Genomic DNA, 70107 nt, shown 5'->3' on the forward strand with positions numbered 1-70107 from the left:
GCTGCTGTACAAGTATTTCAAACTGTCTGACAGACATCCTGAAGGCAGTCCTGAAGCGGCGGTGGTTCAGTTTCAGCTCCTGAACCAAACAGTGGAACTCACCGAGTTCTCCTTTCTTTTCCAGGATGGGATGAACCCATTTATTTCGTTTTTGTCTCGTTATTAAGAAAAATAAGCACCAGGTCATCGCCACTTGATGTCGAGTCCATTTTGATTTCCCCGGTACGATTGTTTTTTAGAATTTAAATTAGTTTATTTGTAAAACCGCGTCGCCCCGCATGTGAATAGACAGAATCGCCTCCAATTAAAAGCTATTTTGTGCCGTTTATTCGCTTTGCCCCTGGTGTGCAAAGGCCTTTAGTCAGCATTTAACCTCACAGGAACATTATTTGAAATGAGAAACATCCTTAAAACGTTCTTTGAACGTTAGATGAAAATGTTTTCTGTAAAACATTATTACAACATGTAGGTAACGTTAGTCAGTGTTGTGAGAACGGCCCCTGCTGGCTGGATAATTATCCTGGAGTGTGCTTGAGTATGTTCAGGCTCAGGTCCTTCATGGAGTCACTTTAAAAAAAAAACAAATTTATGCATGTTGGATTTAGCCCCGCCTCTCACCCGTATGTCTGACTAACTTCGTCTCTCACCTGTCTGACTGACCCTATCCTGACTAACCTGTCTGTCTCTCCCCCATCTGTCCTTGTGTCCATCTGTGTGTGTGTGCAGATGGATGAGATAAAGCTGAAGGACCGGGCAGTCAGTGTTTTGGATAAGGCCCTGGGGCTGCAGGCGGGACACGCCCACCGCCTCCAGCTGCAGACGCAGGCTGCCGAGCAGCAGATCGCAGCGCTGAGGGACGCTCAGAGGGTCGGCCTCGGCCACCCGGGCCAACCCTCTATCCCCGCCCCTAACACCGCTCCTCACATTGTAAGCTCCGCCTCCACTCGCACTGCATGACATCACTTCCTGTCACAATTTAACATGTGAACTTCGCCTCCCAGTGACATTATTACGAACGCTGCTCAGCATCCATCCAAACACTTGGACCGCCGTCAGACAGGCGTGTCCTCTGGTCCTCAGTTTCTCACAATCCACTGCTCACTTGTCCTCGCCACCTGCATGTCATGTGATCAGGTGGACGACCATTGAAAAGCCTCGTGCTGCGTGACACGTGATGACCTCACTTCTGTGACTCGCAGACGGACCTAAAGCGCCAATCTCACATCAACATGCAACTTTGTATAGAAATATATAGATAATATATCTGGTCAACAAAGCCATGCAAAATACTCTAAATACTGCATTTACGATAAATACTACAAACACTATAAATTCTACAAATACTACAACTACACATGATAAAGACTCGTCAGGGGACAAACAGCTGTCCATGGTAGAAATACTACAGCTACTACAGTTATTACTACAGTCACATATCAGCAGACATGAAGCTGTTCTTGGCTGGAAGTGAAGTGCACCCTGGGAGTTGCAGTTGTCCTCTGTCCCTCAGTCTTCATGTCTTCATGTCCACAGACTTCTTATTAAAGGACAGAAAGACACTTTCATGTCCAACATGAAGCAGAGCGACACTGCAGCAACCTGAAGGACCTCACACCAACCTCTGTGTGTGTGTGTGTGTATGTATGTGTGTGTGTCTGTGTGTGTGTGTGTGTGTGTGTGTGTGTGTGTGTGTGTGTGTGTGTGTGTGTGTGTGTGTGTGTGTCTGTGTGTGTGTCTGTCTATGTGTCTGTGTGTGTGTGTGTGTGTGTGTGTGTGTGTGTGTGTGTATGTGTGTGTCTGTGTGTGTGTGTGTGTGTGTGTGTGTGTGTGTGTGTGTGTGTGTGTGTGTGTGTGTGTGTGTGTGTGTGTGTGTGTGTGTGTGTGTGTGTGTGTGTGTGTGTGTGTGTGTGTGTGTGTGTGTCTGTGTTTGTGTGTCTGTGTGTGTGTCTGTGTGTTTTACAGTCTCAGGAGGACCGGGACACTCGGAGGTTTCAGTTAAAAATCGCTGAGCTCAGCTCTGTCATCAGGAAGTTGGAGGATCGAAACGCTCTGCTGTCAGAGGAACGCAACGAACTGGTAACACACACTTCACACACACACACACACACACACGTTTATCTGTCTACACTCATGAGGACCCTCAGTGACATCATGCAGTTCTTGACCTCCTGTTTGTTGTTTTGTGTATATTTTGTGCTGATTGTGTGTGTGTGTGTGTGTGTGTGTGTGTGTGTGTGTGTGTGTGTGTGTGTGTGTGTGTGTGTGCCTGCAGCTGAAGCGTCTCCGGGAGGCTGAGAGTCAGTTTCTTCCTCTTCTGGACAAAAATAAACGTCTGAGCAGGAAAAACGAGGAGCTCGCTCTCGCTCTGCGTCGCCTTGATAACAAGCTGCGCTTCGTCACCCAGGAGAACATGGAGATGGTAACTATGGTAACCCCTGACCCTGTACACCTGTACCTCTACGGCGCACTGACACCTCTACCTGTACAACTGTGCATCTGTACACCTGCACACCTTTACAGTAGCTGTCATTAAACGTCTTCTAAAGAAGCCCACTCTCGATCCTGAGCGAACTACAGACCGATATCTAGTCTCCCCTTTATTTCTAAAACCCTTGACAGAGTGGTTCATCAACTCTGTGACTTTCTCAGTCAGACTTTGGACTTTCAGTCAGGCGTTAGACTTTCAGTCAGACTTTAGACTTTCAGTCAGACTTTAGACTTTCAGTCAGGCTTTGGACTTTCAGTCAGGCGTTAGACTTTCAGTCAGGCGTTAGACTTTCAGTCAGGCTTTCGACTTTTTCCCCGTTACAGGGGTTCTTTTTCGGGAGTTTTGGGTGATGTGAGGGTCTAAGGGCAGAGGGATGTCGTACACTGTAAAGCCCTCTGAGGCAAACCATGTTTTGTGAAAATGGGCTCTGTAAATAAAACTGACTTGACTTGAAAATTGACTACACCTGTACACCTTTGCACCTGTACACCTGTACACCTTTGCATCTGTACACCTTTGCATCTGTACAACTGTACACCTTTGCACCTGTACACCTTTGCATCTGTACACCTGTACACCTGTACACCTGTACACCTCTAAACGTCTACACCTGTACACCTGTACACCTTTGCACCTGTACACCTGTACACCTCTACACTTGTACACCTCTAAACGTCTACACCTGTACACCTGTACACCTGTACACCTTTGCACCTGTACACCTCTACACCTCTACACCTCTACACCTCTACACCTGTACACCTCTACACCTGTACATCTTTGCACCTGTACACCTCTGCACCTGTACACCTGTACATCTCTACACCTGTACATGTACACCTGTACCTCACATTGTCAGACAGGGTCCCAGTCAGTAGAGTGGTGCAGGTCCAGCCTGCTCCAGTCTGGTCCAGCAGAGTCCTGCTGAGTTATCTTTAATCTGTGAGGAGTGACTTCACTCCACCTGACAGACTGTTCACAAAACCCAGATTTCTGATTGGACGGAGGCTTCCTCAGGTACATGGTAACAACAGTGTTATTGTCCACAGAGGCGGCCGAGTTCTTTAAACGACCTGGACCGGAGTCACTCCACCAGTTACCATGGTTACAGCCAGGATGAGAGAGAGATGGAGTTTCTAAAGTTACAAGTTCTGGAGCAACAACACATTATCGATGACCTGTCCAAGGTACTAATACTACAAATACTACTGTTACTATTACTACACATCACCGATGACCTGTCCAAGGTACTAATACTACAAATACTACTGTTACTATTACTACACATCATTGATGACCTGTCCAAGGTACTAATACTACAAATACTACTGTTACTATTACTGCACATCATCAATGACCTGTCCAAGCCACTGATATTATAAATACTAAAACTCCTAATACTACTACTACTGTTACCATGACTAGTACTGCAACAAGATATTATCGACAACCTGTCAGAGGTAATGCTACCACTGCTACGACTCATCATTGAAGACCTATCAGAAGTACTGTTACTGCTACTACACATTATTGATGACTTCTTCTAGGTAAAAATACTACTTATACTTCTACTACGGTTGATATTTAAACTACTCTGTGTTTTTTTTTTCAGGCTCTGGAGACGGCTGGTTATGTAAAGAATGTTATAGTAAGTACTAATCAATACTGCTGCTACTGCAACTCTTAGCACACTCCTTCTACTAAACAAATATATGAATGAATGAATGAACGAACGAACGAACGAATGATTTATGTTGCTCTGTGTTTCCTCCAGGAGAGAGACATGCTCCTGAGATACAGACGTCAGGACTCAGTGAGGAGGAAACGAACCTTCAGAGCCTGCAGGGTGAGACTACTACCACCATTACTACTATTACTACTACTGCTACTATTACTACTCCTACTGCTCTTACTAGTATTACTACTGCTACTACTACTGTTACTATTACTGCTGCCTGCAGGGTGAGACTACTATCACTATTACTACTACTGCTGCTGCTACTACTACTACTACTACTACTATTACAACTAATACTACTATTACTACTGCTACTATTGCTTCTACTACTGTTAGTATTACTGCTACTACTACTTCTACTTCAGTTAGTATTACTGTACAGGTGAGTGTATTTGACAGCTCAGTAGAAGTCTCTGACGGAGCTGTCAGAGAAAGTGTTTTTGTGTAAGTGAACCTTTGATCAGAGCTCTTGACTGATGTGTCAGACAATGGTCATCGTTCTCACATTCTGGTGTTCTCCTGTTCTCCATTCTGTTCTTAATCTGTCCTCCATTTCTCCTGTTGTCCTGTTCTCCTTTCTGTTCTTTATCTGTTCTGTTCTCCTGTTTTTTTGTTTTCCTGTTGTCCTGTTCTCCTTTCTGTTCTCCTTTCTGTTCTCCTTTCTGTTCTCCTTTCTGTTCTCCTCTCTGTTCTCCTGTCCTCCTGTTCTCCCACAGGTCATAGAGACGTTCTATGGTTATGATGAAGAGGCGTCGGTGGACTCTGATGGATCATCGTTGTCGTTTCACACTGACAGAACTCCGGATACAGAACCAGATGAGGTATTCGAACACACCTGGTTCCTGTTGAGTTCTCAGGTGGAACCAAGGATCCAGAACCTTTTTAGGGATCAGCTACATTTAGATCAACAGCTTAACTTTGATGGGTCACATCTTTGAATTCTGCTGCATTTGTCTGATCTTTAAAATTATCTGAATCATTCACTAAACGCTTCACTCTGCATGGCTCTCAGTCTCAAAACGCCAGACTCAAAGTTTATCTCCTACGTAAGTGAGATATAACCTCCTATCTCCGACAGAGGAGAGAAGTTATCTCCTATAGAGGAGAGATATTGTCTCCTACAGAGGAGAGAAGTTATCTCCTATAGAGGAGAGATATTGTCTCCTACAGAGGAGAGAAGTTATCTCCTATAGAGGAGAGAAGTTATCTCCTATAGAGGAGAGAAGTTATCTCCTACAGAGGAGAGATATTGTCTCCTTTAGAGGAGAGATATTGTCTCCTACAGAGGAGAGAAGTTATCTCCTACAGAGGAGAGATATTGTCTCCTATAGAGGAGAGATATTGTCTCCTACAGAGGAGAGAAGTTATCTCCTATAGAGGAGAGATATTGTCTCCTATAGAGGAGAGATATTGTCTCCTACAGAGGAGAGAAGTTATCTCCTACAGAGGAGAGAAGTTATCTTCTATAGAGGAGAGATATTGTCTCCTACAGAGGAGAGAAGTTATCTCCTACAGAGGAGAGATATTGTCTCCTTTAGAGGAGAGATATTGTCTCCTACAGAGGAGAGAAGTTATCTCCTACAGAGGAGAGATATTGTCTCCTATAGAGGAGAGATATTGTCTCCTACAGAGGAGAGAAGTTATCTCCTATAGAGGAGAGATATTGTCTCCTATAGAGGAGAGATATTGTCTCCTACAGAGGAGAGAAGTTATCTCCTACAGAGGAGAGAAGTTATCTCCTATAGAGGAGAGATATTGTCTCCTACAGAGGAGAGAAGTTATCTCCTATAGAGGAGAGATATTGTCTCCTATAGAGGAGAGATATTGTCTCCTACAGAGGAGAGATATTGTCTCCTATAGAGGAGAGATATTGTCTCCTATAGAGGAGAGATATTGTCTCCTACAGAGGAGAGAAGTTATCTCTTATAGAGGAGAGATATTGTCTCCTATAGAGGAGAGATATTGTCTCCTACAGAGGAGAGAAGTTATCTCCTATAGAGGAGAGATATTGTCTCCTATAGAGGAGAAATATTGTCTCCTACAGAGGAGAGAAGTTATCTCCTACAGAGGAGAGAAGTTATCTCCTATAGAGGAGAGATATTGTCTCCTACAGAGGAGAGAAGTTATCTCCTATAGAGGAGAGAAGTTATCTCCCTATAGAGGAGAGATATTGTCTCCTACAGAGGAGAGAAGTTATCTCCTACAGAGGAGAGATATTGTCTCCTTTAGAGGAGAGATATTGTCTCCTACAGAGGAGAGAAGTTATCTCCTACAGAGGAGAGATATTGTCTCCTATAGAGGAGAGATATTGTCTCCTACAGAGGAGAGAAGTTATCTCCCATAGAGGAGAGATATTGTCTCCTATAGAGAGAGATATTGTCTCCTACAGAGGAGAGAAGTTATCTCCTACAGAGGAGAGAAGTTATCTTCTATAGAGGAGAGATATTGTCTCCTACAGAGGAGAGAAGTTATCTCCTATAGAGGAGAGATATTGTCTCCTATAGAGGAGAGATATTGTCTCCTACAGAGGAGAGAAGTTATCTCCTATAGAGGAGAGATATTGTCTCCTATAGAGGAGAGATATTGTCTCCTACAGAGGAGAGAAGTTATCTCTTATAGAGGAGAGATATTGTCTCCTATAGAGGAGAGATATTGTCTCCTACAGAGGAGAGAAGTTATCTCCTATAGAGGAGAGATATTGTCTCCTATAGAGGAGAAATATTGTCTCCTACAGAGGAGAGAAGTTATCTCCTGTAGAGGAGAGATATTGTCTCCTACAGAGGAGAGATATTGTCTCCTATAGAGGAGAGATATTGTCTCCTACAGAGGAGAGAAGTTATCTCCTGTAGAGGAGAGATATTGTCTCCTGCAGAGGAGAGATATTGTCTCCTATAGAGGAGAGATATTGTCTCCTACAGAGGAGAGAAGTTATCTCCTATAGAGGAGAGATATTGTCTCCTGTAGAGGAGAGATATTGTCTCCTATAGAGGAGAGATATTGTCTCCTACAGAGGAGAGAAGTTATCTCCTATAGAGGAGAGATATTGTCTCCTATAGAGGAGAGATATTGTCTCCTACAGAGGAGATAAACTCAGGTTGCCAGCCAAAAAGAAAGTTCATCAAAAGGGCGTCATTTTCTTTTCTGTATTTCAGGTATTTCTGTAGATCTGGTCTGACTGGTTCTGTTACTGTTCTGTCTGGTTCTGTTACTGGTTTGACCGGCTCTGTCACTGGTCTGGCTGGTTCTGTCACTGGTCTGACTGGTCTTACTGGTCTTACTGGTCTTACTGGTCTGGCTGGTTCTGTCACTGGTCTGGCTGGTCTTACTGGTCTGGCTGGTTCTGTCACTGGTCTGACTGGTCTTACTTACCCTGTGTGTGTGTCTCAGGTGTGTGTGCGTGAAGAGTCCGAGTTCCGTTACCGTCAGCTGACTCAGGAGTATCAAGCGCTGCAGCGAGCGTACGCTCTGCTGACGGAGACCAGCGGAGGAAACTACGACGCCGAGAAGGAAATCAAGGTGACCTGACCTCTGAGCAAGGCACTAACAGGCTGACGGTTCTATTCCCTTTAATGAAGCGAGGCACTAACAGGCTGACGGTTCTATTCCCTGTAATGAAGCGAGGCACTAACAGGCTGACGGTTCTATTCCCTGTGTTTCAGACCAGAGAGCAGCTGCTGAGTGAAATCAGTCGATATCAGTCCAGAGTCGCTGATCTGGAGTCAGCACTGAAACAACAAGGACTGGTAACACACACACACACACACACACTCACACACACACACACACACACTCACATACACACACACACACACACACACACACACACACACAGTGTACACACACTCACATACACACACATACACATTGTATATATACTCAAACACACACACACACACACACACACACTGTTTATACACACAAACACACACACACACACACACAGACAGACGTAGAACAGAAGATAAACAGAGGAGGCGAATATCACAGCAGAGGAACTCTGAAGAAACAAAAACGATCCAGGTGAGAACATTACCTGTGTTGTGATTGGTGGACCAGGTGAGAACATTACCTGTGTTGTGATTGGTGGACCAGGTGAGAACGGTGTTAACTCAGCCTCCCTCTCACCTGGCTGAGAAGCTTGTCGCTGCAGTATTTGTGCATATTTAAAAACCTGCAGATGTCTCAGTCTGTCCTCATTTTTCACAGAACGTGTGTTTGTCTCTCAGACTGAAATCGTCTTTTCTATTAAACAGCTCTTAGCTGTTGATAATGTTCATTTACCTGTCTGTCTCTCTGTCCTCCTGTCTGTCTTCCTGTCTGCCTCTCTGTCCTCCCATCTGTCTCTCAGGATGTCCAGTGGGTGGAGGAGAAGCAGGCGTTGTATCAGAGGAATCAACAGCTGGTGGAGAAGGTGAGACTTGTGTTGACATCATACAGCGTCATGTCTTTTTGTCTCCTTGTCTCTGACGTCTCTTCGTCTCTGCCATCTCTCACATCGCTGATGTTTCTGTCTCAGACGTCTCATTGTCTTTGATGTCCATTTAGAACAAATGTCAACAAAGAAACAGGATCGTGGTGTTGTCAACTTTTATCACAATGATCAGAGAGAGACCTCTATTCATTTTAAGATCTCTGCAGACAGAAAGACACAAAGACAGAGAGACACAAAGACAGAGAGACAGATAGAGAGAGAGAGAGAGACCTCTGTTCATTTTAAGATATCTGCAGACAGAAAGACACAAAAACAGAGAGACACAAAGACAGAGAGACAGATAGAGAGAGAGTGAGAGAGAGAGACCTCTGTTCATTTTAAGATCTCTGCAGGCACAAAGACAGAAAGACAGACAGGTGTGTTTCTGACAGTATATGTCTGACTGTATATTCTGACAGTATATGTCTCACTGTGTATTCGGACAATATATTTCTGACTGTATATGTCTGACTTTGACTGTATATTTGACGGTTTATGTCTGACTGTATATTCTGACAGTATATATCTGACTGTGTATTCGGACAGTATATTTCTGGCTGTATTTTCTGACATTTTATTCTGACTGTATATGTCTGACTATATATTTGAGTGTAGGTCTGACTGTATATTCTGATGGTGTAGGTCTGACTGTATATTCTGATGGTGTAGGTCTGACTGTATAATCTGACTGTATATTCTGACTGTATATGTCTCACTGTGTATTCGGACAATATATTTCTGACTGTATATGTCTGACTTTGACTGTATATTTGACGGTTTATGTCTGACTGTATATTCTGACAGTATATATCTGACTGTGTATTCGGACAGTATATTTCTGGCTGTATTTTCTGACATTTTATTCTGACTGTATATGTCTGACTATATATTTGAGTGTAGGTCTGACTGTATATTCTGATGGTGTAGGTCTGACTGTATATTCTGATGGTGTAGGTCTGACTGTATAATCTGACTGTATATGTCTGACTGTATAATCTGACTGTATATGTCTGACTGTATATGTTTGACTATATTCTGACTGTATATTCTGATGATATGTTTCTGAATGTATATTCTGACTGTAGATTCTGATTGTATATGTCTGACTGTATGTTCTGACTGTATATATCTGAATGTATATGTCTGAATGTATAATCATGGTCCTGGTTGCGCTGATGCTGTGATCCTGCCTTTGGACACCTCCCTATCAACACGTGCATGAGACTGTTATCATCTCCCTCAACATCATCAGAGTGCAATTAATGATTTCACACCTACCGTTATTGTAATATGACATGCATCTGTGTCTATTATTGCTGTGCCTCTCTCCCCCTCTCTCCTCCTCTCTCCCTCTCTCCTCCTCTCTCCCCCTCTCTCTCCTCCTCTCTCCCTCTCTCTCCTCTCTCTCCCCTCTCTCCCCCTCTCTCCCTCCTCCTCTCCCCCTCTCTCCTCCTCGCTCCTCCTCTCTCTTTCTCTTTCCTTTTTGTCATGATTGTATTTCATTTGTTATTTACGACATCTATTGCACATCTGTCCGTCCTGAAGAGGGATCCCTCATCATCCTCTGCCGCTCTTCCTGAGGTTTCTTCCTCTTTTTTTCCCCGTTACAGGGTTTTTTTTCGGGAGTTTTGGGTGAAGTGAGGGTCTAAGGGCAGAGGGATGTCGTACACTGTAAAGCCCTCTGAGGCAAACCATGTTTTGTGATAATGGACTCTATAAATAAAATTGACTTGACTTGACTTCATATGTCTGAATGTAGATTCTGACTGTATATGTTTGACTATATTCAGATGATATATGTCTGACTGTATATTTTGACTGTATATGTCTGATGCTGTGCAGGTGAAGCAGATGGAAGGTGTGAAGCTGAAGCTGGAAAACGACATCCAGGACATCAGAGATCAGAATGAGCTGCTGGAGTTTCGGATCTTAGAACTTGAGGTAACAACAGTCTCACAGACGTAAACAACAACAGCTTACACCACTCAGACAAAAGTAAACAACCAGTTCAACCAGTCGGACTGATGTTAAGAACAGAGACAAAGACAACAAAGACCACAAAGCCCGGAAGGCCTCCTTCTTCAACCTGATGGTCTCCTTCGGTTGCTGCCATAACAGGCACCAAAAACCTTCTCACAACAGCTTCAAGCAGCTGCCTCTACAATGGAGGTTTTGAACATGGACTACTCAGATTCCATGTCCCCAACCTCCCCCTGGGATGCATGAGAAGATCCACCGGAGGTGTGATTTGAATATTTGAATATGAATTATCGGATGACACAACCTCAAAATCGATCATCAATCTTTGGTCTAGGGAGCTCTGGTACCAAGTACACTTATGAACATGCCTATGGTTGAACATGGTGTTTGTTATGGATAATCCATGACTGGCACAGAAGTCCAATAACAAAACACCACTCAGATCTGTCAAGCCAACTCTGTTTCTGGAACAGATAACACAGAGTTTGCCTTATCTCAGGGTTAATATACTCAGAGTTTTCACATAACCTGCTTTCTGGAATACCCCCCTTTTCTAGAACCGAATACTCAGAGTTTCCTATCTCGGAGTAAATCATCTTAGAGTTCAGGGTTAGACTCCAAGTTTGTTGAACCTCCTTTCTGGAATACCCCCAGTTCAACCAGTCACACTGAAGTAAACAACCAGTTCAACCAGTCACACTGATGTAAACATCCAGTAAAGCAGTAAGACTGACTGACGAGCTGTGTTTACTGTTCAGGAGAGAGAGCGACGCTCACCTGCCATTAACTTCCAACAACTCCATTTCCCAGAAGGCCTCAGTCCTCTACAGATCTACTGTGAGGCAGAGGGAGTGGCTGTGAGTACCATCACACCTGAGGACACCTGTAAACACACCTGAGCACACCTATAAACACACCTGTAAACACCTGAGCAGCTCAGAGTGGTTCTGAGTATTCTGATTGGTGTTTGTGTGTCCTCCTCAGGACATTGTGATCAGCGAGCTGATGAAGAAGTTGGACATTCTGGGCGATAACGCCGTAAGTGTATGTTGAATTTATTTTGTTTGTGTTTTATATTAAAGTATCAAGTTTGACCTGAACTTCGCCTGTTTCCATCAAAAGCAGCAGATTTCTCACTTTTCTTTATTTATTTGTATCTAAAACCTCCAGCAACAGCAGGGTGTCCTCTCAGAGCTGCAGTCCTCTGCAGTTTGTCTCCTGTCCTCCATCTGCTGTCTCACTGATCTATGACTCAGCTGATGCCCACATGTCCTGGCTGTGTCTTTGACATGTTGTTGTTTGCATGTCTTCCTGCAGAATCTGTCCAATGAGGAGCAGGTGGTGGTGATCCATGCCAGGACGGTGCTCACTCTGGCAGAGAAGGTAACACAAAACATCTGTGCTGACCTTTGACCCCGTCCTCAGATCTCTGATAAAAGATGAGTTGATGCAGACCGATGTTTGTGTCTCAGCTCCCCTGGAGAGTCCTAAAAAACCTCATGTCCTGCCAGACTTTCTGACACTTTGTCAATCTGCCTGTCTCTGTCTCTCCCCAACCTGTCTGTCTCTGTTACAGTGGTTGGAGTCCATTGAAGTGACCAAGTCGTCTCTGCAGCAGAAGATGTTGGACATCGAGAGTGAGAAGGTAGAAATCAAACCCTGAAGTCTCTGTGTCGTTGGTGACAACCAGAGATGACAGTAGACAGTGGACAGTGGACAGTAGTCAGTAGACAGTAAACAGTGGACAATGGATAGTAGACAGTAGACAGTAGACAGTAGACAGTGGACAATAGACAGTAGACAGTGGCGAGTAGACAGTAGACAGTAGACAGTAGACAGTGGACAATAGACAGTAGACAGTAGACAGTGGACAGTAGACAGTGGACAGCTGACAGTGGACAGCTGACAGTGGATAGTGGACAGTGGACAGATGAGTGATTCAAAGGTCCTGGCAGGATCTTAACCAGCAGTTTATAGTCGCCATCTGAAACCTGAATCCACTGGGACATTTCATAGGAACAAACATTTTTCACTTGACAGAGCTCAGCGACGTTGTACACCACACCGACAGAGGAGCCTGTCGTCACGGCGATGCCCTCTAACAACAATCAGATATTGGTGGTGATCTTCAGGTCATAGATACAAACCACCAGCAGCAGCGTCTCTCTCTCTCCCTCTCTCTGTCTGTCTCTGTCTCTCTCTGTCTCTCTCTATCTCATTCTGTCTGTCTCTGTCTCATTCTGTCTCTCTCTGTCTGTCTTTGTCTCATTCTGTCTTTCTCTGTCTCATTCTGTCTCTCTCTGTCTCTCTCTGTCTCATTCTGTCTCTCTCTGTCTCTCTCTATCTCATTCTGTCTCTCTCTGTCTGTCTCTGTCTCACTCTGTCTCTCTCTGTCTCTCTCTGTCTGTCTCTGTCTCATTCTGTCTCTCTCTGTCTCATTCTGTCTCTCTCTGTCTGTCTATGTCTCATTCTGTCTCTCTCTGTCTATCTCTGTCTCATTCTGTCTGTCTCTACCTCACTCTGTCTCACTCTGTCTCATTCTGTCTCATGTCCATCTGGATGGATCATTGGATTCACAGTTCTTTCTTTCGTGGACCTCTGACCTCTGACCTCTGACCTCTGCATGTTGTTTTGTAGGACCTATTCAGTAAACAGAAGGGTTACCTGGATGAAGAGCTGGACTACAGGAAGCAGTCAATGGACCAGGCTCATAAGGTCAGTGACAGCAGCTTCTTACTGCCAATATCAGTGAAAACAAAAGACAGACATCAAACATCACATCTCCGTCTCAGTGACAGCAGCCTCCGATCGTAGAAAGGACAGTGACGTGGGAAGAAACCAGGAGCACAACCACCGGGGTCTCCCTGTAGACAGGAGGGCTATACCTGGCATTTTCTGACGGTGGGGCACAAAATTGTCTCACGTTTATTAAAGAAAATGTCTTTGAAGGGTTTACTATGGGGCACAGGGTCAACTGTGGGGTACAGGGTTTACCTTGGGGTACAGGGTTTACCGTAGGGTACAGGGTTCACTGTAGGGTATAGGGTTTACTGTGGGGTACAGGGTTCACTGTAGGGTACAGGGTTTACTGTGGGGTTCGGGGTTTACTGTGGGGTACAGGGTCAACTGTGGGGTACAGGGTTCACTGTAGGGTACAGGGTTTACTGTGGGGTACAGGGTTTACTGTGGGGTACAGGGTTTACTGTAGGGTACAGGGTTCACTGTAGGGTACAGGGTTTACTGTGGGGTACAGGGTTCACTGTAGGGTACAGGGTTTACTGTGGGGTACAGGGTTTACTGTGGGGTTCAGGGTTTACTGTGGGGTACAGGGTTTATTGTGGGGTAAAGGGTTTACTGTAGGGTACAGGGTTCACTGTGGGGTACAGGGTTTACTGTGGGGTAAAAGGTTTACTGTGGGGTAAAGGGTTTACTGTGGGGTAAAGGGTTTACTGTGGGGTACAGGGTTTACTGTGAGGTTCATGTTTTACTGTGGGGTACAGGGTTCACTGTAGGGTAAAGGGTTTACTGTAGGGTACAGGGTTTACTGTGGGGTACAGGGTTTACTGTGGGGTAAAGGGTTTACTGTAGGGTACAGGGTTTACTGTGGGGTAAAGGGTTTACTGTGGGGTAAAGGGTTTACTGTAGGGTACAGGGTTTCCGGTGGGGTAACGGGCTGTGGGGTAACGGGCTGTGGGGTACAGGGTTTCCGGTGGGTACCAAGAGTTTTTCTTCTGTAATATGGCCACAGCTCTGAGGCGATGAACTGTTTTCTGTCTCCGGCTCAGAGGATCCTGGAGCTGGAGGCCATGCTGTTTGAGGCTCTGCAGCATGAGGACGAATCCAGGATGGAGGGCCTGAAGGTGGAGGAGGGCCGTCTGTCCGACACGCTGACAGAGGATGAGAGGGATGCGCTCCGCAGAGCCATGGACCAATGGAAACGAACACTGATGTGCGAGCTGAGAGAGAGAGACGCACAAATCCTCAGAGAGAGGATGGAGCTGCTGCAACTGACACAACAGGTAGCAGCAACAGACACACAAATCCAACCAAACAACAAGTAACAACAACAACAACAGACACACAACAAGTGACAACAACAGACACACAACACCAACCACACCACAGTCACACAACAAGTAACAACAACAGACACACAACACTGACACAGACCTTTCTGTGTAGTGGACATGATGTCGTTGACATGTTTTTGACATGACGTTGTTTATATGTTGTTTTTTATATTTTCATGTTTTTGACATGATACTTTTGACGTGATGTTATTGCGTTGTTAAGATTATGTTTTTGCGTTTAACAGAGGAACAAGGAGTTAGAGGAATGTATAGAAGCACAGAAACGGCAGATTAAAGAGCTGGAAGAGAAGGTAAGGACCAATAGAAACATTGGTTTTAGACGGAAACATCAGTGTACCATTAGATTTCAACAGGCTACCCATCACCGTAGCAACAACTAAACTGTAAACTGTAAAAGATGACAGTTTGTAAACAATCTGTGACTTTAAACATGATATTTTCTTTATCTTTCAGTTTCTATTTCTGTTTCTATTCTTCTCTTTGGCCTTCATCCTCTGGTCCTAACGGCAGCTGGTGAGTCACACAAAAACAGTCTGCACCGGGTATACAGATGCAGACTGCACCGGGCTACTGGTTATTACTTTGGTTTCCAAAAAAAAAAAAAAGGGGGGGGGGGTGCGGCACTTCTTCTGCCACTAGACGGCAATACCTGTGACTAATCACACCTGAAGCACTTTTTGCACTTACTAAGGGTTTTTTCCTTAAGTCTAAATTCTTGCTTGTGTTGTACGTTGCTTTGGATAAAAGCGTCTGCTAAATGACATTGTAGAATTGATGAATTGTAGGGTAACAATGAGGGACACAGAGTGTACCCCGGGTATACAGGGTATCAATGAGGGACACAGAGTGTACCTGGGTATACGGGGTATCACCGAGGGACACAGGGTGTACCCCGGGTATACAGGGTATCAATGAGGGACACAGAGTGTACCTGGGTATACGGGGTATCACCGAGGGACACAGGGTGTACCCCGGGTATACAGGGTATCAATGAGGGACACAGAGTGTACCCCGGGTATACAGGGTATCAATGAGGGACATAGAGTGTACCCCGGGTATACAGGGTATCAGTGAGGGACACAGAGTGTACCTGGGTATACAGGGTATCAGTGAGGGACACAGAGTGTACCTGGGTATACGGGGTATCAGTGAGGGACACAGAGTGTACCCCGGGTATACAGGGTATCAATGAGGGACATAGAGTGTACCCCGGGTATACAGGGTATCAATGAGGGACACAGAGTGTACCTGGGTATACAGGGTATCAATGAGGGAAGCAGAGTGTACCTGGGTATAAGGGGGATCACTGAGGGACACAGGGTGTACCTGGGTATAAGGGGGATCACCGAGGGACACAGGGTGCAGGGTTGCACTAATGGTGTTGATGTTCTTCTCTGTGTTTTAGCGTCTGCAGGCCTCCAGAGTCCAGCAGCTGAACAGTCCGCGGGGTCAGCTCAGTCTGGATTAGACCAAACGCCAGGAGGATTCAGAAGGATTCAAGGTTTTGAACCAGCAATTCACTGACTGAGGCCCATTGGCTTCGCTGCCCGGCAACCTGCCTCTGGCTGCTGTCAGCCAATCAGAGCAGAGCCTATCAGTCAGCTGACTCTGGAACTACACCGTCACACCTCTGACGAAGATGAGGGTGGTCTCCATGGCAACTGTTGTGTTTCACATAACCACAACCAGCAACATGCTAACGAGCTTACAGTTAGCTGTCGTACACCAGGAACCTCTGTTTAGACACCTTATAAGCCAACTCACATCCCGGACCTAAGGAGGCTGCCGGACCAACGTGGTGCTGGAGTCCATTCAGTGTTAGCTCAGCTAGCTGGACTGTGTTCGGTGTTAGCTCAGCTAGCTGGACTGTGTTCGGTGTTAGCTCAGCTAGCTGGACTCTGTTCGGTGTTAGCTCAGCTAGCTGGACTGTGTTCGGTGTTAGCTCAGCTAGCTGGACTCCATTCAGTGTTAGCAGTTATAGCTAAGTGTAACTGCTAACCCAGCAGAGTCCGGTTAGCTGCTGTGGTTAGCGGACCTCTTGAGTGTTGGGGTAACATTAGCTGACTGGTTTGGTCCTAGTTTGCTCGCCTCTCTGGGGTTCATGAATTTGGAGATCTGTGATCACAGGAGACATTCGGTAAAGTGTTTGCTAATGTGGATGAGTTCACACAATAGAATCACTGTAGAGACACAGCAGAAAACAGTAGAGACATCTGTCTGTCCTGATGGGACGTCAGCTGAATATAATTGCGTCCTGATTGGCTGAGAGGTTTGACATTGTCTCTGGATCTTAGGTCACAGTGCGTAACCTGGGTTCATCTGAATCATCCTGGGACCAAAAACTGATGAAGACGCTGAGTCTTCGAAATGTCGGGACGTCTGCTGGAGGTCGAGAAATCAACAGGACAAATGAGACGATGTTTTGACCTGAGGACACAAAGCATGCAGTTTGAGAGAAGTTTTAAAACCAACCAGAAACATTTGATTTAATAAGAAACCTGCAGCAGGTTACGGATGTGACCCGGTCTCTGCAGCAGATCACAAACTGATGAAGGAAAGTACAACGTCACATCTTCACAGACCACAGCCAACAACTGAGGATAATTTCACTAAAACAAACACAAATCTACAACTATATATCATCATATAATTACTGCACTAAGAAGAATAAGAAGAATTATTTATCATTATTATTATTATTATTATTATTATTATTATTATTATATTATATGAATTCATCTAAGTTCAGTTCCTATTGCTGGTGGAGATAATCAGCACATTTGATACAGAAGTGACTATCTGATTAAATTAAATGAGAATTTAAAACTAGAGAACGACCAAAATAAAAATACAGGGAATTATATAAAAATGTTTAAATACAAAGGTTGATTATGACAAAATATATTGCGCTTTGGTTAATTTTTAGATGAATTGAGTGTTTACAGGTAAAGGTTTCCTCTGACGCTTTAATTTCACATCAGGGCTTTGAGTTTCTCTCTCCATAAAAGTGAACATAATATTGTGTGGTAACAGAGTAAAGAGAACATGATTTATTTACCATTTAAAATGTGAATTATCTTAACTGAGTGTTTCACTGAAGCGGCTTGATGAAAAACTGGACCCTGCTGTTGTACTTTTATTATTCCAGATGATATTTTTCTATCTCTGCTGTGAGTCTGAACTCAGTGAACATCTGAAGAGTCGGCAGTTTGATGTGATTACAGATTAAAAACCAGACTGAAGACACAACTGTGTGTGTGTTTGTGTGACAGTGTTTCCGTCCTCTACCATCCAGTTTTGGAGAATCTGTTCTGACACTTTGTCCCTACAGCAGGCGAGCGTCTGACCGTCCAATCACCTTGTCGCACGGCGTCTAATCGGACAGCCTCTCATCGGATCGCGTTTCATCGGACAGCGTCTCATCAGACAGCGTCTCATCAGATAACGTCTCATTGTCTCATCGGACTCTCGAGGTCCACAAGTAACCTGTAAACATGGAGCTGCATCACATTATGTCAACACACCACAGACCCATCAGCTGTGCGCTCAGAGACATCAGACGGGTGAGTAACTGCATCTTACTGTTTTAAACTGTCTGACAGATCATTTAAAGGAAACAGCAGGCAGGTTGTTGTTGGCCTTCAGCTCTGAGGGGCTGCACCTTGAGGCCGGTTCAACAGAGCCTCAGGACACAGCTAACAGCTACCACTATCAGCTCTCTCTGTTAACCCTTTTTGTTCCAGACTAATAATAATTATACGTTTTATTTGTAGGCAGCTTTCAAAACACTCGATCTCACCTTACAAAGCAGAGATTAAAAACACCAGTGTCACGACAGATCAGTTAAGTGAAGGCGACAAACTTCCAGTGTGTAAAATCCTTCTGTGCAGAGGTTAGTGTGACCGCATCAGACTGAATATTTAAGTTTTAAGTTGGGGGGGGGCATGGCTCTAAACTTCCAGGTGGGCGGGTGGTGCAGCGAGGTGGAAGGAAGAAGGGGGGCTGACAGTAGCATCAGCAGCAGTTACCATGGTGATGCAGCAGGTTCAGTCTACGGCAGCAGTTACCATGGTGAATCAGCACGTTCAGTCTACGGCATCAGCTACCATGGTGATGCAGCAGGTTTAGTCTGCAGCATCTGTTACCATGGTGATGCAGCAGGTTACAGAGAGCCTCCTTCATAGTCTAGAGACCCTTTAGACTCAGCAGACCTGGCTCAGACCCTGATCTGGCCTCGTGCTGCTGCTCTCTCTGTCCCTCCTGAATCCTTCTTCATATTTTTGTTTTTAAATGAGGAGGTGCTGTGAGAATCTCTCCTCATTTCAGCCTGAAGAATCATCTGTTCCTGTGGCCTTTCAGCACGAGTGACAGGAAAAAAACAGACAATGAGAGAGGTCAACAAAAGTTCAGCTCCCAGCGTCTGTCCTCAGTGTCCTCCTGCACTCTGATTGGATAAGACTTTGTCTCTAAAGAGCATCGACGCCGAGCGCATCCTGTTTTTGGCCACGTGATTGGCTGATTGTACCTAAAAAACATGAACACTGAGTGTAAAGCTGCACTGATGATACAGTCACATTCACACATGGGATCATCATGTTTGAACTCTAAACTGCAGAGTACCATGTACAGTATTTCTACTGTGTACTGTGTGTACATGTACTGCTGTCCCATCCAGTCAGCATGTCTGTGACAGGAAGTGACTTTTCAGTTTAAAACATGAGAGCATCATGTTAACATGAAGATACAGACTTTGTTACGGTCCACTGAGTGTGTGTGTGTGTGTGTGTGTGTGTTTGAGAGAGAGAGGAAAACTAGATAAATTGAATCTGACAGGCAAAGAAATCCAGTTCAGTCTGCAGCGTCTTCAGAGCTGCAGAGCATCAGCAGTAATGAGCACTGACCTGTGTGTGTGTGTGTGTGTGTGTGTGTGTGTGTGTGTGTGTGTGTGTGTGTGTGTGTGTTTTGCTTTCCCAAAAACACAAATAATATGAAACACTATTTTATTTTCAATAAAAAGCCCTTAAATAGTGCCTTGCGTAATGTTAATAAGTTGACACAGAATATCAATATATGAATTTATTTTATCTGTCTGAGGACACACAATCAGCTGCTGATGATGGTGTTTAATCAGACACACCTGTGTGATGATGATGATGATGATGATGATGATGGTGTTTAATCAGACACACCTGTGTGATGATGATGATGGTGTTTAATCAGACACACCTGTGTGATGATGATGATGATGATGATGATAATGGTGTTTAATCAGACACACCTGTGTGATGATGATGATGATGATGATGATGATGATGATGATGATGATGATGATGGTGTTTAATCAGACACACCTGTGTGATGATGATGATGATGATGATGTTTAATCAGACACACCTGTGTGATGATGATGATGGTGTTTAATCAGACACACCTGTGTGATGATGATGATGATGATGTTTAATCAGACACACCTGTGTGATGATGATGATGATGATGATGATGGTGTTTAATCAGACACACCTGTGTGATGATGATGATGATGGTGTTTAATCAGACACACCTGTGTGATGATGATGATGGTGTTTAATCAGACACACCTGTGTGATGATGATGATGGTGTTTAATCAGACACACCTGTGTGATGATGATGATGATGATGATGATGTTTAATCAGACACACCTGTGTGATGATGATGATGATGATGATGATGATGATGATGATGATGATGGTGTTTAATCAGACACACCTGTGTGATGATGATGATGATGATGGTGTTTAATCAGACACACCTGTGTGATGATGATGATGATGATGATGATGATGATGATGATGATGATGTTTAATCAGACACACCTGTGTGATGATGATGATGATGATGATGATGGTGTTTAATCAGACACACCTGTGTGATGATGATGATGATGATGATGATGGTGTTTAATCAGACACACCTGTGTGATGATGATGATGATGATGATGATGATGATGTTTAATCAGACACACCTGTGTGATGATGATGATGATGATGATGATGATGATGGTGTTTAATCAGACACACCTGTGTGATGATGATGATGATGATGATGATGATGTTTAATCAGACACACCTGTGTGATGATGATGATGATGATGATGATGATGATGATGATGGTGTTTAATCAGACACACCTGTGTGATGATGATGATGATGATGATGATGATGGTGTTTAATCAGACACACCTGTGTGATGATGATGATGATGATGATGATGATGATGATGTTTAATCAGACACACCTGTGTGATGATGATGATGATGATGATGATGATGATGTTTAATCAGACACACCTGTGTGATGATGATGATGATGATGATGATGATGATGGTGTTTAATCAGACACACCTGTGTGATGATGATGATGATGATGATGATGGTGTTTAATCAGACACACCTGTGTGATGATGATGATGATGGTGTTTAATCAGACACACCTGTGTGATGATGATGATGATGATGATGGTGTTTAATCAGACACACCTGTGTGATGATGATGATGATGATGTTTAATCAGACACACCTGTGTGATGATGATGATGATGATGATGATGATGATGATGATGGTGTTTAATCAGACACACCTGTGTGATGATGATGATGATGATGATGATGATGATGTTTAATCAGACACACCTGTGTGATGATGATGATGATGATGATGATGATGGTGTTTAATCAGACACACCTGTGTGATGATGATGATGGTGTTTAATCAGACACACCTGTGTGATGATGATGATGATGATGTTTAATCAGACACACCTGTGTGATGATGATGATGATGATGATGATGATGATGATGATGGTGTTTAATCAGACACACCTGTGTGATGATGATGATGATGATGATGATGTTTAATCAGACACACCTGTGTGATGATGATGATGATGATGATGATGATGATGATGATGTTTAATCAGACACACCTGTGTGATGATGATGATGATGATGATGATGATGATGTTTAATCAGACACACCTGTGTGGTGATGATGATGATGATGATGATGATATTTAATCAGACACACTAGGTCAGGTGGATGGATTCTCTTGGAAAAGGGGAAGTACTCAGTAATGCAGATTTTAACTGAGAAATAAAAAGTCTCCGATTTTTAACGTGAGAAACTCAGGAACCAAACCTGGAGACGTTTGTTTGTGGTTCCCGGTGGAGGAACCGCAGAGTTCCAGCAGATCTGAGCTCAATAGTACATTCACAGAACATCAGCAGACTTCCACCGTTCCTCCCCTCCTCCATGGCCTCCTTTTCTCCCTTCTCCTTCCTCTGGTCTCCTCATTTATCGCCTGAGGTCTCCAGCCAACCCTCCTCCTCTCCTCCTCCTCCTCCTCCCCTCTCCTCCTCCTTTTCTTGCTGTCCTGGTCTCGCCTCCTCTCAGATCTGTCCGTGATGTCTGACAGGAGGAGTTCTCAGGAGGACGACTGCTCCTCTCTGCTCTCCCGGCTGGGTTCGGACTCTCCTCGCCCTCGGATGAAGTATGGCGGGATGTTCTGCAGCGTCGAAGGAGCCTTTGAGAACAAAACGTTGAACTTTGAGTCGTTCAGTCCGCAGACGCAGCGACGTCGAGCCGCTCGAACCCGAACCGACGATCACGATCAAGGAGGAAGAGGAGGACGGACGGTGGTCTTTCCATCAGGACACACCCGAGAAAACTACGGCAAGAGAGAGGTACAGAACAGTTGATGTGACTTTTGATGTTCTTGGTGTTTTTTAACAGAGAGAATCTGAGCTGCGATTTACTGAAGTTTGAAAAACAAAGTTTCATTTCTTCAGATTTAAAACTGAAACTCCTCAGTGCTACTGCTGTGTGTAGTACTGTGTGTACTATTGTGTATTACTGAGTGTAGTATTGTGGGTACTGTGTGCATTGTGTGCACTGTGTTTAGTGTGTAGTATTGTGTATAATATTCTGTGTAGTATACAGTGTACTGTGTTTAGTATTGTTTAGTTCTCTGTGCAGTACTGTGTAGTATTGTGTGTAGTGTGTGTATTGTGTGTAGTACTGTTTGTAGAACTGTATAGTATTGTCTGTAATACTGTGTGTAGTATTGTGTGTAACAATGTGTTGTTTTGTGTGTAGTGTCTGTACTGTTTGTATTGCGTGTAACACTGTGTGGTATTGTGTATACTGTGTGTAGTATTGTGTATACTGTGTAATACTATGTGTAGTAGTAAGGACTCAGCAGACAGACTGGGGACTTGTGGACCAATCAGATTGCTGCCTCAAAGCTCAGGGCGGGTCTACAGCCAATCAACAACCAGCAAAAAATACTTCCAGTATGTCCTTTCAAAATAAAAGCAGTTGCATGTTCCACCTCGCTGAAACACAGGCAGCAGTTGACTAATTTATTAAAATAATCAATACCTGATAAAATTGATCTGTTGGTGCAGCAGGAGCCCATCAACGGCATCGGAACTGCACTATTTGTACAGGGTGGTATTAGTACTTCATTGTATACTTTAAATAAAGCTCTGAGAGTTTAACATAAAGAGAAAAATCATTCAAAGTGAGACAAAGCTTAATTTAAACAGCTGAATCTGCCACTTTTGTCACAGCAAGGGTTAATTCACTCAGAGCCGCTCCAATGGCATCGTGGGAAACACACGGTACATCACTGCAGCAGAGAGACGCGAAAAACTAATCGATTACTTCATACACAATACTACCGCAAAAAAAAAAAAAAAACATCCAGCAGGCATTTCATTTGTCATCCGGCTTCACACCGTTTTTATTTCAAAATACCCAGACTTTATTTTGAAGCTTCACACTGGAAGCCGTGTGTGTGTGTGTGTGTGTGTGTGTGTGTGTGTGAGTGACGTCAGAGCTGACGGGAGCAACAATAGCAGGTTGACGGTGTGTGTGTGTGTGTGTGAGTGTGCGCGCGGATCAATCAGTTGATCACGGATCGATCAGGATGTCGTTCCAGAACAAGAAGAACAGCGCGAGACCCGCGGTAGGTAAACACGAGCCGAGCCGAGTCGGGCTGAGCCGGCCGGTAACGGGAGCGCGGTGAGGCGGGAGGGATGCTGCAGCTGCGCCCGTCAGACACCGACCGGGACCAGACCGGGGACGGTCCGGTTCTGCCGGACCCGCTGCAGAGTCCCGGCTTCGTTATGAATGAATGAGAGAGAATTCATGATGATTTCTGCGGTTTTCAGAATAATAGCAAATTTTTAAAAGGTATAAACTGACGGGTTAAAATCAGGCTGCGTTCAGGAGAACTGGGACATCTTAGCGTCCACCTGCAACAATAAAATTCTTTTTATCCTAAAATATTTCATCAGCACTTCCTAAAAAAGGATGAAAAAAAGGGGAAAAAGTCTAAATGTTCATGATTCTGAACCGGATTTCTTTCATCTGAGGTTTCAGCGGCTGTGTGTTAACATCACATCGTTAGTTAATCTTTCTTCTGCCGGAAATTTCAAATCTGAAAATAATAGGCATTTTAAAGTAATTCAAATCAGTTTGCATTTTTTGTCTGCTTCACCAATCCTCGAATCCAGCAGATTCCTGAGGACGTCTGAAGTCTGAGAATATTTTTTTTATTGGGTATAAATTTGGGAGTGGGAGGGCTTCACAGGGGTTATTTCATCATCATCATCATTATTATTATTATTATTATTATTGTTATTATAATTAAACTCTGGAAGAGCAATTTAATGTGAATTTGTCAGTAAACCAGTCGAGTTTTATTAAATGTCTGTTTTCTTCCAGCCAATCAGAGACGTGCAGGATGTTTTGCTCCTCCCACTCTCGTCTAAATAAGGTCTCCCTGTTTTTTTGTTCCACAACAGGAAGTGGTCCACAGCACTTCCTGTCCATCCTCACTCACCTGAGTGACGTCATCACCCATAAAACTTTCTATGAAACATTTATGAATTGAACATGAATGATATCAGTAAGAAGTCACTGTTTTCTGATCGGAGAGAGTAATCAGTAATCAATAAAGTGGATCTGAAGGTCTGGAGACCCTTGTTCAGCCCTCCCTGTTTATGGAGACTTTATAAAACAACAAGTTCCAACCGAGCAATCTGATTGGTCCACAAGACTGTTAGCACATGCTCAAAATGCATTTCAGCACGCCTGCCTCATCACTGAGATCACGCCACCATTTCTGCGTCAGAGCTCCAGGAAACATGAAAGTATTAACGCAGTAATGCAGCAGAGCAGCAGCATGTATGATACCATCGCTGCTATACTGACAACGAAAAGTACTTATCCGCAAACTAAAACCACTCAGTCCAAATCTAGGCATGATGGGAAAAATAGGCTAATTGGTTGGGACTGCACTGAGTATTTTGCCGGATAACAACATTTATACATTTTGGAAATGATGATGCCTCCGTCTTTTTTCATTAATTTTGACTTTTGGACTTTTGGACTAGCTTGCTCTTGAGTTTTTGGAAATGTTTGTCATGCTCTGTCAGCTGTGCCGAGACACGGAGCTGCTAGCGTAAAAATACAGGTAAAGTTTTGACAATTCTACAATTCTACAATTTCATTTAGCAGACGCTTTTATCCAAAGCGACGTACAACACAAGCAAGAATTTAGACTTAAGGAAAAAACCCTTAGTAAGTGCAAAAAGTGCTTCAGGTGTGATTGGTCACAGGTATTGCCGTCTAGTGGCAGAAGAAGTGCCGACACCCCCCCCCCTTTTTTTTTTTTTTTGAAACCAAAGTAATAACCAGTAGCGATCTCAGCATCTGAGATTCAACAATCTCAGTGTCACTACTTACGATGACAATCAACATACAACATCACACAACTTTGTCAGTGCTAGATAATCATTAGGTGCTGGGTTTTGGACCTTCTGACTTAATTTACTTTAATTTTAAGGGCAAAGCGGAGAAGAGGGTTAGGGTTAGGGTTAGTGCCTCGGTGTTCTCGGAACAATTGAGTTTTCAATTGTCTCTTAAAAGTAGAAAGGGACTCAGCAGATCGCACAGAGTTTGGAAGTTTGTTCCACCATTTGGGAACAACAGAAGAGAAGAGTCTGGCTAGAGATTTAGAGCCGTGCTGGGCTGGAAGCACCGGGCGTCTTTCGCATGCAGAGCGTAGTGGGCGAGAAGGAGAGTAGACCTGGATCGGGGATTCCAGGTAGGCTGGAGCAGTTCTTGTGATTGTTTTGTAAGCCAAGAGAAGTGCTTTGAATTTGATTCTGGCTGCCACTGGAAGCCAGTGAAGAGAAATTAGCAGCGGGGTGACAAGTTTGTGAGTTTAATCACTAAATCTGTACATGGAAAATGTTTTTCGTGAGAGCTGTAATAAACTGAGTGAGCTAAGCATATCTGTGTTTATATCTGTTGTATGCATTTAGTTTGGGAAACAATCTCACAGGCTCTCGAAAGTATCCGCACGAGTCGGCCAGCGGACTGAAGAGGGACTAGAAAACGTGTCTGCAGGTCGTTCCTAAGGACCGACCTACTCACCGGAGTAATAAACCACATTTCATTTCATACAGGACTCTACAGACGTGACTGATTGTTTTCCAGGAATTAGTCAAGCTCTGTGTGTTTCCATGGAAACAGAGATAACAGTCACTAAAAGCGTTTTATTTTGAGAGCTAATAGCCTGAAAACATGAATATATTTTGATTATGCACTTTTATTTTGTTGGTAATAGTTGTATAATCGCAATATTACACGAGAGGGTGAGATTTAACGTCTTTAATTTTTGATAAAATTATTGATAATTTAATGATACTTGCGGACCGTCATGCTCAAATGAAGTTTGAACACGTCCTCTTGTGTAATATTGCTTAATTAAAGACGTTCAACAACACAAAATCAGTAATCAATCAATCTCTAATAATTACATTTATCAGGTAATTTCAAAATAAAACAGCTTGTTTTAATTTTCCCAGCATTCTCTCTGTGTTTGTTTCCAGGGCGACCGCCTGATCATCAAAGGAGGGAAAATCGTCAATGACGACCAGTCGTTCTACGCCGACGTCTACGTGGAGGACGGGACCATCAAGTAAACAAACCTTTCATTGTAATGAGATTAATTATCAAGTAAACAACTTTTATTATTTTAATATTGATTATGATGTGAACATCGTTCATTATTTTAATATTGATTATCACATAAACGTTTAATAACAAGGAGATTAGTCGTGACATCACCGTCTGTGACATCACTTCCTGTGCTGCGTACTGATCAGGCAGATCGGGGAGAACCTGATCGTCCCGGGCAGCGTGAGGACAGTGGACGCGTACGGTCAGCTGGTCATCCCCGGAGGCGTGGACGCCAACACCAGCCTGCATGCCGCACAGAGAGGCTTGCAGCCCGCTGACGGCTTCTACCAGGGGACGCTCGCCGCCGTGGCCGGAGGGACCACCACCATCAGTCAGCATCACCACCAATCAGTAATCAATAACCAATAACCAATACTCAGTCACAATCAGTGATGGGTGCAAACCCGCGTTGTGTTGGCAGTGGACCACGTGCTGGTGGAGCCGGGGACCAGTTTACTGACGGCGTTCCAGCAGTGGAAGGAGGCGGCGGAGCAGCGAGCGTGCTGCGACTTTTCCTTGCACTTCGACATCACGCGCTGGCACGACGGGCTGTACGAGGAGCTGGAGACGCTCGTCAAGGACCAAGGTCAGAGGTCACGCCCCACACACCGTATCTGAGACTATGGACGGGTGTCATTAGCATTTTATCGATACCAACACTAGTACTATTCGATACTGATACTTATCGGTGCTGATACTTAATGATACTGATACTTATCAATACTGATACTTATCAATACTCTTTTTGATACTGATACTTATCAATACTGATTCTCATCGATACTGATACTTAATGATACTGCTACTTATCAGTACTGATATTTATCAATACTGATACTTATTGATACTGATACTTATCGATACTGATACTTATCGATACTGATACTCATTGATACTCTTATTGATACTGATACTTATTGATACTCTTTTAGATTCTGATACTTATCCATACTGATATTTATCAATACTGATACTTATTGATACTGATACTTATCGATACTGATACTTATCGATTCTGATACTCATTGATACTCTTATTGATACTGATACTTATTGATACTCTTTTAGATTCTGATACTTATCGATACTGATATTTATCAATACTGCTACTTATTGATACAGAACTTTTAAGGCTTGTTCGAACAACATCTTAATTGGCAGTAGATATGCAGTAATAGCGGTCGAAGTTAACAACGCTACATTTCAGTGTTTTTCTGATCGTTTTAGTATGTTTTTCAAAAGTTAAATGATTGTCAGCAGATCAGCAGTTATCAAACCTAAGAGGAGAAAGAGGGATCCCTCATCATCCTCTGCTGCTCTTCCTGAGGTTTCTTCCTTTTTTTCCCGTTACAGGGGTTCTTTTTCGGGAGTTTTTCTTCAGGTGATGTGAGGGTCTAAGGGCAGAGGGAGGGTGCCTGCTGTAAAGCCCTCTGAGGCATGTTTTGTGATAATGGGCTCTATAAATAAAACTGACGTGACTTATCTCATCTTCATTCCACTGCAGTGATGGTTTGTCTTTCAGGATAAACTCAGCAGCTGTGTGATGCTCTGTTGTTTTTTTCCTGAGTCCTCTCCCCTCGTTTCTCGATGGTAAATGTGTTGGACTCTGACTTCCATCGACTGAGAGCCGTCTGAGCCACCGGGGCCCGAGGGCTCCACCGCCGAACTGACGTTAGCATTAGCTGCTTCCCTAAAGCTATCACAGATGCTGCACTGCTTCATATTTATGAAATGCTGCATTGGAGCTTCACTTTGACACAAACTACATTCAGCTGCACAGTCCTGACTTTTAAAAAAAGTGAGCCAGCGCTCTCAAGCGCTCGGTCAGTCTGACATGTGTTTTACTAACATGACTCCGAGCTCTGTTACCACGAGGTTCACCTGTCAGCTGTTCGAACCAGAGTATGTATATTAAGGATTATTTACAGTCCTCGGTTAGAATCATATTAAGGATTATTTACAGTCCTCGGTTAGAATCAGGTCAGAATGAATAAATGTTTATGTCATAAACAGACAGCAGCACCGTTTATTAAGACGGATTATCAGTACCATCTGTATCTGAGACCAGGGTCAGAGGTCACCCCCCCACACACATAACCTTTGCTGGTGTGTGTGTCCTCAGCTGTGGTGTGTGTGTCCTCAGCTGTGGTGTGTGTGTTTCAGGTGTGAACTCCTTCCTGTTCTTCATGACCTACAAAGACAGATACCAGAGCTCCGACTGCCAGGTCAGACACACCCACTGTTAATCCACCGCTGCTGTGGTTTGTTTGTTTGTTTGTTTGCTGTTGCTCTTTGTTTGTTTGCTATTTGCTGCTGTTTGTTGTTGTTGTTGTTTTTTGTTATTTGTTTGGGTCAGAGTTTGACGTTGTCTCTGCAGTTTCCTGAATCTGCTTCCTGTTCTGGTGGTTTCAGCTCTACGAGGCGTTCAGCGTCTTGCGGGATCTGGGCGCTATCGCTCTCATCCATGCTGAGAATGGTGACATCATCGATGAGGTAATAACCCGAGAAGAGTAAATTTATGTGTAAATAAACACAAACATCAGCTAATGACACATCTATGTGGTTGTTTTATACTGATTTGTGTTGTTTATTGTTGTGTTTGTGTGTTTACAGTGGACTGAATCTGTAGTTGTTTGTTGTAATGATTTGTGTTGTTGTTTGTTGTTGTGTTTATGTGTGACTGAATCTGAATCTGGTTTGTATTATCAGGAGCAGAAGAAGCTTCTCTCTCTGGGAATCACCGGACCTGAAGGACACGTTTTGTCTCACCCTGAGGAGGTACACACACCCGCAACACACCTACAACTCACTTGCAACACACCTGTAACTCACCTGCAACACACCTGCAACTCACCTGCAACACACCCGCAACTCACCCGCAACACACCCGCAACTCACCTGCAACACACCTGCAACTCACCTGCAACACACGTGCAACTCACCTGCAACACACGTGCAACACACCTGCAACACACCGTCAACTCACCTGCAACACACCGTCAACTCACCTGCAACATACCCGCAACTCACCTGCAACACACCTGCAACTCAACTGCAACACACCTGCAACTCAACTGCAACACAGGTGCAACTCACCTGCAACACACGTGCAACTCACCTGCAACACACGTGGGACTCACCTGAGATTACACCTGTATGATGTGTGCATGTTGTCATGCTGTGTGTCACTGATGACTGTGTGTGTGTGTGTGTGTGTGTGTGTGTGTATCAGGTGGAGACAGAGGCGGTGTATCGGGCCGTTACCATCGCCAAACAAGCCAATTGTCCGCTGTACGTTACCAAGGTGATGAGTAAATCCGCTGCTGATGTCATCGCCAAAGCCAGGAAGAAAGGTGATGTCATCACCACCATCATGTATTCTTCATCATCATCACCGTCATCACCATAATCATAATCATCAATATCATCATCATCATCATCACCATCATCACCATCATCGTGTGGTCTTCATCATCATCACCATCATTATCATCATCACCATAATCATCATTATCACCACCATCACCATCATCATCATCATCACCACCATCATCATCACCATCATCATCATCATCATCACCACGTCATCACCATCATCATCATCACCACCATCATCACCATCATCATCATCACCACCATCATCATCACCATCATCATCACCATCACAACCGTCATCATCACCATCATCACCATCACCATCATCATCATCACCACCATCATCATCACCATCATCATCATCGTCATCATCACCACCGTCATCATCACCATCATCATCATCACCTTCATCATCATCACCATCATCATCATCACCACCATCATCATCACCATCATCATCATCACCACCATCATCATCACCATCATCATCATCACCATCACCATCGTCACTGTCATCATCGCCAGCATCATCATCATCACCCTCATCATCATGTGTTCTTCATCACTCTCTATTTCTCAGATCAGGTTCAGTTCAAACTTTAGATCCCGGCCATCACGCAGACCATCAGACAGCTGAGGCCAGCTGTCTTTTCTGAGTCTGAGTGGAACAGTACTGATTCTGGAGGTGGTTCTGACCTTCAGGAAGCAGGACTGGGCCACTTTATTGATCTGTGATTGGAAGGTTCATCAGAGTCAAATTTTACAGCAGCAGGATTAAAATTATCTGATTAAAAGACTCACTGATTGTTTACAAGTCGCTTAGCAGTCCCTGCCCAAAATATGCAGGGACGGCTCCGATATGTTTAGGGATGGCTTTGATATGTTTAGGGACGGTTCTGATATGTTGTCCTCTTATGTCTTCCTGTCTGTACTCAGGGTCAGGTGGACTCAGAGTGTCTTCTAACGTCCTCTTGTCTGTCCTCAGGTATGGTGGTGTACGGGGAGCCGATCACAGCTAGCCTGGCCACAGACGGCTCTCACTATTGGTCCAGAGACTGGGCCACAGCTGCCGCCTTCGTCATGAGCCCGCCCCTCAGCCCCGACCCCTCCACCCCTGCCTACCTGACTTCGCTGCTCGCATGGTCAGTATGACCACTTCCTGTTGGAATGGTCAGTATGACCACTTCCTGTTAGCACGGTCACTGTGGGAATGGTCAGTATGACCACTTCCTGGGAGCACGGTCAGTATTCAGGTGATATCAGGTGATGTCAGGTGTTTTCAGGTGTTATCCAGGTGTTGTCTCTCTGTGTTCACAGTGGGGACCTGCAGGTGACGTCCAGCGCTCAGTGCAGCTTCTCAACGGCTCAGAAGGCAGTCGGTAAAGATGACTTCACTCTAATCCCTGAGGGGACCAACGGCATCGAGGAGAGGATGTCTGTGGTTTGGGACAGAGCCGTGGTGAGACCTCATACCTGTGCATCTGTGCACCTGGACACCTGCACACCTGAACACATGTATATCTGCACACCTGTATACCTGTACACCTGTACACCTGCACACCTGTGCACCTGAACACCTGTACGCCTGTACACCTGTACACCTGCACACCTGTGCACCTGCACACCTGCACACCTGCACACCTGTACAATTGCACACCTGCATACCTGTACGCCTGTACACCTGCACACCTGTACAATTGCACACCTGCATACCTGTACGCCTGTACACCTGCACACCTGCACACCTGTACAATTGCACACCTGTATACCTGTACGCCTGTACACCTGCACACCTGCACACCTGATGGGAACAGGCAGAGGTGTTAGGAGACATTGAGACAGTTACAGTCTGTCTTTGTCCTCCAGAGAAACTCGTTATCAACCTTCTTCTTCTTCTTCTGTGTGAACGAGAGCTTGAAGATTTAATACAAACAAAATAACTGCTGGTTCACAGCTCAGCTACCCAAACCATGAGACATATGAAGCAGAGGGTCAGAGGTCAGAGGTCAGAGGTCAGCGTCTTCTTCTTACTGACAAATCTGATTTCTGTCTGCAGTCGACGGGGAAGATGGACGAGAACGAGTTTGTGGCCGTAACGAGCACCAACGCTGCGAAGCTCTTCAACATTTACCCTAGAAAAGGTAAACTGAGGAGATGTCAGAGTGTGATCAGTCGCTTTGTGCTGCTTTGTTCAGCCGTGATCGATCAGTTTGTTCAGCTGTGATCACCGGCATTTGTTCAGTGGTGAGCGTTTGGTTTGTTCAGCCTTGATCGATTGATTTCTTCAGCCGTGATCAATCGGTTTGTTCTGCTGTGATCGATTGGTTTGATCAAGTGTTCAGCTGAAATAAGGACTGATGTGTCTGTCTCTGTGTGTGTGTGTGTGTGTGTGTGTGTGTGTGTGTTCAGGGAGGATCGCTGTGGGATCAGACGCTGACATCGTCGTCTGGAACCCGAAAGAGACACGAACTGTTTCTGCAAAAACTCACAACCTGGTAACATCTTCATCATATCGCCTCCTCTGGCTCAGATGTGTTTAGGGACGGCTCAGATGTGTTTAGGGATGGCTCAGATATGTTGAGGGACGGCTCAGATGTGTTTAGGGACGGCTCAGATATGTTGAGGGACGGCTCAGATGTGTTTAGGGATGGTTCAGATGTGTTTAGGGACGGCTCAGATGTGTTTAGGGATGGCTCAGATGTGTTTAGGGATGGTTCAGATGTGTTTAGGGACGGCTCAGATGTGTTTAGGGACGGCTCAGATATGTGAGGGACGGCTCAGATGTGTTTAGGGATGGTTCAGATGTGTTTAGGGACGGCTCAGATGTGTTTAGGGATGGCTCAGATGTGTTTGGGGATGGCTCAGATGTGTTTAGGGATGGCTCAGATGTGTTTAGGGACGGCTCAGATGTGTTTGGGGACGGATCAGATGTGTTCAGGGACGGCTCAGATGTGTTTGGGGACGGATCAGATGTGTTCAGGGATGGCTCAGATGTGTTTAGGGACGGCTCAGATATGTTGAGGGACGGCTCAGATGTGTTTAGGGACGGTTCAGATGTGTTTAGGGACGGCTCAGATGTGTTTGGGGACGGATCAGATGTGTTCAGGGACGGCTCAGATGTGTTTAGGGACGGCTCAGATGTGTTGAGGGACGGCTCAGATGTGTTTAGGGACGGCTCAGATGTGTTGAGGGACGGCTCAGATGTGTTTGGGGACGGCTCAGATGTGTTGAGGGACGGCTCAGATGTGTTTGGGGACGGCTCAGATGTGTTTAGGGATGGCTCAGATGTGTTTGGGGATGGCTCAGATGTGTTTAGGGATGACTCAGATATGTTTAGGGACGGCTCAGATGTGTTCTGACCTCCTCCTGCTCCTCCTCCTCAGACGGTGGAGGTGAACATCCTGGAGGGGTTGGAGTTTCGTGGCGTGGCGTCGGTGGTGATCAGCGGCGGTCGAGTCGTTCTTGAAGGCGGGACACTGGACGTGGCCGAAGGTTCCGGACGCTTCATCCCCAGGAAGTCGTTTCCAGACGCTGTCTACAAGAGGATCCGAGCCCGCAGCAAGGTAACACTTGCCGCACAGGTAAACCAGTATAATTACTGGTTAAGCTGGTTCTGCCTCTGACAGAGGAGCAGAGCCAGCAGGTAACCAACCAACCAACGGGTCTGCCTCCAGACTCAGTGGTTACCAGAGAACCAGCTGATCAGCTGATCAATAAGCATTGAGGTCATTGACAGATCAACATGCTGTTTACTGCTGGAGTCCAATGGACTGGTTCAGCAGGTCAATCAGTCCATTGATCTGTCAGTTTATTGATCGGTGCATTGATCGACCACTCCATTGATCAGCTAACTATTTATCTGTCTATTGTTGATCAGTCCATTGATCAGTTATAATATTGATCGGGCCATTGATTTTTCAAGCCATCGATCAGTACATTGATCAGTATATTGATCGGTCATTGTGTCAGTGACTGATCAATAAAATGAGTTGTGAGTTTGTCTCAGTCGTTGTGTCTCCTCGTCTCAGATGGCCGAGGCTCGCGGCGTTCCCCGTGGAAATTACGATGGTCCGGTCCATGATGTCATCAGTATGACTAAATCGGTCCCGCCCACTCCGACCAGCAGGGGGCCGTCCTGTCCAAAAACCCAGAGCGGCCTCCGAAACCTCCACCAATCAGGATTCACGTTGGCAGGTAGAGCTCACACACACCTTTTCTGTTGCATCAACAGGTCAGTTAATGACCACAGCGTTCACACGTCACCTTCTTCTTCTTCCAGGAAGTCAGATCGACGACCACATCCCTCGACGCTCTGCTCAGAGGATCGTGGCCCCGCCCGGAGGACGCTCCAACATCACGTCCTTATCTTAAATGCTCGCTTTGAGTTTGTCCGAAAAACAACGAAAATAAGAAATACTACAACCAGTACTATACCCTCTGACAGGAATACTTTAACTATTACAACAACTAGTACTACACCCTCTGACAGGAATACTTTAACTATGACAACAACTAGTACTACACCCTCTGACAGGGATGCTTTAACTACTACAACAACCAGTACTACACCCTCTGACAGGAATACTTTAACTATTACAACAACCAGTAATACACCCTCTGACAGGAATACTTTAACTACCACAACTACCCTACAGCATCCTTCCAACCAGTACTAAATTCCACAACAGTTTCACTTGTAGAATTAACTCGTACTTAACCTACAACTCAATAACTAGTTATTAGCCCTAACTGTAGTTTTACTTTTAGAAAACCCGATAACCATCCAAATAGTACTCATTCCTAAAATAGTGGTACTTCATCAAATACTAAACCCAAAATAATTACTAGTACGGAATGTAACAACAGTGTTCATGCAATGCTACAAAAACTATTTTATCTGACAACTAAAACTTCATCCTGTTAGAGAAGTACTTCAACTAGTACTGAAACTGATATTGAATCCCAGAATAATAGTATTTTCCCATACACCATCCCTGAAACAATGATACTACAACCCTACAAATACTACTAAAACACAACTCTAGACTAACACTAAGACTAAGACTCAAAACTGCATGATCCTTGCAACAATGGTGCCACAACCCTACAAATACTACTAAATCCAACAGTAGTAGTACACGAGTTAGTACTTTTACATCAAACCAACAACAACCCATTCAACTAAAATCTAAATACTAAATTCTAAAACAGTACTACTTCAGTGAGTACCTAACCCTGCTGAAACTGTAGAAAATCTCTTAAACAAGTACTGCAATCTGGCAAGTGCTGAACCCTACAAAAAGTTACTTCAAATACAGTGATAGTAACAACATTGTTGTAAAAAAAGTACTTTATCCTACAAACTACCACTTAATCCTGTTAGAAAAGTACTTAATCCCTGCAACAATGGTACTACAACCCTACCAGTATTACAAAATACTATGACAACCTCACAACCAGTACTAAATACTACAATGAAGGTAGTTTAATGAGTACTGAATGTTATTGGCTCTTAGAATATGTAGTTTGAAGTACTTTAAATACTACTTATGTGTATTCAACATCACCCTGTTTCATGTCTGAAAACTCATCACTTAATTTTCATTGTACAGTCGCAGTACCAGTGCACGTTTGAACTGGTTTCACTGGTTCTCTGTTTGAGGTGAAACCTGCTGGATGTTTTTTACGGGCAAATTCATTTTCTCCATAAATCCATTTGCTGTAAATTAAAAACATGTCGTCAATAATCTTCTGTCACTCTGAGGTCAATACTCGCTCCTGATCATTTAATCAATCACTCCGATCAATCGGTTCAACTTTGAAACAGGTAAATTTTAGTTTGTGACTCTTCCGTCTCTCGTTCTGTTTTCTGTTTTCTAAACCTGACGGACTAAACGGTGCTAACAGATCCAGTCTGAGCCTGCATGTAGCCACACCTCTAAGCCACGCCCCCCACAGGATGGCCCCGCCCTCACAAACATCCAGGTCATGTGACTAAACAAAAACACTTCCTGCTCTGACTGTGGACGTGCCTGCCGGATCAGCGGTTATCCCGAAATCCAGACGGACACACGGAAAAATACAGAAATGTTTCGTGTTGTATCTTAGTGTCTCTGTATCTCTTGAAAAACACAAACAAACGAACGAACAGACGAACAAACGAACAGACGGACGGATGGACAAACAGAAGATTTGACCTTTTTCCACACACCTTTCAATCAGTCTGTTGATCATTGTGATCAGTTTATTGATCATGCTGATCATTGTGATCAGTTTATTGATCACTGTGATCAGTTTATTGATATCAGGGTACCACCTGACCTCAGCGGCTCTCTGTACCTAACTGTCCGTCCGTCCGCACCTCCACGGTCAGACTCAGCTGTCCCCCCTGTATGACCTCTGGTGACCTCTCTGAGCTGTTTTTGATTGTAAAGACTTCATTTGATCATTTTGTATTTGGACCGTTTTTCTATCCTGACAGTGTCGTAGCGTTGTAGCATCGTAGTGTCGTCTTCTCATAGTTCATGGCAGCCATGTTGGGCCACGCTGTTGCCATAGTAACAAGGCACGGTGCAGAACAGACCAACACGCCATTCTGATGGACCGCGGACGGGTTCTGTCAAGGCGTCTGAACTGTCTCTGTAGCAGTGGGTTGTTTTCTGTCCTCGTAGGTGCACCTGAGCCAACGGTGATCATGTGGTTTCCATGGTGATGGTGCGCCTGTAGTTTCTCCTGTAGTGAATGTTGTGAGAGCTGCATGAATAAACTGTGAAGACAAACTAAACCGACTGTGTGTCCTCTTTGTGTCCTCTGTGTGTCCTCTGTGTGTTTCTGTGTGTCCTCTGTGTGTCTCTGTGTGCCCTCTTTGTTTCCTCTGTGTGTCCTCTGTGTGTCTCTGTGTGCCCTCTTTGTTTCCTCTGTGTGTCTCTGGTGTGTCCTGTGTGTGTCTCTGTGTCCTCTGAGTGTCTCTTTGTGTCCTCTGTGTGTCTCTGATGTGTCTTCTGTGTGTCTCTGGTGTGTCCTCTATGTGTCTCTGTGTCCTCTTTGTGTCCTCTGTGTGCCCTCTGTATGTCTCTGTCTGTCTCTCTGTGTCTCTGGTGTGTCCTCTGTGTGTCTCTGTGTGTCCTCTTTGTGTCCTCTGTGTCCTCTGTGTGCCTTCTGTATGTCTCAGTGTCAGTGTGTCTCTGTGTGTCTCTGTGTGCCCTCTTTGTTTCCTCTGTGTGTCTCTCTGTGTCCTCTGTTTCTGTGTCTCTGGTGTGTCCTCTGTGTGTTTCTGTGTGTCCTCTGTGTCCTCTGTGTGCCTTCTGTATGTCTCAGTGTGTCTCTGTTTACCCTCTTTGTTTCCTCTGTGTGTCTCTGTGTGCCCTCTTTGTTTCCTCTGTGTGTCTCTGGTGTGTCCTCTGTGTGTCTCTGTGTCCTCTGTGTGTCTCTGTGTGTCCTCTGTGCCCTCTGTGTGTCTCTGATGTGTCTTCTGTGTGTCTCTGGTGTGTCCTCTATGTGTCTCTGTGTCCTCTTTGTGTCCTCTGTGTGCCCTCTGTATGTCTCTGTGTGTCTCTGGTGTGTCCTCTGTGTGTCTCTGTGTGTCCTCTTTGTGTCCTCTGTGTGCCTTCTGTATGTCTCAGTGTGTCTCTCTGTGTGTCTCTGGTGTGTCCTCTGTGTGTCTCTGTGTGCCCTCTTTGTTTCCTCTGTGTGTCTCTCTGTGTCTCTCTGTGTCCTCTGTTTCTGTGTCTCTGGTGTGTCCTCTGTGTGTTTCTGTGTGTCTCTGTGTGTCCTCTTTGTGTCCTCTGTGTCCTCTGTCTGCCTTCTGTATGTCTCAGTGTGTCTCTGTGTACCCTCTTTGTTTCCTCTGTGTGTCTCTCTGTATCCTCTGTGTGTCTCTCTGTGTCCTCTGTTTCTGTATCTGTGTGTCTCTGTGTGTCTCTCTGTGTCCTCTGTTTCTGTATCTGTGTGTCTCTCTGTGTCCTCTGTTTCTGTCTCTGTGTGTCTCTGTATGTCCTCTGTGTGTCTCTGTGTGTCCTCTGTGTGTCTCTGTGTGTCAAAATAAAAATATTGATAATAAAATAAAACAAAAATAATTAATAATCTTATCAAACCTGAAAACTGTGAATCAAAGCCGTAACTGCAGAAATATTCAGAATCAGCAGGTCAGTCGGTCTCATCATGGAACAAAAATATTTATTTATTTACATTATTTAGTTTCGTGTTCATTTAGTCATCAACGAAGGTGTCAGCTGCTGTTTATGTGTTTGTTGTGTCTGTGTTTGTTTACTCTTCGTGTTTGTTTGTTTGTTTACTCTTCGTGGTCACCCGTGTTTTGTTTGTTTACTCTTCGTGGTCACCCGTATTTGTTTGTTTGTTTACTCTTCATGGTCACCCATGTTTGTTTGTTTGTTTACTCTTCGTGGTCAGCCATATTTGTTTGTTTGTTTACTCTTCGTGGTCAGCCATATTTGTTTGTTTGTTTACTCTTCGTGGTCACCCGTATTTGTTTGTTTGTTTACTCTTCATGATCACCCGTGTTTGTTTGTTTGTTTACTCTTCGTGGTCACCCGTGTTTGTTTGTTTGTTGTTAAAGTCAAAAGTTTCACAGGAAGTTTGGGAAGCAGAATTACTTTGGTCCTCTGTTAAAATAATAAAACACAACAATTTTAATTTATTTCCTGTCAAATATTTATTTTCCTTTTATTTACTGATTTTTTTGAAAAGTAACACGATGACGTTGCTGCGCCGATGACGTCACCACCAATAGGAGGAGCAGGTGAAGTCACGTGGTCTCAGGCTCGCAGGACAAATCAATGAAGCAGGTGATGAGCTGAGACACACCGACAGAGACAGAGGGACAGGCACAGGGACAGTGACAGGGGGCTGCAGCAGGAGGTGAGTCTGGACAGAGACAGGGGGACAGGCACAGGGACAGAGACAGGGGGACAGGCACAGGGACAGAGACAGGGGGACAGGCACAGGGACAGAGACAGGAGGCTGCAGCAGGAGGTGAGTCTGGACAGAGACAGGGGGACGTGCGCAGCTGCGAGGCCGCGCACGTGGACGCGCTCACGAGACTTTCCTCTGTGTGAGAGACCGAGCTTTGAGCGCCGCGACGCTGCGTGTCTGTGTGTGTGTGTGTGTGTGTGTGTCTGTCTGTGTGTGTGTGTGTGTTTGTGTGTCTCTGTGTATGTGTGTGTGTGTGTGTGTGTGTTTGTGTGTGTCTGTGTGTGTCTGTGTGTATGTGTACGTGTGTGTCTGTGTGTGTTTATGTGTGTATGTGTGTCTGTGTGTTTGTGTGTCTCTGTGTATGTGTGTGTGTGTGTTTGTGTGTCTGTGTGTGTGTTTGTGTGTGTGTCTCTGTGTATGTGTGTGTGTGTGTGTCAGTGTCTTTTGTATGTTTTGAGTGTTTTGTGTGTATTTGTGTGTATGTATGTGTTGTGTGTTTTGAGTGTTTTGTGTGTTTCTGTGTGTTTTGTGTGTTTTGTTTGTATTTGTGTGTTTTGAGCATTTTGTGTGTATTTGTGTGTTTTGAGTGTTGTGTGTGTATTTGTGTGTATTTGTGTGTTGTGTGTGTTTTGTGTGTATTTGTGTGTTTTGTGTGTTTTGAGTGTTGTGTGTGTATTTGTGTGTATTTGAGTGTTGTGTGTGTATTTGTGTGTTTTGAGTGTTTTGTGTGTTTTGTGTGTATTTGTGTGTTGTGTGTGTTTTGTGTGTATTTGTGTGTTGTGTGTGTGTTTGTGTGTTTTGTGTGTATTTGAGTGTTGTGTGTGTTTTGAGTGTTTTGTGTGTTTTATGAGTGTTGTGTGTGTTTTGAGTGTTGTGTGTGTATTTGTGTGTTGTGTGTGTTTTGTGTGTATTTGTGTTTTGTGTGTTTTGGGTTCAGGTGATCCTTCAGTCAGAATCAGCTCAAACAGGAAGTGTGTGTGTGTGTCTGTTCAGTGCTGACCTCACACACTCTGCTGTTGTCGAGCAGAGACGAACAGAGTGTGCGTGACAGTGATGATGAGTTTTAAACCAGGCCGCCAAAAACAGTCGTGAATATTTCCTAAATATTCGTGAGTTAATTTCGGTCGTGGTCGCAGGCGTTTGCAGGGTTAATGAATCTGTGCAGGTGTCGTACAGCAGATGGTCGTAGAGAAAACGGTTTCATCCTTGAAAACAAAAAGAAGTGTTCGGAAAAAGGTCTTGAGCGTCCTCGTCCCTGAGGTCAGTCAGTGATGGTCCGGTTCGTGACCTGACGTCTGCAAGCTCCTGAGAGGGATTTAAAACGTCCAATGACTCCGTGATGAGAGTCCGCCTCATCCTGCTGGGGTTCAACTGGACCTGCTGGGGATAAACTGGGCCTGCTGGGGATAAACTGGGCCTGCTGGGGTTAAACTGGGCCTGCTGGGGTTAAACTGGGCCTGCTGGGGATAAACTGGGCCTGCTGGGGTTAAACTGGGCCTGCTGGGGATAAACTGGGCCTGCTGGGGATAAACTGGGCCTGCTGGGGTTAAACTGGACCTGCTGGGGTTCAACTGAGCCTGCTGGGGTCCAACGGGACCTGCTGGGGTTCAACTGGGCCTACTGGGGTTCAACTGGGCCTGCTGGGGTTAAACTGGACCTGCTGGGGTTCAACTGGGCCTGCTGGGGTAAACTGGACCTGCTGGGGATAAACTGGGCCAGCTGGGGTTAAACTGGTCTTTGTGTGTGTCAGTTCAAAGAACTCTGCACCAGATTACCAAAATAAGAGTGCAGTTGTTATCAGCTAACAGCTCCTTTAATGTTGCAGTGGGAGGCGGGGGAGCGATGGGGGAGTCGGGTCTCCTCGTGGAGGAGCTGCTGGCTCTTTGTCTCCAGAGGATCACCATGGAGGAGAATGCCGCCAATACTGAGCACGGTCAGACACCTTGGAAACGTTTTTTACATCATGACTCTGAGCCTCCACATGCTCTGAAAACGTTTTGAGAATGTTACAATGCAACCAATGCAATGTTTTAGTAAAGTTTTCAGCGTCAGATTTAGTTTCCAGAACGTTCTTCATAAGGTTAAATAAACAATAAACATCAAAAAATGTTAAAAGTTAGTTGGTGTTTTTACATTGTGACATATGTCTATATTACATTACATTTTCATTAAAAAACTGTGTAATCTCAGTCCTCAGTTACTTGTTCTGAATGTAGCTTTGAAAACGTTCTCCGCTTGACGGGATGATTTTCTGTGATGAATTTGGGAACGGAGACACCAGTTGAATCTTCAACTAGGAAATGTTTATTATGAGCACTCGGGTCGATTCAGAAACGAAAGAAACATGCAAGCGGCCGTTAGACAGTGAACAGAGGACAGACAGTGGTGTTTACACAGTCGTCATGACGTCGATGGCCGGTGTCAATCACCGACACGTCAGGCGCTGAGGTTCTCTTGAGCACTGAGGCACGTGTTTGCGTTGCTGATTTGCTGGTTCTGGTCCATCTCAGGTCTCGATGGTCAAACGTAACGTGTGGGCACTAAGACTTCCCCATATGTAGGTAGGTATTTACTTGATGAAGACATAGAGTCTTGAACTAACTATGGAGGTTGCATAAACCTGAAAATACGTACGGACGCCCCTTGTTCTGATGTAACATTGTGGGAACGTTTTATAAAAGAACGTTCTCTGATCCGTCACCTCAACATTGCCAAAACATCCTCAGTGTCGCAGTTCAAACGTACGTCTTACTCCCATTTAACCTCACTAACATTATTTGAAACGATAAACATCGTTAAAATGTTCTTTGAATGTTAGATTAAAACATTTTCCATTATTGTAACTGTAACTTCAGCCGTTGTCGGGGGAACGGTCCATGCTGGATGAGTCCTTTTTTGTTAGATAGTTTCTTTTCTTTATGTCATTTTGGCCGTTTGGTGGATCCACGGCAGAGACACCCAGAAGAAACAATGTGATGATGTAATAATGATGTAATATGAGGGGGGGCGGCGAGACAGAGCCGGTGTCCTCGTCACAGACCTTCTGCAGGGAGTCTGAGTGATTTGGTGGTTTTTCCTCTTTCCTCTCTCAGAGTTTGTCGACATGTTGAGGAACTTCGAGGCAGTCAGGAAGCGCTGGCTGCTCGCCGAGCTCGAGTTGAAGAAATACAAAGAGCTGCTGGTCAAGTCCGATGTGGCCAAAGCCGCTCTGGAGGTCAAACTGAAGCACGCCAGAAACCAGCTGGACGTGGAGATGAAGAAACGCTACAAGATCGAAGGAGACTACCAGTACCTGGTGAGTCCTGAGGAAGACTAGCGGTACCTGGTGAGTCCTGAGGAAGACTAGAGGTACCTGGTGAGTCCTGAGGAAGACTAGAGGTATCTGGTGAGTCCTGAAGGAGACCACCGGTTCCTGGTGAGTCCTGAGGAAGACTAGAGGTACCTGGTGAATCCTGAAGGAGACTAGAGGTACTTGGTCAGTCCTAAGGGAGACCACCAGGTACCTGGTGAGTCCTGAGGAAGACTAGAGGTACCTGGTGAGTCCTGAGGAAGATTAGCGGTACCTGGTGAGTCCTGAGGAAGACTAGAGGTACCTGGTGAGTCCTGAGGAAGACTAGAGGTACCTGGTGAATCCTGAAGGAGACCACCGGTTCCTGGTGAGTCCTGAGGAAGAATAGAGGTACCTGGTGAATCCTGAGGAAGATTAGAGGTACCTGGTGAGTCCTGAAGGAGACCACCGGTTCCTGGTGAGTCCTGAGGAAGAATAGAGGTACCTGGTGAATCCTAAGGAAGATTAGAGGTACCTGGTGAGTCCTGAAGGAGACCACCGGTTCCTGGTGAGTCCTGAGGAAGACCACCAGGTACCTGATGAGTCCTGATGGAGAGTAGAGGTACCCGGTGAGTCCTGATGGAGAGTAGATGTACCCGGTGAGTCCTGATGGAGAGTAGAGGTACCCGGTGAGTCCTGATGGTGACTAGAGGTACCTGGTGAGTCCTGAGGGACACCACCAGTACCCAGTGAGTCCTAATGGTGACTAGAGGTACCTGGTTAGTCCTGAGGAAGACTAGAGGTACCTGGTGCATCCTGAAGGAGAATAGAGGTGCTTGGTAAGTCCTAAGGGAGACCACCAGGTACCTGGTGAGTCCTGATGAAGAATAGAGGTACCTGGTGAATCCTGAGGAAGATTAGAGGTACCTGGTGAGTCCTGAGGGACAACACCAGTACCCGGTGAGTTCTGATGGCGACTTGAGGTACCTGGTTAGTCCTGAAGAAGACTAGAGGCACCTGGTTAGTCCTGAAGGAGACCACCGGTTCCTGGTGAGTCCTGAGGAAGACTAGAGGTACCTGGTGAATCCTGAAGGAGACTAGAGGTACTTGGTGAGTCCTAAGGGAGACCACCAGGTACCTGTTGAGTCCTGATGAAGAATAGAGGTACCTGGTGAGTCCTGATGGAGAGAAGAGGTATCTGGTGAGTCCTGAGGGACACCACCAGTAATCGGTGAGTCCTGATGGTGACTAGAGGTACCTGGTTAGTCCTGAAGGAGACCACCGGTTCCTGGTAAGCCCTAAAGGAGACCACCAGTACCTGGTGAGTCCTGAAGGGAGACTGGAGGTGCCTGGTTCAGAACAGATGGATCCTGAGGACGTGTATCCTCTAGAGGGCACTGGCGGCTCTTTCTCACTGTTTTTCTTGTCTCTGATTGGCAGCAGAGGCAGATGCAGCTGATGTGTGACATCCTGGTCCATGACAGTAAATCCAGCGCCTGTCTGAATGATGAGCAGAAATCTCTCCTGGTGACGTTCGAACACAAAGGAGCAAACGTGACTCTGCAGCGGAGCAGCAAACGGTATGACAGCATCCAGTGTTGGTTATTATGGGAAATAAATAAGGGCCGCAGCTGGACTCTCCCTGACTGGGAGTCGGACTTGCTCACAGAGTGCTGAGTTTGTTTGCTGACAGCTTTTCTCATCTGAACTAAACATGTGTAACCCATGAACTCTAAAGGTTACCAGGTTAAGCTTCAGTGGAAAGAAAAACTGAAAAACAAAATAAAAACTGTAAAATCATCACTCCACCAAGAAACGGCTGATCACAGAAATGAGTCCCCACCTCCGACTGATTGCAGAGTTTTTGGCTTTATATAAACCTGTCGATAAACTCTGATGTCTGGAGCCGATGAGGAGAATCTCAGGACCCTCTGTGTTTATTTCAGGAGGTTCTTGAAGGTTCCCGAGTTCTTGACCGTGTCAGTATGACTCGTGCGGAGGTTTAGAGGGTCTCATCAGTGTTTTTGTTCTTTCAGGTTGTGTGTGATCGACGAGTCATCCTTCCTGTCTCACTCTGACATCAGCTACGATCGGACAGACGATGACGTGGTACGATCAATAACCCAAACACACCTCAGTTCTTTCAGAACGTAGACAGCAGCACACACTGTTTTTTAACTTTTTAATTTTAACAGTTTATAATTCTTCAAATCACCTATCAGTTCTGATTTCTTGACTTTCAGCCAAAGTTTGAGACTTTCCGTGGATAAAAACTTGAAGCTGATGTAAATTTCATGTTTTTAGTCAAAGAGCCTGATGTCAAATATCCCAAACAGGCGATCTGAAGTATTTGATGGTGTTTCTTGTGAGTTGAGTAAACTGCCTGAAAACGTTTAGTCGCGTAAAGAGACTGTCGTTGATCCCCCACCGATGTCACGTTATGGTTTTGTGCTTCTGTAACGGTATTGTGTCTTTTAGGATGTGGACACCAGTGTGATCAAACCGCTGAGATCTCGAGCCAGAGAGAAGAGGGTCAGTGGGACATTTCCACCCTCACGTCTTTCTCAGCCGGTGTTTGTTTGTTGTGACGTTCTGTTGGTTCTGTGCAGCGCTCGTCGATGGGACCGACCGGCGGCACTGCAGCAGGGAGGCGAGCGAAGAGCGGGAATGTTTCTGCAGAGCTGTCGGAGAGAAAAACTGTGGTGGAAGAAGTCAGTTCCTCGTGTCAGAGTCTTGCCTACAGCTCGGTGCAGGAAAAACTGAAGCTTTAGCTCTTCTCTGCCAGTTTAGACGTAGAATGGACATGTGCATCACATGACCCAATGTGACTGAGTGTCTGTACATTTGTATCACCATATTCTGCTAATCAAATAATCATTTTGGTCATTTTTCAATCAAAATGATCATGTTTTTAATCAGGAGGTGGAGGCGACAGTGAAGGCATCGGTGATGACTCCAGATTCCGGAGGGCAGATCCAGATCCCCGATCGCCCGGCCCGGACTGAATACTCGGCCCAGACCCCCCCCCAGGAGAGCGCAGTCTCAGTCTCAGGTCAGTTCAAAGCCGACTCACGTGAAAATCTGCTGATATAAACCTTGTGTTGGCGCTCAGTATTTCACTGAGAAACGCTGCTGCTTTAGTGACGAGTGTTTCCTGTCCAGCGTCTCCGCAGCGTCTCTAACTCTTTGTTTCTTTACTTGTCACCTTGTTTCTCTCTACGGGATTCCAGATTTTATTTTAGACTTGATGTGTTTGTTCTGTGATATCGTAGAATAATTTTCTGACATTAAAGCTTTGCAATCGAAACAATTAGAGTTAGATCATCACAGATCTCAACATGTCAAACCCGCGACTGTCTTCCAAAGACTGAAAAACATATATGTAAAGCTGATGTTAACCCCGTGTTCCTCAGACCAAACCTCGGTGTGGTTTCCCTGCGATGACGAGACCATGGAGCCTGAAAGTGAAGCAAAGCTGGAGGAGAGCGCTTACACCTTCACAGCCGAGAAAACCCCGAAACACATTTTCCTCTCTAAAACGGTATGAAGCCACAGAGCTGCTGCTTCGTGTGTCTGTGACCACGGAAACACAGAAAATGTGACCGAACACAACCGACAGACTTTCTTCTAAACAGAAGTCTCATTTTGATAACCATCAAAAACAGCATATAAACATCATCTGCATATAAACTTGTGAAGAATAACAATATTTCGGTGTGATAGAAGTCGTAACGGTTGCAGACGCTGAGACTCAGTCAGGACTGACTGTAATTTTTCTGCCTCCTGTAGGTGATCCGTCCAGAGACGTGCACGCCGTGCGGTAAGAGGATACGCTTTGGGAAGATGGCGGTGAAGTGCAGAAACTGCCGTGTGGTTGCTCATCCAGAGTGCAAACACAAACTCAGTGACGGCTGCTCCACCACCGCAGGACGTTCAGTCCAGCAGGTACCGAACCAGCTGTTGGAGCCGGAGAATCTAAAAATAGAGCCTCCTCCTCCTTGGGCTCCCTCTCTGTCCTCCTCCGAGAGGTCGTCATCTGTTTTAACCCTTTCAAACCTGGATCATCATCACTTTTCTTCTGCTGCTCTCAGGTGCCTTTAAAAAATGTAAACCTTTGAATCATGAGCATATTGGTTCGATTTCTTGAAAAAAGGGATGCTCATGAGGTGCCCGCTGGCTTAGTGGATTAAGCAGGCGCTCCATGAATAATGGCACTGTCCGTGCAGCAGCGGTCGTGGGTTCGAGTCCAGCTCGCGGCCCTTTGCTGCATGTCATCCCCTCTCACGCTGCTGATCTGTCCCGTCTAATAAAGGCAAAAACGCCAAAAAAAAATCTTCAAAAAAATAAAAAGGTGCTCATGTTTCGGAGGGGTAAGTTGGGATGTTTTTCTGTTCAGAACTCGTTGGACAGTTATGCTCCACTGACCCACCCCCGAGTGCCGAGGCTGATTGTCGAGTGTGTGGCTGAGATCGAGAGGAGGGGCCTGGACGAGGTGAGCTGCCCCTCTTTCAGTCTGATCCCTGTGGAGGACACCGTTAGATGTCCTCTGTCTGCAGAGAGGACTGGACCAGGTTTAGTTCACTCTTGTTCCTGTAGAGGACACAGTTTGAGGAGGCGCTGATGTTCTCTGTCTGCAGAGAGGACTGTACCGGGTTCCTGGAGGGGAGCGTCTGGTGAGGGAGCTCAGAGACCGCTTCATCCAGGGCAAAGCTCCGCCCATGCTCAGTAAAGTTCAAGATGTCCACGTGCTTTGTGGTCTTCTCAAAGATTTCCTGAGAAGACTGAAGGAGCCGCTGGTCACCTTCAGACTGCACAAGACCTTCATGGATGCGTCAGGTACCCACACACAGTCCATCTGAAACCGCCGGGGTCCGTTTACAGGGGGACATCTGGACAGAACCACTACGTCCAATATCAGTACAGAACATCAATGACTCAATGACATGTCTGAAGGTAGATCTCAAACCCTCATGTTCATAATGTCTCAGTAATTTGGGGGCCCGGTGCTCCGGCGTGTCTCTGGTTTTGCCCAGTCTCTATGTGGTCTGATGACTGTCGGCAGCTGTAGAAGAGGTCGTGCGGTTGTCTGCACCCTCAGTGTGACAAACACAGACGTGTGCAGGTGACGGACAACTTGAGGAAATCTGTTTTAAATTGCATTTTTTTTCTGACCCCCCGCCAATTATGAATTTCTCCAACTTTGTTCACCCCAATTTAACTCTGACCAGAGAAGATACCCGTGATAACCGCAGAACTGGCCTGTGATCATGTGACCTCAATGTGTTTCAGAGCTGGCGGATGAAGACAACAGCGCTGCCGTCTTGTATCAGGCCATCGCAGAACTCCCAAAGTCCCACAGAGACACTCTGGCCTTTCTCATGCTTCACTTACACAAGTAAGAACCTTCAATGGTTTCTCAGAGGTTCCTCGGAGGTTCCTCAGGTGTTCCTCAGGTGTTACTCAGAGGTTCCTCAGGTGTTCCTCAGGTGTTCCTCAGGTGTTCCTCAGATGTTCCTCAGAGGTTTCTCAGGTGTTCCTCAGGCGTTCCTCAGATGTATGCCATCTGAGGATGGTGTTCCAACAGAACACGGGATATCGCATGTTGTCATGACGCCACGTTTTGACCATGAGACAGACATGCAAACGGGTCTATTTATCAAGTCCGTCCTGACGGTCCCAGTTTGACTCCAGTATTTTTTTTCTAGGGTGATGAGGAGTCCTCAGTGTCAGATGGACCAGAATAATTTGGCCCGGGTGTTTGGACCGACCATAGTGGGACACGGGATGTCTGAGCCATCTCCAACTACCATCATGAGGGACACAAACACTCAGCCAAAGGTGCGATTCTCTTTTAATGTCTCACTTAGACCCTGATGAGTGTCTCTGTGGACTCACCGTGTTCATCTGTCCCCCAGGGCTTCAGTAACTCTGCTCTCTTGTCTCAGGTTGTCTGCTGCCTGTTGTCCTTTCCTGAAGCTTACTGGAGACGTGTCCTTACCATGCAGATGGCTCAAACCTTGTCCTCCAACACTGTGACCTACAGCCAGGAGGATGGACATGGTGGGTTCACAGTGATGGACACTGTCCCAGCTGTAGAGCAGGTTTACAGAGTGTTGGACACTGTCCCAGCTGCAGAGCAGGTTTACAGAGTGTTGGACACTGTCCCAGCTGCAGAGCAGGTTTACAGAGTGTTGGACACTGTCCCAGCTGCAGAGCAGGTTTACAGAGTGTTGGACACTGTCTCAGCTGCAGAGCAGGTTTACAGAGTGTTGGACACTGTCTCAGCTGCAGAGCAGGTTTACAGAGTGTTGGACACTGTTCAGTTAAAACACGCTGTCACGTTTCACAGGTGTGGTCGGTCTAACAGTCAGCTGTCTGTCCACATCATGTCTCCAGTTAAAGACATGTCCGCTGTTCTCAGGCAGCCTTTGTCTTTCTCTGTCTCTGTCTTTGTCTTTAGGACGGTTGTTTAAACCGTTGACGTCTCCAGAGTTGAACAGCTACTATAAAACTGTGAGCAGAGGATCCGTGAGGGGCCGGATTAGGAACCTGGGCAATGCTCTCGCCAACACGTAAGACCGCCACAGACCCACTCGGCCCCCAGATCACCACCAAGCATGTTTAATTAACCCCCGAAGTCCTGGAGCTTCACTGAGTTTCACTGAGCAAAGACATCAATGTTGTTTCCTGTCTTGGCGCAGATATTGAGTCCTGGTGGACATCAGGTCCTGCTGCTGGACTCTGACAGGTTTTCTTTCTCCTCAGTGGTCGAGGAGAGCCGGGGAGGAGGTTCTTCACTTCACCCAGCTGATCCATCACCTGCTTACCTGGACCGCAGACAGTATGTACCGATCCTGTTTGATCCCAAACACACATTCAGAGCCACAATTCAGTGACTCATCAGTGCACATCTTCAGCATGCAGGGACGACAAACTGCTCAAACTGGTCTGCCTGACCATTAACAGACGTCTGAACAGAAGCACCAATCAGAGGACAGCGTCCTCACGCCGATCATGTCTGAGCCCATACACACTGGACTCACTCAGGTGTTTCTGGACTCACTGAAGGGTTTCTGGTTTTTGATTTAAGGTGTGTGAAGTGAAAGCAGGGCGCTTGTTAGAAAGTTGAAATAAATGGGTGAATAAAAGAGAGAAATATTTCCAGAGTTTTGTGATGCAGTTAATCTGGCAGCGTGCCGGCGGCGGTGTGTGGACGGCGGCGTGGCAGCAGTGATTAAGACAGTTTCTCTGCCAGCCGTCACGTTATTGATCGATCACCTGACTTTGGACAAGTCAATCAACCAATAATAAGACTGATCAAATCTATTAACCAATAATAAGACTAATTGTATCTATAAACTGATAATCAATAAATCAATCATCAGGAGCTTGTGTGAATAAATTTTGATTTCAGTTTTGAAACAGAAACGAAGAATCAGCTGAAATTTTTTTTTAAGAAAAATAAATTGTTTATTTGTTTATCTGGTCAGACGATCCAAGCGTCCTGATTGGTGGACGCTGTCAGTGACATCACCTCTAATGTCCTGCTGGATTAGGAGAGTCTTTGTCTCATTCTGCCAGTCCAACACCCCATCCAGAGGACAGCGTCTGTCCAGAAAGACCGAGACAGTTTAGGACAGACAAAAAGAGAATAGGTCCAGAGGACAGCTTATAGAAACTGATGTCCTGGACAGTGATGGACTGACATGTCCCTGGGTGGTGGGACGGAATAACGGAGACATAAATCAGCGATGTCTAAATTAACAACTCGCTGATGAGACACTGGTCTTCTGGTTGTCCCTGAACAAGCTGTCTCCGTATTTGAGCCGTCTGCTGCAGGCTGTAACCCACCGCCCCGGTCGGGTACGTTACAGAGGCTGGCGGTCGCCGGCGTGCAGGTCGCCTTGTCGCTGTGCGCTGGCTGAGGAGACGGCAGCAAAGCCAGAACCAGCAGCACCAGACGTCCCAAGGCTTTCAGAGATCTCTGAAACCGTCCGACAAACTGCAGGTCTGAGTGAGTCTCAGCTGCAGGAGGCGGAGGAGGTACGACTCCACCGATGGAGGAACAAAATGCATGAGACAAACTGAGAGGCCGACCGGGCTCAGAGCATCGGACATCTGGTTGTGATTGTGCTCTCTGTGAGGAGCGAGCAGTTGCGCAACAAATCCCAATTCTGGATGGAAAATATCTCGACACTAATTGGAACGAGAGAGTAAATTGTCAGCATGTTGTGATTCTTAAAGACAAATGTGTCTCCAGTTCTCCGGAGGTTTGGTTTCCATGAACGGAGACTCAAGTTCCAAAATTACACCAAACACAATAAGGCCTCGTGTTGTTTTACTGCAGACAGGATTAGTTCAATTTCTCATGAAGGCTGGCATTAAAAGACGGTTTTTAACTCCTTAATGACTGTTTGCCTCATTTTAGTCTCTTTTCTTCTTCCTGTTGTGATAACTGTGTGTGTGTTGATGCATGTGTCCTAAATGTAGTCCAGATTGTGTATTTGAGTGTAATCAGTGAATTTGCAGCTCAGCTCCTACAATAAGTCTAAAATACACTGTGGAAACTAAATAGTTACATTCAGACTGTTCAGGTCCAAAAATGCTCCATTGAAACCCATTCAAACTGACATTTTTGATCCCACAGCCATCAGAGCAGAAAAACAGGACTTGTATTATTTCTGGGTGTCATTCTGGGCTTTTGACTCTGAATTTGTCATTTTGACTATTTTACACCTGATGAGGTCATTTTGACCATATTTGGCATATGGAGGAAATACATGCTATTTCCACTAGGTGACCTGTCACAATCAGAAGGTCCAAATGTAACGGGTGTTGTACGGACCCAGATGCAGTACACCGGTAAACAGGGATAGTTGGTAATGACGTTTATTCAGCCCAGCACAAATCAGACACGAAGCAAGATGAAGTAAATCTGCACACAGTTCGCTCTTCGGATCAAAACCCACAACAAAGTCTCTGGAGGGAGATCGAAGCAACGAACCAAAGCTTACGTCACTCGACGTGGATGCAGAGGAAACCCCGTAGCCCAGCAGCTCAACAGCACGTGTGGAGATACCGTCGAGGAGAAGGCGGAAGCGTGGTCGGGGACAGGCGGAGGTTCCGAAACCGAGTGAGCAGTCCGATGATGCAACGGTACCGATGGGGATGGACCAGGAGGATCAGCCAGGCGGAGAGGTCTTTGCCAGCAGAGCAGATCAGGAACGCCAAAACAGAACTCGTGGTCGGGGACAGAAGGCAGGTAGGTTTACCGGGGATCAGGCGAAGAGAGCAGGTCAGGAACAGGCAGGGTCGGCTTTCAGAGATCTGGCAGGAGAATGCTGGAGTGTCTTGCATAATGCGAAGGAACAATCTGGCAATGAGTCTGTGTGTGTGGGTGGCTTATATACTGAGTTGATTACTGATGGACTGCAGCTGGAGGTGAGTGAGTGAGCAGGCAGAGTGGGCGTGGTCAGCAGGTAGAGGGAGCAGGGGGAGAGGGAGGGGAAAAGGACTGGGGGAGGGGGGGAGCAGGATTGTGACAGACCCCCCCCCCCCCAAGGGACGGCCCATGACGCCCCACAACGTTCCACCGAAGCAGGGCGGGCGGCGGGGGGCCCGGAGGAGGGTCAGAACCTCCTGAGACCCCAGACACACTCCCCGTCGTCGAGAGGGCACCACCGGACTCGAGGCAGAACTCACGCCGTCGCCCCGGTGGCGCGTGGACACAGGAGCAGGACGGGAAGCAGAACCGAACCCCCATCGGGTCGAGGCAGGTCCGGAGGGCTGGTCGGGATGTTGCCGGATGGAACTCCCTCCACGAGGTCATCGCCATCCAGGATCTGGCGCGCTGAACCCGACCGCTCCTCCGGACCGTACCCTCCCAGTCGACGAGGTACTGAAGCCCCCTTCCACGGGCGGGCGAGCGCAGCAGGCGGTGCACTGTATAGGCAGGGGTTCCATCAATGATGCGAGGAGGAGGAGGAGGTCGGGACGGAGGTTGCAGAGGGCTCTCTTGGAATGGCTTGAGTCGGGAAACATGAAAGGTGGGATGGACCCTCATGGACCGGGGTAACCTCAACCGACCGCCACCAGGTTGATCACCTGTCGATGGGGAATGGGCCGATGAACTTGGGTGCCAATTTCTAGAGTCCTCCCTCAGGGGAGATCCCGTGTCGACAGCCAAACCTTCTGCCCTACTTAGTAGGCGGAGCCCGAACGGCGACGACATTGGCGGCCGTGGCATACCGCTCCGCAGGACCCCCAACAGTGCAGATCGAGCCTGAGTCCAAATCTGACGGCAGCGACGGGTGAAGGCCTCAACTGAAGGGAAGGCGGTCTCTTTCTCATGGTCGGGGAACAAGGGGGGTTGAAACCCATATGCACACTGGAACGGAGACATGCCGGTGGCAGAGCTGGTGAGGGTGTTGTGAGCGTACTCCACCCACATCAGATGCGAGGACCAGGAAGCTGGATGCCTGGACGCCAAACAGCTGGAGGCGGTCTCCATCTGCTGATTCTTTCTTTCAGTCTGGCCGTTTGATTGTGGGTGGTAACCGGAGGACAGGCTGACAGATGCACCCAGGAGGCGGCAGAATTCCTCCAGAGCGAGGAGGTGAACTGGGGCCCCGGTCCGAGACACCATATCAGTAGGAAGGCCATGGAGACGAAACACGTGTTCCAGGAACAGCTCAGCAGTTTCTTTTAGCAGATGGAGTTTTGGCAGGGGGCAACGGGGAAGTGAGCCATTTTACTGAACCGGTCTACTACTGTCAGAATAGTGGTGTTGCCTCCGACAGTGGCAGACCCGTATAAAGTCCACGGAGATGTGGGACCAGGGACGATGAGGCACAGGTAGGGGCTGGAGGTGACCAGCAGGAGTCTCCGGGAGCCTTATTCTGGTTGCAGACTGGACAGGCGTTGACAAAACCAGAGATGTTCGGCTCATGGTAGCCCACCAGAACCGGTGTTGCACTACCTCCTTGCGCGGGCAATGCCTGGGTGACAGGTGAGCCGGGAACTGTGTGCCCACTGCAGAACCTCGGATCTCAGGTCTTGCGGGACGAAGAGCCGGTCTGGCGGACAGGAACTGGGTCCCGGCTGGTCCTCCACCGCAGCCTTGATCCGCTCCTCGATGGCCCAGGTGAGGGCAGCCCGGAGACAGGAAGCAGGAATAATACTGTCCGAGTTGGAGGAGTCCCCTCCCAACCAGAAACTGACGGGACAGGGCGCCAGGCTTGACGCTATGGAACCGGGTCGGTATGACAGGGTGAAGGTGAATCTGGCAAAGAACAGAGCCCACCGGGCTTGACGGGAGTTTAGTCTTTTGCAGAGCGGATGTACTCGAGGTTTTGTGATCAGTCCAGACGAGGAAGGGGACCTTGGTTCCTCTCCAACCAGTGTCTCCACTCTTCCAACGCCAATTTCGCCGCTAACAGCTCGCGGTTACCAATATCATAGTTCTTCTCTGCAGGGATAAACGGCGAGAAGAAGGCACAGGGATGAAGCTTCTGGTCCTTGGTCGATCACAGTTGTGAAAGAACGGCCCCACACCCCATCGGAAGCGCCCACCTCCACCACGGAATTGTCGGTCGGGTCCGGGATCAGGAGGATGTGAGCTGAAGCTGGCCTCTTCAGCGTTTGGAACGCATCCTCCGCGGCCGGAGACCAACGGAAGGGGATGTTGCAGGAAGTGAGGGCTGTGAGAGGGGCCGCCACAGCACTGTAGCCCCGGATGAACCGCCTGTAGAAATTGGCAAAACCCAGGAAACGCTGCAGCTGCTTGCGGGAATCAGGAACTGGCCAAGAGGTGACCGCAGAGACCTTGGCAGGATCCATCTCCATATGGTTGTGGCTTATGATGTAGCCCAGGAAGGAAACGGATGTGGCATGAAACTCACACTTCGGCCTTCACGAAAAAGGGAGTTGCTCAGCAGGTGTTGCAGGACGGTCTGGACGTGGTGAACGTGCTCTTGCTTCATGCGGAGAAGATCAGGATGTCGCCCAGGTCCACTTAACACGAACTTATTGAGCAGGTCTCTGAGCACGCCATTGATTAGAGCCTGGAAAAACGGCTGGGGCATTGGGTTAACCCAAACGGCATTACCAGGTATTCATAATGTCCAGTCGGTGTTGAAGGCCGTCTTCCACTCGTCCCCTCACGGATTCGTGCATTTCAGGTGGTAGGCGTTTGCCGCAGATCCAGCTTGGTGTAGATGGTGGACCCTTGAAGGAGCTCAAACGCTGATGCGATGAGAGGCAGAGGGTAACGATTCTTGACGGTGATGTCATTGAGGCCCCGGTAATCAATGCAAGGTCGCAGGGAGCCATCCTTCTTGCCGACGAAGAAGAATCTCCATGCGCCAGCGGAGAGGAGGAGGGCGGATGATGCCGGACGCCAAGGCCTCCTTAATGTAAGTGTCCATAGCCTCTCTTTTTACAAGCCGACAGGAATACAGGCGCCTTGGGGGGAACAGAACCAGGAAGGAGGTCAATGCGCAGTCGTAGGGACGATGTGGAGGCAGTGACGGCCCTCGCCTTGTTGAAGACCTCCGGAAGTCATGATACTCAGGGGGTACCATGGAGAGATCTGGCGTGGAGCAGGAACTGGAACTGGCAGCTGGCACTGGCGTGACTGTCTGTTGAAAGCAGATCTGGTGGCACGGCGACTCCACCCCAAAATGGACCCGTGAGACCAGTCGATGTGGGGGGTTATGACGACGCAGCCAGGGGTACCGAGGATCAGGGGAGAGTCGAGACCAGCACATGGAAACGGATGGTCTCAAGGCATGCCAGACAGGAGCATGGAGATGGGCGTGGTCTGGTGGGTGACCCTTCCCAGGAGGTGGCCGCCTAGTGCGCTGGCTGGAATGGGACGGGCAGAGGCTCCAGCTCAATCTCCAGCTGCCGGGCGCAGTTCTCATCAATGAGGTTAACGTCAGCTCCAGAGTCTATGAAGGTGGCGAGGGTGTGGGACCCTTCCGCCAACAGAAGCTGAACATGGAACAGAGGCCGTTGATTGGGGGCAGAGTTCAAAGATCGGCTCAGCAGGATGCCCCTGTCTACCGCTGAGCCCTCCCTTTTGCTGGACACCGTGAAACAAAATGGCCGGCCTGGCCACAGTAGAGACAGAGGTTCCCACGACGTCGTCTCTCCCGTTCCTCTGGCGGCAGACCGGGTGCACCCACCTGCATGGGTTCTGCTCCTGGGGTGGGTCTGGAATGGAGACCAGGGTTAGCAGGTGGCCCATGCTGGACGTAATGGAGAAGCGTGATCAGCTCCCTCCAACCGTTGCTCTCTTCTTCTGGCCTGGATCCGCCTGTCTAGCCTCGTGGTCAGTTCAATCAGGCCATCCAAGGAGCTGGGGAGGTCGAATGAAACCAGCTCGTCTTTTATGTAATGGAGCTAGCCCATTGAGGAAGGCCGTATTGAGCCGCCATGTTCCACTCGCTCAGTCGGGCCCGGGTTCTGAAGTCGATGGCGAAATCAGCGACCGTTCGATTCCCCTGTTTCTGGCTCAGGAGACCCCCAGTGGCGTCAGGTCCCGCTGGTACTGGTCCGAAAACCTTTTGTAATTCCTCCGCAAAGGACTGGAAGGAGGAACAAGCTGGCGTGCCTCTCTCCCATTCCGCCGTTCCCCACAAGCATGCTCTGCTGGTGAGGTGATTAATGGTGAAGGCGACTCTGGCTCCGTCCGTGGCGAAGGTATGTGGCTGCAGGGCAAACAGGATCGAACAGTTCGTCAGGAACGGGTTACAACCCTCTGGATCCCCGGCGTATCGTTCAGGAGCCCCCACCCGAGGTTCAGATGCCGGGCTGAGAGTTAGTGTCTGTGGCAAAGCAGGCGAGGCTGGTGTTGGTGGAGCGTGCTGAGTCAGCGAGGAAGCCATCTGCTGCACTTGGGTGGCTAACTGAGTTAAGATCGCCCAACGCCGAAGCCGATTGGCGAGCCTTGCGTTAGAGGTGAGCTGTGCTTCAGTGCTGTTGCAGTATTCTCGACGCGGGCAAGACGGGACTGGAGAGTGGTGTTGTCTGCTGGGTCCATGTGTGGCCAGATTGTACTGTAACGGGTGTTGTACGGACCCAGATGCAGTACACCGGTAAACAGGGATAGTTTGTTAATGACGTTTATTCAGCCCAGCACAAATCAGACACGAAGCAAGATGAAGTAAATCTGCACACAGTTCGTTCTTCGGATCGAAACCCACAACAAAGTCTCTGGAGGGAGATCGAAGCAACGAACCAAAGCTTACGTCACTCGGTGTGGATGCAGAGGAAACCCCGTAGCCCAGCAGCTCGACAGCACGTGTGGAGATACCGTCGAGGAGAAGGCGGAAGCGTGGTCGGGGACAGGCGGAGGTTCCGAAACCGAGTGAGCAGTCCGATGATGCAACGGTACCGATGGGGATGGACCAGGAGGATCGTCGGGGCCAGGCGGAGAGGTCTTTGCCAGCAGAGCAGATCAGGAACGCCAAAACAGAACTCGTGGTCGGGGACAGAAGGCAGGTAGGTTTACCAGGGATCAGGCGAAGAGAGCAGGTCAGGAACAGGCAGGGTTGGCTTTCAGAGATCTGGCAGGAGAATGCTGGAGAGTCTTGCATAATGCGAAGGAACAATCTGGCAATGAGTCTGTGTGTGTGGGTGGCTTATATACTGAGTTGATTACTGATGGACTGCAGCTGGAGGTGAGTGAGTGAGCAGGCAGAGTGGGCGTGGTCAGCAGGTAGAGGGAGCAGAGGGAGAGTGAGTGGAAAAGTACTGAGGGAGGAGAGGAGCAGGATTGTGACACCAAAGGGTTAATATTAAATCTATTTTATCTTCTATTACCTCTCAATGATTTGATGAATTTGATGATTTCACTTGAATATTTATTTTTTTTCCTGCTGCTTTAGTGATTTTATCAGTGATCAGCTCTCTGGAAGCTGTCTATAAAATTATTTATCAATAGAGTTTAATTATTAAGTAACACATCTACAAAATAACTGAGCTGAGAGAGTTTAGATCCTCAAGCTGAACTTTATTTAGCGTTGAGAGAAATGAAAGAAACTGATTTTATTCAGTGAAATCACAGCTTTATCCAGCAGAGGGCGCCACAGCTCCACTACACCAACAACAGCTCCGCTCTGAGTCTTTATTACTGTTGTTATAATTATTGTGATTGTTGTTGTTATAAGAGTGAGTTTACAGTTGAAATCGATGCAGACTTTGATGAATAAAAGCATAAATATTAGTTACCCTTTAATCTTTGAGCACACCACTTTCATTTATTCCCAAAACTTGTAAAAAAGTCAAAAAATGTCCCACAAACTACAGAAATTAGAACATTAACTTTAAAAAGTGTCAAGAAATACTTATTTCTAAAAGTCATGATTTCATGTTTCCAAATATCACGCAGAATTATTGAACATTTGAACCCCTTCCTTCCAGGCTGTTTACTTTTTTATATTTAAATTGTATTTATTATTGTTAGTGGTGTTTTACTCTCCCATTTTTCGTTTGTTTGTTTTGTTTCTTTGTCAATTTCAGGTTATTTTTGGTGCTTTTGATTAATTTCTTGCTGTTTTTAGAAATCATTTTTCCAGGTTTTAAAGGGTTAAAGTGAACAGATCAGTGTGATTTCTTTTGTGTCCAATCGAGACGAGATCTAGTGTCTTATCTGCTCATACATGTGTTTTTTCTTTCAATCTAAAGTTTTTATCTGCTTAAATGAGGTTAATTCTTGTTTCCACATTTTATTTATTTATTGGATAATTAATTAATAAACTTGCACCCTCATGTGTTTTTGTGCACATTGTTATTTTATTATTTGTGTTTTAATGTTTTTTAGGCAGCATGCGTGTCAGACATTAATTTTATTCTGTAAATATTTTTATTTGGGCAGGACTTGTGTTGTTGACTGTGATTAAGCTCGAGAAGTGCTATATACATAAAGATTATAATTATTATTATCATTATTATTAGCATTATCCGCTGAAAGTCAGAGTGGTTGTTAATGGGTCGTTTTTGTGTCCACAGGAAGTGTGTCCTCGTCTCCGGGGACCGCCGTGTTGTCTCTGCGTGTCGTGGATTCGTCTGTCAGCTGACGGCGAACCGACTCTGCAGGTCAGTTTTTTAATCTTCTTGTGTCTGATGACTCACATCTTTCATCAACATCTTTAGTTTATCAACATGAACATTAATATTTGATGTCTCTGTATGATGAGTAAATGTACTCAGTTACATTCAGCTATAGTCAGCAAAGTAGCTGAAATTACAGTAACTGAGATCAGTAATCTGAGTACAGTTTTATTTCTTCAGCCCTGAAATGTAATAACTCAGTCGTTAAAATGACTCTGAAACATAATAATCTTAATGTGATTCAGTAATATTGATGCATTTTTAAACGTTCCTCAAATATAAAACCTATTTTTCGTGTGTTGGACACAATCTGTGGCCTGTGAGAGCGACGCGTTTTTGGATCATCGAGTCTCGACTCATTAAATCTTCTCTGAGCTCAGAGAAAAGAGCAGAAATATGAAAACATCAGCAAAAATCCAAAAAATCAGCTGGCTCAAACAGAACAAAATGTGGCTGTGAGCAGAAATCGGATCATTTGTTCATAAATCGTTTGTTGCATGAAACCTAAAATGTTTATGAATCAAACAAACTGATCCAGTTTTTCATTTTTATTCTTGTTTTAATTTCCTCTTTTGAAAAAAAATCAGAACCTTTTATTTCAAAAAATCTTCGAATCAGAATCATCTAAAGCAAAAGTCATCATGATTAAATTATTGATCACACACTAATAAATATAACATCAGTGATTACTAACCCTAACCCATCAGCTGACTCTCTCTCTCCTCTTGGTGTCGCTCTCTCCTCGCTCACCGGACTCTCTGCTGGGAGGAAGGGGAGTCCCTGAACTGGGACGACTGGAAATCCCTTTGCAACACACACACACACACACACACACACACACACACACACACACAGTGTGAGAGTGTTTTTCTGTTTGGAGCTGAAGGTCGATCGCTTTGTTTCCTTCATTTTATTTCCACTTTCCTGGATTCTCCTCTGTTTTTCCTCCTTTTATTTCAAACACCGAAAACCTGACGGACACACCAGAGATACTGCAGAGACAGACAACAGAGACAGACAGCAGGGACAGACAGCAGGGACAGACACTCCAACAGTAGAGACACACAATGGTGTTGAAGAGTAGAGTCCAATTAGAATAAAACACTGAGAAGCTGCTGCAGCCGGACACACAAGAGACACTGCAGAGACAGACAACAGAGACAGACAGTCCAACAGTAGAGACAAACAGTAGAGACAGACAGTCCAACAGTAGAGACAAACAGTCCAACAATAGAGACAAACAGTAGAGACAACAGTCCAACAAGTCAAGTCAAGTCAGTTTTATTTATAGAGCCCATTATCACAAAACATGGTTTGCCTCAGAGGGCTTTACAGTGTACGACATCCCTCTGCCCTTAGACAGTAGAGACAACAGTCCAACAGTAGGGACAAACAGTAGAGACAACAGTCCAACAGTAGAGACAAACAGTAGAGACAAACAGTAGAGACAACAGTCCAACAGTAGGGACAAACAGTAGAGACAACAGTCCAACAGTAGGGACAAACAGTAGAGACAACAGTCCAACAGTAGAGACAAACAGTAGAGACAACAGTCCAACAGTAGAGACAACAGTCCAACAGTAGAGTCCAGTCAGAATAAAACTCAGAGAAAAGAAGATGGTCATAAAACAGTCAAATGAATTCTAATCAAAGCGGAAGGTGAAGAGAAGAAATAAAATCCAGTACAGTCAAAGTCGAGTCGCTCCTCTGAGCTGATCTTCGAGTCAGATGGGAGTGATGGGAGTCAGATGGGAGTCAGATGGGAGTAATGGGAGTAATGGGAGTGATGGGAGTGATGGGAGTCGGATGGGAGTAATGTCAAGTCAAGTCAAGTCAGTTTTATTTATAGAGCCCATTATCACAAAACATGGTTTGCCTCAGAGGGCTTTACAGAGTACGACATCCCTCTGCCCTTAGACCCTCACATCACCCGAGGAAAAACTCCCCAAAAAGAACCCCTGAACGGGGAAAAAAAAAGGAAGAAACCTCAGGAAGAGTGGTAGAGGATAATGAGGGATCCCTCTTCCAGGACGGACAGATGAGCAATAGATGTCGTAAATAGCAAATGAAATACAATCATGGCAAAAAAGGAAAGAGAAAGAGAGGGGGGGAGAGAGGAGGGGGAGAGAGGAGGAGAGGCACAGCAATAATAGAAACAGATGCATGTCATATTACAATAACGGTAGGTGTGAAATCAGTAATTGCTCTCTGATGATGTTGATAGAGATGATAACAGTCTCATGCATATGTGAAAGGGAGTTGTCCAAAGGCAGGATCACAGCATCGCCGCAACCAAGACCAGACCACGATCAGGGCGAGCGGGGGGCACAGAATCAGTACAGCCACAGCACGAGCACAACCAAAGGCCACGGTCAGGCACAGTCAAGGTTACGGCCAGGATCCAGGGAAACTAGGAAACAAGGGAGCAGGAACGCTCCGGAGAGGCAACAGGATTAGCGTAGTGCAGTTCAACAGACCCAGGCTCTGTAATCGCGAGCCCCAGGTAGTGAGAGTACCACATGGCTATCACAGAGCTAAGCTAAGCTTGCACATGGCAATGTAGTTAACAGACATGCATGATTTCTGATGGCGGCATTGAGAGAAGGAAAGGAGCTCAGCATATCAGAGGAAGTCCCCCGGCAGGTTAAACCTATGTCAGCCTCACTATGGGCTGGTCCAGGCAGCCTGAGCCAGCCCTGATTATAAGCTTTATCAAAGAGGAAAGTCTTAAGTCTACCCTTAAAAGTTGAAACGGTGTCTGCCTCCCTGACCGAAAATGGAAGATGGTTCCATAGGAGAGGAGCGTGGTAGCTGAAGGCTCTGGTTCCTAACCTACTTTTGGAAATTTTGGGAACAACAAGTAACCCTGCGTTTTCAGAGCGCAGTGATCTTGAGGGTTGGTTAGGAACTATGAGCTGTGACAGATAGGACGGAGCCTGAACATTTAGAGCTTTGTAAGTAAGGAGGAGGATTTTAAATTCAATCCTGGATTTCACAGGGAGCCAGTGCAGAGAAGCTAAAACAGGAGAAATATGATCCCTTTTCTTGCTTCCCGTTAAAACACGAGCAGCAGCGTTCTGCACCAGTTGGAGAGACCTAAGAGATTTGTTGGGGCAATCAAATAATAGTGAATTACAGTAATCCAGCCTAGAGGTGACAAATGCATGTACTAATTTTTCAGCATCTGTCAGGGATAGGATATGTCTAATTTTTGCGATGTTACGCAAGTGAAAGAAAGCCAACCTTGAAGTTTGTTTTATATGGGAGGCAAAGGATAAATCCTGGTCAAATAAAACTCCTTACAGTTGTGCTAGAGGCCAAGGTAATGCCATCTAGAGAAATTACATTGTTGGAAAAGGAGCTTCTGAGGTGTTTTGGGCCAAGAACAATAACTTCAGTTTTGTCTGAATTCAACATCAGGAAATTACGGCTCATCCAGGCTTTTACATCCTTAAGACATGTTTGAAGTCTAGATAGCTGATCAGTTTCATCTGGTTTCATAGATAGATATAATTGCGTATCATCAGCATAACAATGGAAATTTAAGGAATATTTTCTAATTATGTTGCCTAGAGGAAGCATATATAAAGTGAAAAGGATTGGTCCAAGCACCGAACCTTGTGGCACTCCGAAGCAGACCTTTGTATGTGCGGAGGGTTGATCATTGATGTGAACAAATTGGGAACGATCTGATAAGTATGACCTAAACCAGGCTAGTGACGTTCCTTTAAGGCCAATTGAGGTTTCAAGTCTGTGCAGTAAGATTTGATGGTCAATGGTGTCAAATGCAGCACTGAGATCTAATAGGATTAAAACAGAGACCAGACCCGTGTCAGAAGCGATAAATAAGTCGTTATTAATTTTTACTAGTGCCGTCTCTGTGCTATGATGAACTCTAAAGCCTGACTGAAAGTCCTCGAATAAACTGTTGTCTCGGAGAAAGTCACAGAGCTGATGAGCAACCACTCTCTCAAGGATTTTAGAAATAAAGGGGAGATTAGGTATCGGTCTATAGTTAGCTAAAATCTCAGGATGGAGAGTGGGCTTCTTTAGAAGAGGTTTAATGACAGCTACTTTAAAAGACTGGGGTACATAACCTGTCAGTAAAGACGCGTTGATTATATCTAATAAAAAGTTGTTTAATAAAGGTAAAACTTCCTTAAGGAGCTTAGTTGGGATGGGGTCTAGCAGGCATGTTGATGGCTTAGATGCAGAAACCAAAGTATAGAGTTGATGAAGGTCAATGGGGGAGAAATGGTCCAGATAAATTTCAGGCCTTGCTGTCATATCCAGGCTATCTGAGTTCGGGGTCAGGTCAGTTGAGGGTAAGAGGTGATGGATTTTATCTCAAATAGTTATGATTTTATTATTAAAGAAATTCATAAAGTTGTCACTGCTGAGGGCTGAAGGAATACAGGGCTCTATAGAGCTGTGACTCTGAGTCAACCTGGCTACAGTGTTGAAAAGAAACCTGGGATTGTTTTTGTTTTCCTCGATTAATGATGAATAATAGTTTGCCCTGGCATGGCGGAGGGCCTTCTTATAGACTTTAAGACTGTCCAGCCAGACTAAACGGGACTCTTCCAGTTTGGTCGAAGGCCATTGTCTTTCAAATTTTCGCGATGTTTGTTTCAATTTGCGAATCTGGAGGTTAAACCATGGAGCTAATTTTCTTTGTTTCATTATTTTCTTCTTGAAGGGTGCAACAGTGTCGAGAGCTGATCGCAGTGAGCCAGCAGCATTATCGATGAGACAGTCAATTTGGGAATGACTTAAGTTAGTAGTAGTGTGCTCAGGAGTTGTAAGACATGGTAATGATGTCAAAGCAGAGGGAATTAGTTTCTTAAATTTAGCCACTGCTGAATCAGATATACATCTAGAAGAGTAGCTCTTACTGAGAGGCTTGTAGTCAAGTAATAAAAAATTAAAAGTTATTAAATAATGGTCTGACAGAGCAGGAATCTCAGGAAAGACTAATAAATCTGCAATATCAATGCCGTATGCAAGGACTAAATCGAGGGTGTGATTGTAGCGGTGGGTGGGTTTATGTACACACTGACTGAAGCCTATTGAATCCAAAAGTGTGGAGAAAGCAGAACTAAGGCTGTCACTATTAACATCCATGTGAATGTTAAAATCACCTACAATAATAATTTTGTCTGATTTGAGCACTAAACTTGATATAAGCTCAGAGAACTCAGACGGAAATTCAGAGTATGGGCCGGGGGCGCGGTACACTATGACAAATAGAATTGGCTGTAGAGTTTTCCAGGATGGGTGAGAAAGACGAAGAAAAAGGCTTTCAAATGAATTATAGTTTAACTTGGCCTTAGTGTGAATTGCTAAGCAGTAATGGGAGTGATGGGAGTCAGATGGGAGTCAGATGGGGGTGATGGGAGTGATTTTGAACGAGTGAGTGATGTCAATGATGAAGTTTGAAATCAGTCACAGAAAGTGACATCATTGATGACGAGGTCATTTGGTCATTTTCAGACCTGATGTGTTCAGTTGAGTTGATTGAATTTATTTAATCATCATAAAATCACAATAACTCACCACAATAAATCCTGACGGCTCATTGTTACATTTATCGTTATGATGTGAGTGATTGTAAATTTCCTGAGCCTGATGTATTAATTTATAGAGACTTTAGATACTCTTTGTTTTCAGACAGATGGGCTCCAGCTGATGGCCCACCTGAGTGGTTTCACACCTGCTGTGATGTTCAGGCTGAAGGTCAGCGAGTCTCTGAGTCTGTAAAGATCATCCAGCTCTGACTGGAGTCTGACGCTCAACCCCAGCGTTACAAACCGCATCAGTTTCCTTCTCTTCAGCTGAAACTCAGTCATTCAGTGTTTGAAAATGCAGATAACGTGGTCAAAGTCGGAGAGAAGAGGTGAAAATAAAAATCTGTGAAAGAACGAAACTTCAGAGGACATTTGAGACATTATCATACAAAAAAAAATCCCAGTTTTAGATTAAAGAGAACGTGATGAACATGTCAGTGACATGATGATACCATGACCATGTACTCTTCTAGAGGTCGGATAAAATCAGGAAGTTTTAACTTAATGAAGTTAAAGACATAAAAATAAGATGATGAAAGACAAAGAATATTGTAACTGACAGGATGTTGGGCCAAGATGATACGCTGCAGAGATAACAGACGGATGTTTCAGAGGTGACGGAGGTCTGATGATACGCTGCAGAGACAACAGACGGATGTTTCAGAGGTGACGGAGGTCTGATGATGTGCTGCAGAGACAACAGACGGATGTTTCAGAGGTGACGGAGATCTGATGATACGCTGCAGAGACAACAGACGGATGTTTCAGAGGTGACGGAGGTCTGATGATACGCTGCAGAGACAACAGACGGATGTTTCAGAGGTGACGGAGGTCTGATGATACGCTGCAGAGACAACAGACGGATGTTTCAGAGGTGACGGAGGTCTGACGATTCTCAGCGGAGATAACATATAACATACGTATAGAAATTGTAAGTGTCTCGGCCATCATTCCAGTGGCTTTGAGACAGTGTGGTGTGTCTTCAATGATTCGGGTCTATGATGATGCGGGTTGGAGGTTTTGGCTGAGAATGTGAAGTGATGATGAAGGTTTGGGATGAGTTATCCTGGCTGCAGCTGCAGGGTTCTTGAACATGTTAAAAATCCAGTAAAAGATTTAATAAAGCAGATTTATGAGATAGATATGATGATATTGTGTTGGCAGTGATTAAATTCAGAATCTAAATTCACTCGCAGATCTGACAGAAAATTTCAGTTTCTACTTTTAATTCTTTCAAACAGAGAAAAAGAACCATAAACGGCAGCTCGTCCAAATATTCACATCAGTGAGTCAGTCCGAGAGACCCTTCAGAGATGAACAGCGGTGAGTCGTCTGCAGAGCACCTGATCTCATCTGTCTGTGCTGCACAGTCGGTTAACGGTAAAATAAGACACACAGGTCTACTTCCAAACTTTGCACATGTTGTCACAAGTCGGTGGATGTTGGATTCAATTATTGATCTTTAAATTTTAAAATGTCTCGGTATCAGTGACGAGACGGTGCAGATAATCTTCATCAGTTTCACACGTGTTCATGTCGCTGACTTTACTTTGATTCTGTCGGCCGTCTGATGTGACGACTTCGGGACAAGTAGGGTCACAGTGTTTCACCAGTGCTCCCAGTGTCCCCAGTTTGACTGTAACTCCGTGACACGCCTCCTCGGAGCTCCTTAAACGGCAGGTGAGGGGGTGTCACGATGTGGGTCAGGTTCCATTTAGTGATTGTTTGGAGTTCAGTTTAAATAATGAAGGTTTGACATCAGAGATGGCTCTACAGAGCACACACACGCACGCACACACACACACACACACACATACGCACGCACGCACACACACACACACACATGCACACACGCACACAGTGACACATTGGCTGTGTGATTTGTCACTGTTTAAACTCTGCTGTAGTTTAAACTGACTGAATGAATGAATGTATTTTACCAAGTCAGCCGAGTGTGTTTCTGTTTCTGTATGTGTGTGTGTGTGTGTGTGTGTGTGTGTGCGCGCGCGCGTGTATGTGCGTGCGTGCGTTTGTGTGTGACAGCTGGCCCATCTGACTTTGCCATGACATCTGGGAAACCCGCCGGTGTGCCGCCACGAACGCTATGATGTCGCTATTTAAATGCAAATGTGTGTGTGTGTGTGTGTGTGTGTGTGTGTGTGTGTGTGTAAGAGAGAGTGTTCGCGTGCGTGCGTGTACAGCGCTCGCTCTGTCACACACACACAAAAGGAAACTCTTCACACAATAAAGAGGAGGGCTGAACGCACTCGGAGCGCAGCGCTGCGGCTCGTCTGTAAATCAGATGGTAAAAATGAGACGTGGCGTTTCTTCATTTGTTTAATTGTTTTTCAGTAATCATCGACACAAGTTTAGTGTTTTTATTTTGTAATAATTTTCCTTTTTTTGTTCAGCAGTTCTCTGCTGCTAATTTTCAGATTTAAGACTTCACATTCAGTCACCAACTGAAACCCAAAATATACATTAATTTTTTTATTTATCCTTTAGCATTTAAAAACTAAATTAATTTCTAATATTCACTTTAAACTAAAGGAACAGAAACAATAAAAGGGAACAGATTCAGAAGTGTAATTTATCAGATGAGATGATGTGAAGGTGAAATGAAAGTTGATTTACTGAAATCAGAGGTGAAGCTGATAAAGTGTATCCTCCTTCACAGAGAGAAGAGCTGATTTTCAGGCCACAGAGGAGGAAAATAAAGCAGGTCAAAGAGATGAAATAATAAATAATAAAGTATATTCAGGTGTAGAGAGCAGCGTGACACGCTGATGGATCGCCTGCAGCTGATGGATCCACTTTTCTAATGTAACTGACTTTGAGGATGAGCTCAGAGTCAAAACTGATTCACAGCCGCTACTCGGCCTGCGATCAGCCTCATCATCGCTCTCATCAGTAGTTTATTCAATATATTTTAATCTGTAATAATTAGATCAGTTAAACCTGCAGTACTTTATTTGTTGTTAATTTATAGGTTTATCAGAATAGTTTTAAATGATTCATTTTGTTTTTTAACTTGTCTGATGTTTAGTTCATTAACAGAGTATAAACCTTCAGGAGGATGCAGATGGAAAAACTGATCTTATTGTCTGTTGTTATTATATATAATCGATAAAAACATTCTGAATTAGTTTTCTTTATGTAAACTGAAAACAGCAGAAAACAATCAGAAAATACAGAAAAAACAGAAAATAGCAGGAGTGACGGAGACTGTGTCAAACAGGAAGCGTGAAAATCATATAATAAAATATTAAATACAAAAGAAACAATCCAACAATAACAATAATAATAATGAAAATCTCAGCAAAGCAGCGTTTTTAACAGAGGGACCCCCCACCCCCCCACCCCCAGGCCCTTGGCAGGTCCGGGGTTTGTCCCGAAAAGAGCCTCATTTGGAAACCAGATTGCATCTCCTCCTCCTGCTCCTGCTCCTCCTCCTGCTCCTGCTCCTGCTCCTGCTCCTGCTCCTGCTCCTGCTCCTCCTCCTGCTCCTGCTCCTCCTCCTGCTCCTCCTCCTCCTTCAGCTCATTTATTCGTCCGTTTAAATTGAATTATCAGCTTTTTTTACAGAAAAGAAATCTGCAGCAGAAAAACTGAAGGGTTATGTATTATTATTGTTATTGGTATCAGTATGATCATAATGATCAATATGATCAATATGATCATACTGATCATTATGATCAGGTCAGTGTAATGATGTAATGATGTATTAATGGTTTATTGATCTCTTTGATCTGAATTCTCACAGTTTTTAAAAATGAAAATGAGGAGAATAAAAAAAGTCTGGAGGACATTCACTCACCACATCTTTATCCAGGAGGAGACGCTGCTCCTCCTCCTCCTCCTGTTCTTCTTTTTCCTTTGACTCTTTTTTCTTCCTCTTCTTTGGCGTTTGCGTTTTCCTCCCAGTTTGAATTTTCTTGCTGACACAAAATGAATCTCCTCTCGCCTTTTATTTTTCTCCTCCTCTCTCTTCCTCTCCTCTCCTCTCCTCTCTCTCCTCTCCTCTCCTCTGCTCTCCTCTCCTCTCCTCTGCTCTCCGCTGCTCTCCTCTCCTCTCCTCCTCTGGTTGTTTTTCTCCTCCTCGGTCGGACTCGATCCTCCCCTCGGAGCCTCGGAGGCCTTCGCTTCCGGAATAAAGCAGAGCTGTTACTCTGAAAAGCCTGTCTCACATCCTGTCCGTCTGTCAGAAATCATCGTCTGACGACAAACACACACACACACACACACACACACACACACACACACACACACACACACACACACACACACAGAGTTTTCGGGGTGTAAATTTGTGTTTTTGGGGAGTTTGGTGACCGTCTGTGAGTAATCAGTGTTTCTGTCTCTCCTCCAGGAAGTGACCTCATCAGTCTCTGGACGGGATCCCTCACCGGCTTCCCACCATCATGGCGAGTACCCGCTCTTTGAATTTTTAAATTCTAGATTTTAAATCTTTCAGAGGAAAAAGAAAAAACTAAAAACACTGAACCAGCTGAGAGGAGAGAGGGCTTTCAAAAAGTCTGTCGACAGAAAACAGAAATGACAACAAAGCAACCACAGCCAAGAGACAAAAAGGGACAAAAAGGGACAAAAAGAGACAAAAAGGGACAACAAGAGACACACACCGAGAGAGAGAGAGGGAGACAGAGGGACAGAGAGACAGAAAACGAGAGTAAGTGAGTGCACTGGGACTCTCTCTCTCTCTGTGGTTGGTCGGTTCAAGTGCCCGCCTCCTCCCCCCCTTCTCCCTCACACACACACACACACACACACACACACACACACACACACACAAAATCTGACACACACACACACACACACACACACACAAAATCTGACACACACACACACACACTCTCTCTCTCTCTCTCTCTCTCTCTCTCTGTCCTTATACGGTGAGGCCCCGCCCCCGGTTGTGATGTCGTCAGCAGCTCTGAGGAAGACCCGTGGGGTTTTTGGGTTTTGGCGTCCAGTCCTGTGGGGCCGCAGGGCTGAGAGTTTCTCCTCCGCTCCTCATCCCTCCATCAGCTCCTCTCTCCTCCTCTTTCCTCCTCTCTTCTCCTCTCTCCTCCTCTCTTTTGGGAAAAGAAAAAAGACACTTTGCTCACGCTCAATTCGCCGTCCGGACTCGCTGTGTTCCTCCTCTGCTTTTCTCGTCTCTGAGGATTTTATTTGTCTGTTTTTCTCCTCCTCCTCCTCCTTTGCTCCTTATCGCCACTTTTAGGGTGACGGCCAAATATTTTTTAAAAAGTCCTTTAAAAAAAAAAAAAACAAAAAGGAGTCAAAAGTTGAATGAAATCTGAAAAGGAGACAAAAAGTTGTGTCGTTGAATAAAACTCGTGCTGGTCGTGCTCGCCGGCTGCGTTCCCACTTCGAGTCGTAATCGATGAACTCGGTGCTCGAGTCGTTTCTGGTCCTGTAGACCTGCTCTGTGTCTCCGGCTGGACTTTTCTCCCCGCCGATTTCTCTTCCTGTTGTTCGGTGCTCGTGTCGTGTCGTTGTGTCGTGGTGGGCGTGCGGTTGCGGCGGTTGCAGCGTCGGGGCCCCGGAGATGTTCGGGATCCAGGACAACCTGCCCCGCGGGGCCACGGCCAGCATGAAGGAGGAGCCGCTGGCTGTCCGCTCCTGGATGCACTCAGCCGGCGTGGTGGACGCCAACACAGCCGCTCAGAGGTAAAGTGCCGCCGCTCGCTGCCGCCCCAGAGGGATTCTGGGAGCTGGAGTCCCAGCGGACCGTCAACCACTCGGCAGGAAGGTTCAGACGAGCAGGAGGCAGCTTTAAGTTCACAGCCGGCAGAGCGAGGCAACATTTAGACAAATTCTCCTCTTTTTATGTTTATTTCTCTCTGAGAAAAAGAGATTTCAGCTGGTTTCTAAAATCTGAGCAGATCCGATAGAACGAGAAAACAAATCAAATGTTTATTTATTTCTCAGGTTGAAGAGTAAGAAAAATGTAATTTTTCATGACATTTAATGACAAAGATTTTTTAAAGT

At 45.8% G+C, this 70107-nt stretch overlaps 4 protein-coding genes across 11 annotated transcripts in view; all 4 read left to right on the plus strand.

Annotated features, from left to right (window-relative positions):
* jakmip3 (Janus kinase and microtubule interacting protein 3) overlaps positions 1-18011 on the plus strand; it is a 23468-nt gene extending 5457 nt beyond the window's left edge. For 2 of the 4 annotated variants that reach the window (XM_088070286.1, XM_088070287.1), the window contains exons 5-24: positions 727-927; positions 1963-2076; positions 2273-2419; positions 3538-3675; positions 4101-4136; positions 4263-4334; positions 4943-5047; positions 7614-7742; positions 7886-7969; positions 8575-8637; positions 10540-10638; positions 11436-11534; positions 11662-11721; positions 11995-12060; positions 12254-12322; positions 13315-13392; positions 14463-14696; positions 14993-15058; positions 15222-15281; positions 16174-18011. In XM_088070286.1, the coding sequence (XP_087926412.1) occupies positions 727-927; positions 1963-2076; positions 2273-2419; positions 3538-3675; positions 4101-4136; positions 4263-4334; positions 4943-5047; positions 7614-7742; positions 7886-7969; positions 8575-8637; positions 10540-10638; positions 11436-11534; positions 11662-11721; positions 11995-12060; positions 12254-12322; positions 13315-13392; positions 14463-14696; positions 14993-15058; positions 15222-15272 (1911 nt within the window). In that variant the 3' untranslated portion in view covers positions 15273-15281; positions 16174-18011. The remainder of the gene's footprint in view (positions 1-726; positions 928-1962; positions 2077-2272; positions 2420-3537; positions 3676-4100; positions 4137-4262; positions 4335-4942; positions 5048-7613; positions 7743-7885; positions 7970-8574; positions 8638-10539; positions 10639-11435; positions 11535-11661; positions 11722-11994; positions 12061-12253; positions 12323-13314; positions 13393-14462; positions 14697-14992; positions 15059-15221; positions 15282-16173) is intronic. The other 2 variants (XM_088070288.1, XM_088070289.1) reach the window with 2 other exon arrangements.
* Positions 18012-22082: 4071 nt separating this feature from the next.
* Positions 22083-37000, plus strand: dpysl4 (dihydropyrimidinase like 4). Of its 2 annotated transcripts, none has more exons than XM_088069945.1 (15): positions 22083-22490; positions 26712-26800; positions 26988-27172; positions 27263-27427; positions 29005-29066; positions 29254-29334; positions 29551-29619; positions 30074-30194; positions 31202-31358; positions 31534-31675; positions 32273-32357; positions 32626-32711; positions 33600-33779; positions 34245-34410; positions 34496-37000. In XM_088069945.1, the coding sequence occupies exons 1-15, from the start codon at positions 22212-22214 to the stop codon at positions 34585-34587; spliced, it is 1959 nt and encodes a 652-aa protein (XP_087926071.1). In that variant the 5' UTR covers positions 22083-22211; the 3' UTR covers positions 34588-37000. The 2 variants fall into 2 exon arrangements, with proteins under 2 accessions (XP_087926071.1, XP_087926072.1); XM_088069946.1 differs by lacking the exon at positions 22083-22490 and adding an exon at positions 23631-23776.
* A 2009-nt stretch (positions 37001-39009) lies between these two features.
* LOC121959132 (rac GTPase-activating protein 1) lies at positions 39010-50251 on the plus strand. The gene is made up of 17 exons (XM_088070292.1): positions 39010-39093; positions 40973-41080; positions 42240-42442; positions 43856-43995; positions 44452-44524; positions 44894-44947; positions 45025-45126; positions 45335-45467; positions 45829-45956; positions 46205-46360; positions 46812-46907; positions 47053-47251; positions 47705-47810; positions 48121-48253; positions 48361-48475; positions 48876-48987; positions 49181-50251. Exons 2-17 carry the CDS (start codon positions 40990-40992, stop codon positions 49224-49226), a joined length of 1887 nt encoding a protein of 628 aa, XP_087926418.1. The 5' UTR covers positions 39010-39093; positions 40973-40989; the 3' UTR covers positions 49227-50251.
* Positions 50252-69397: 19146 nt separating this feature from the next.
* ebf3a (EBF transcription factor 3a) overlaps positions 69398-70107 on the plus strand; it is a 49672-nt gene continuing 48962 nt past the window's right edge. For all 4 annotated transcript variants that reach the window (XM_088070295.1, XM_088070297.1, XM_088070296.1 and 1 more), the window contains exon 1: positions 69398-69786. In XM_088070295.1, the coding sequence (XP_087926421.1) occupies positions 69665-69786 (122 nt within the window). In that variant the 5' untranslated portion in view covers positions 69398-69664. The remainder of the gene's footprint in view (positions 69787-70107) is intronic.

Source organism: Plectropomus leopardus, chromosome 19 (assembly GCF_026936395.1).
Source record: "Plectropomus leopardus strain MGB_pleo_1.0 chromosome 19, ASM2693639v1, whole genome shotgun sequence".
NCBI lineage: Eukaryota > Metazoa > Chordata > Actinopteri > Perciformes > Serranidae > Plectropomus > Plectropomus leopardus.

What these genes read in the sequence shown, in the direction of transcription:
- dpysl4 (XM_088069945.1), top strand. Translation starts at nt 22,212, where the DNA reads ATGTCTGACAGGAGGAGTTCTCAGGAGGACGACTGCTCCTCTCTGCTC. An exon ending in GTGGAGGACGGGACCATCAA is followed by an intron (nt 26,801 to 26,987) that starts GTAAACAAACCT and finishes CGTACTGATCAG; the next exon opens with GCAGATCGGGGAGAACCTGA. An exon ending in CTGACTTCGCTGCTCGCATG is followed by an intron (nt 31,359 to 31,533) that starts GTCAGTATGACC and finishes CTGTGTTCACAG; the next exon opens with TGGGGACCTGCAGGTGACGT.
- LOC121959132 (XM_088070292.1), top strand. Translation starts at nt 40,990, where the DNA reads ATGGGGGAGTCGGGTCTCCTCGTGGAGGAGCTGCTGGCTCTTTGTCTC. An exon ending in ATCGGACAGACGATGACGTG is followed by an intron (nt 44,525 to 44,893) that starts GTACGATCAATA and finishes TGTGTCTTTTAG; the next exon opens with GATGTGGACACCAGTGTGAT. An exon ending in AGAGGAGGGGCCTGGACGAG is followed by an intron (nt 46,908 to 47,052) that starts GTGAGCTGCCCC and finishes CTCTGTCTGCAG; the next exon opens with AGAGGACTGTACCGGGTTCC.